This window comes from Aquarana catesbeiana, linkage group LG01, assembly GCF_042186555.1.
Source record: "Aquarana catesbeiana isolate 2022-GZ linkage group LG01, ASM4218655v1, whole genome shotgun sequence".
Lineage (NCBI taxonomy): Eukaryota > Metazoa > Chordata > Amphibia > Anura > Ranidae > Aquarana > Aquarana catesbeiana.
Genome location: NC_133324.1, coordinates 909,604,984 through 909,677,072, shown reverse-complemented (window position 1 = coordinate 909,677,072; position 72,089 = coordinate 909,604,984). Strand labels below are relative to the sequence as shown.

Below are 72,089 nucleotides of genomic sequence, written 5' to 3'. Positions count from 1 at the left end.
AACAAAGACCAAGATACTGTCTACAATCTGCAAAAAGCTTAAATCTAAGATTCCTACTGTAATTAATAGTGAAAACAGTCCCCAGCAGCAACCCAAAATCAATGGCACAGACAGCAGAGAAGGAGCGCTGTGCTCTGTGTGAGCGCACAAGTCTCTCTGCAGCAGTCAGACTCAGCGACGAGGGGGTGTGTTGGGATGTTTCCTCCTTTAGCTTAAAAGTGTTTGTTAATGCACTTATACAAGACTATGCCAGCCCCTCTATTAGAGGCTGGCATAGCACACTGTGCAATTGTCTTTAAAAATGAGTTGTTGTAAATACCGAATTTCAGCTGTCTTCAGGCTGGTCACGTGACTCACGGCCGCTTTCCAGCTCCGATGGATGTCTTCTGCAGGAGGGGCTGTGATCTCCCTCTGACGTCAGCCGGGGAGATCACTTGGCCGCTCGTCTCCTCCGCAGAAGCCATCCATCGGAGCTGTAAAGCAGCCGCGAGTCACGTGACCGGCCTGAAGACAGCTGAAATTCGGTATTTACAACGCTCGTTTTTTAATTGAACAAACTTAGGTGATGTAGGTGATGAAACTATATTGGCTACCATGCACAGCTGCACCAGATTCTGCGTGCTCCAGTTTTAATAAATCGCCCCCAATATTTACTCAATGTTCTGTATACAGTTGCTATAAAATGTATGTGAACCCTTTTGGAATGATATGGATTTCTGCACAAATTGATCATAAAATGTGATCTGATCTTCATCTAAGTCACAACAATAGACAATCAGTCTGCTTAAACTAATAACACACAAAGAATTAAATGTTACCATGTTTTTATTGAACACACCATGTAAACATTCACAGTGCAGGTGGAAAAAGTATGTGAACCCCTAGACTAATGAGATCTCCAAGAGGTAATTGGAGTGAGGTGTCAGCCAACTGGAGTCCAATCAATGAGATGAGATTGGAGGTGTTGGTTACAGATGCCCTGCCCTATAAAAAACACACAACACTTCTGGGTTTGCTTTTCACAAGAAGCATTGCCTGATGTGAATGATGCCTCGCACAAAAGAGCTCTCAGAAGACCTACGGTTAAGAATTGTTGACTTGCATAAAGCTGGAAAGGGTTATAAAAGTATCTCCAAAAGCCTTGCTGTTCATCAGTCCACGGTAAGACAAATTGTCTATAAATGGAGAAAGTTCAGCACTGCTGCTACTCTCCCTAGGAGTGGGCGTCCTGTAAAGATGACTGCAAGAGCACAGCGCAGACTGCTCAGAGAGGTGAAGAAGAATCCTAGAGTTTCAGCTAAAGACTTACAAAAGTCTCTGGCATATGCTAACATCCCTGTTAGCGAATCTACGATACGTAAAACACTAAACAAGAATGGATTTCATGGGAGGATACCACAGAGGAAGCCACTGCTGTCCAAAAAAAACATTGCTGCACGTTTACAGTTTGCACAAGAGCACTTGTATGTTCCACAGCAGTACTGGCAAAATATTATGTGGACGGATGAAACCAAACTTGAGTTGTTTGGAAGAAACACACAACTGTATATGTGGAGAAAAAGAGGCACAGCACACCAACATCAAAACCTCATCCCAACTGTGAAGTATGGTGGTGGGGGGGCATCATGGTTTGGGGCTGCGTCAGGGCCTGGACAGATTGCTATCATCGAAGGAAAAATGAATTCCCAAGTTTATCAAGACATTTTGCAGGAGAACTTAAGGCCATCTGTCCACCATCTGAAGCTCAACAGAAGATGGGTGTTGCAACAGGACAACGACCCAAAGCATAGAAGTAAATCAACAACAGAATGGCTTAAACAGAAGAAAATACGCCTTCTGGAGTGGCCCAGTAAGAGTCCTGACCTCAACCCGATTGAGATGCTGTGGCATGACCTCAAGAAAGTGATTCACACCAGACATCCGAAGGATATTGCTGAACTGAAACAGTTCTGTAAATAGGAATGGTCAGGAATTACTCCTGACCGTTGTGCACGTCTGATCTGCAACTACAGGAAACATTTATGTAGAAGAATACATATCAGCCTAAACTGAGGGAAAACATTTTTTTTATATATATATATTTTTGGTGGATATTTATTATAGTAAAATATAATGCGTTTTTTTCAAAATTGACGCTTTTTTTGTTTATAACGCAAAAAATAAAAACCGCAGAGGCAATCAAATACCACCAAAAGAAAGCTCTATTTGTGGGGAAAAAAAGGTTGTCAATTTTGTTTGGGTAAAAGGTCGCACGACCGGGCAATTGTCAGTTAAAGCGACGCAGTGCCGAATTGCAAAAAGTGCTCTGGTCAGGAAGGGGGTAAATTCTTCCGCGGCTAAAGCGGTTAAACAATGCCATGAATGCAAACTTCACTAGAAATTGTGAAATGGAAATATAAATAAAAATGAAACTATCTTTACTTGGTTTTTGGCAAGATGAATCTCATTGACTTCCTTTTATCTCTTAGGGATTCCATTGGTAAGATGAGGTCAACTTCTGCAGCCATTACAACATCAAATAATGGTGTCACACTTCTCAAATGTAGACACAAATGGGCAATCCAGCTCCAAGTATGACACATTTTGTTGAAACCCGACTCTAGTCAAAATGTTTTTTTTCAGTTAAGGTTATGCCCCATACACACGATCAGAAATTCTGCCAGCAAAAGTCGGATGTGAGCTTTTGGTCAGAAATTCCGACCGTGTGTATGCGCCATCAGACTTTTGCTGGCAGAATTCCAGCCAGCAAAAGATTGAGAGCATGTTCTCTATTTTTCAGTTGGAAAAAGTTCTGATCAGAAATTCCGATCGTCTGTACAAATTCCGACGTGCAAAATTCCTATGCATGCTCGGAAACAATTTGATGCATGCTTGGAAGCATTGAACTTAATTTTCTGGGCTTGTCGTAGTGTTGTACGTCACTGCGTTCTTGACGGTCGAAAGTTCAGAGAACTTTTGTGTGACCTTGTGTATGCAAGCCAAGCTTGAGCGGAATTCCGTCGAGAAAAACCATCCAAGTTGGATGAACCGCCCAACGGAAAATCCGCTCGTGTGTACGGGGCATTAGAGTCAAGGGAGGACTGGAAACCCTTGGCATGGGGGAAGAACTCCTCCACAAACAATCCTTTTCATGATGTGAACAGATTCCTGTGGCCAAAAGAAGGTGTACCACACAAAGTAAGCCATAGTGCCATAATAATTGGTGCGTATGGTAAACCCTCATTTCAAAAATGGGACGCTGTGTAAAATGTATGTAGAAACAGAATGCAATGATGTGCAAATCTCATAAACCTATATTTTATTCAAAATAGAAAACATATCAAATGTTTAAACTAAGAAAATGCACAATTTTAAGAAAAAATGTCATTTTGAAATTGATGGCAGCAACACCTTTCAAAAAAGTTGACAGGGCCATGTTTGCCATTGAGTAGCATCCAAGCAACCCAAAAAAACGGTTGAGAGATATACGAATGCTGGCATCTACAATCTAAGTGGGGTAGAGTTAGACCATAAAGAACTAAACATCTTAAACTTGGGCCTTAAGTGTGCACCAAAGAAAATGATGGACAAATTCCAGGTGTACATAGACACACATAAGTTCATTAGATCCATAAACATAAAGAAACATTTCTTGAGCCCCCCAGTGGAAGCTGCTACAAGAGCTTCTGTAGTGTCTAATAAAATTGACAGTGGCCTAAAAAATAGATCGATTTTCAACCCCCAAATCCCAAGTAACCACTTCGTAGAGGTGTTCAAGAAACTGGTATTAAACGATATTGAGAATTTGCCACTAAGGAAAGGGGTGAGTCCTCATTATATCAGAGAGGGTATAAAATCCTTGGAAAATAGAAAAAATATAATAATTCAACCAGCTGATAAGGGGGGGGGGGGTAGTAGTCATGGATAAGTCATTTTACCATGATCAATTGGTAGAATTAGTGATCGGACTACGTACAGAAGATTGAAATCTGATCCCACTGAACCTTATAGTATCCAATTGGCAGCTTTGATAGATTGGGGGTTTAGGATGAAAGCCCTTAATCCCAAAGAGAAAAGATATCTTGTACCAAGTGCATGCCGAATACCGGTTATCTACACGCTGCCTAAGGTTCATAAAAACACCCAGTATCCACCTCCTCGTCCTATAGTTAATGGGATTGGGTCGGTGACTGCAAGGCTGGGGGAATATTTAGACAAATTCCTTCAGCCTAGTGTAAAGGAAACAAGAGCTTATCTTAAGGACACTTCGGATCTGCTACACTTATTGGAGCAAGTTACATTGGATCCATCATCAGTATCATACCTGGTAACGGCTGACGTAGCCTCCTTGTATACAATCATACAGCACGAGGACGCTTCGTTAGCCCTGAATTGGGCATTAAGCAGGAGGGATGACATCCCATATATACAGAAGAAGTTTGTGGGGCATGCATTAGAATTTTGCATGTCCCACAGCTACTTTTGGTTTAACGGGCAGTCCTTCTCACAACAGGTTGGCGTAGCGATGGGGGCTAAATATGCCCCCAGCCTCGCCAACCTGTTTATGTCCGAATGGGAAGACAGACAGGTGTTTAACATCAATAGGCCCCAGCTCAAATTTTACCGCAGGTTCATCGATGATATTTTATTGATCTGGGAGGGATCGAAAGAATCTGTGGAATTTTTAAAATATTTGAATAGAAACACGAATAATATCAAATTAGAATATCAAATTAGTGAGAAAACTATCAACTTTCTGGATGTTACTATAGAGAAAGACTCCAATGCACTACAAACTAAGGTATACTTTAAACCGACGGACCGGAATAGTTATTTATCCGTTGGGAGCGGTCATCATCCGTCCTGGATAAGGAATATTCCGAAAGGACAGATATTGCGGATCCGTCACAACTGCACACAGTTGGATGATTATTTGGTACAAGCAAACGTGTTGAAGGAGAAATTTATACAGAAGGGGTATAGCAATGAAAAACTTACTGAAATAATCCAGGAAGTGGCGGAAATCCCCAGGGAGCAATGCCTGAAGAAGAAAGAGCCACAAACAGCTGATACTCAGCACCAACTGAGTTTTGTTTCAGGATTCCATTGCCAGTACAGGGAAATAGAAAATATTTATAAGAAATACTGGTACATCCTGTGCAAAGACAGACATTTAGGGGAAATACTACCAACACAACCTAAATTTATATATAGGAAAGCCCCAAACCTAGGCGACCAAATAGTCAAGAAAATCCTGGACCCACCGGATCGAAGAACTTTGAGATTTGATTTTAGGGGGTTCTTCTGCTGTAGGAAATGTGCATGTTGCAAAACAGTGAGAGTCAGCAATTAGGGGCATTACAAGTTTCACCAATAGAGATAGGGAGCCTTTTGAAATTAAGGAGTTCAGTACATGCACTATTACGCATGTGGTTTACCTGATGTGGTGCCCATGCGGCCTATTTTATGTGGGGAGAACCAAGAGACAATTAAAGATCCGTATTAACGAACATTTGACTAATATAAAAAATGGATATAAATACCATAGTGTATCCCTGCATTTTAAGGATAAACATCAACAGGATCCATCCTTGCTACAGTTCTGTGGCATCGATGTAGTGCATCCCTCCTGGAGAGGATCCAATAGAATAAGGGATCTTTCTCGGAGGGAAACGGAATGGATATTCCTTTTTAAAAGTTTAACCCCTGGAGGACTCAATATTGAACTAGATTTGAACTGTTTTATCAATGATTTTTAATGGATATTCATTTTAACTATTATTTTAATAATAATAGTTTGAAAGTTGTAGCACCTACCTGCATATGAGATAAGTATAGAAGAGATCAGCACAGCACCGTCACTTTATGGAGGGGCAGTGTATGTAATATTGGAGAAGATAGAGACAGCTCACCTATATGTAATCCAAACCCCCATTAGGTCTACCATATGTAGGATTTTTTATAGCCCAACAGGGGACATACATATGGTAAAGGAGAAATGAATACTCACCTAATATGCCATCGTAGGGTATGGTTCTATCTAAGAGAAGTATAGGCTGTATTTAAATAAGGAGGGAAACATCTGTTAAAAAAATGCAGGCCTGATCTATGTAGTCCCATGTTGAGGGGGGAGTTAAAAATGTGTGTCTAACCAACATCTACCAGTGGTTGTTGGGAGTACACCCCAAACTATATAAATATCACTTAAGAACCTGTGGGGGTAAGCCCCGATGTACTCTACATATAATGAGATACATAGTATGGCATATTGTATACGTGGAGGATGGATATGATATACAAATAGATGAGAATATAATGTCGGGAAGACATAAACGAGAAATAACCCACTCACGAACACAATAGATCAAATTAACTAATATTATTTAATTCCAGCCAACCATAGTCGCTCCCTATGGAGAGAAAGTGCTAATGTATTTTTAATATAATTTTTATAGTAATTGATTTTAAATATTGGTTTTAATGATTATGTGTATTTTTAATGAGTTTTTATCACTGTACGATCATAATGTATTTTGTTGTTTTATGGTTAGTGGGAAGAAGAGGTTGCTGGGTGATGTTGAACCTAATTGAGCAATATCACTGAAACAACCAGTACGGAGTTATAATATTCAGGGTCTGGTATGAAAATACTATATAATGTTAATTAGCATGTGCCTTCATGATAGATATTTGGAAAGCGCATATGTAAAATTGATTGCTGAATGATATGGTCCGATGCTCTAGGATTCTTGGAGCGGTGTTCCCAAGCAATGGGGGTTTGCGCTCACGGGGACACGATTAACACGCAGGCGTGGCGTACATGTGGGGCGCATGCGCACTGAGTGAACCTCTGTCAGTCATGGACGGGAGGGTATATAAGGAGTGACGGACACACAGGGCGGCCTATCCCATGAATAAGCCACAGGTGTGACGAAACATGTCGGGGCGTGGCCAAGCAGTGGTGGATATCGCTTACGAGTGACGTGCAGAGGGACGAGCGGTGCGGTGCAGCCTACTAAGATAGAGATCGGGTCTTGGGAGTCAGGCGAACGAGGAGTGGATGAGAGTTTCCCAACAGACGCCTGTATATCTCGGGTCCGCCGTGACTGCACGCCCTCAGAAGGTTTTACAAGTTGCTGTGCTGTGCATTGTTCATACAGTGTGCTGTGGAGATTGCTGTGTCAGTTTTACTTTTTAAAAGTGTGAGTTTAATGATTGAAGATTGGTTTTAAGTGTGTATTAATAAACTGGTTGTACGGTATCACACCATTTGGAGCATCTGTTTTATTTCACATATGGAACGTATTTTTCACCTATACTTGGATGGAGGAATTGGTGGTCAAATCCTGGTGATTTGGAATAATTGAGCTTTTTAGCCTTACACGCAAGTGTGGGCAATTGGAGCTGGTGAGTGAGTCTTTCATTGGGAGTGGGCTCACCGAACACTCGGGTGTGGTGGAAGTCTTGGAAAGAAGATTTTGCACATTGTGTTTTGAGGACTTTTGGCACGAATTTCAAATATTTTTTTCTGTTATTGGGGCACAATATACATATATAATCTTTATGGTATATACGCCAAAGTATATATAGTAACTACACGCCTTCATCCTTTATGTATTTTTTCTAATTTTGTGTAATATTGGCATTGTATCACAATTTGTAAATGTGCTCACTTGGTGTCCACTATATATATATATTTTTTCACATATGTATTTTTTATGATAAAGCACACTTTAATAGGTGTTCACGAGATGAATAAGTAGTCACTGTAAGGGTGAAAAAACGTCTGGGAACTGAGGAGACCAGTTGCTGAAGTTTTGGGAGAGGAATGTTGTCCCATTCTTGCCTGATATAGGATTCTAACGCTCAACAGTCCTGGGTCTTCTTTGTTGTATTTTTCATTTCAAGATGTGCCAACTATTTTTTGGAATTGAGGTTTCACCTAAAGGGACTGGTTTGTTGTGATGCACCTAGTGACATTTTCCGTGATCCTCTTTCTCTGCAGCTCTTGATATTCCCTCACATGACATCTGAGAGCTGCAAAGGAAGTTGGTGCTGGAAGCCTTCCCTCTTGCAAATTCTGTGATTACAGGTCTGAATGGGGAGCAGGTGGCTATATAAGGCCAACTATCTGAATGGTTAAGTACTGTATCTCCACCAACAGTCCAGCATACACTATATTGTCAAAAGTATTGGGACACCTGCCTTTACACGCACATGAACTTTAATGGCATCCCAGTCTTAGTCCATAGGGTTTAATATTGAGTTGGTAAACCTTTTGGAGCTATAACAGCTTCATCTCTTCTGGGAAGGCTGTCCACAAGGTTTAGGCGTGTGTCTATGGGAATGTTTGATCATTCTTCCAGAAGTGCATTTATGAGGTCAGGCGCTAATGTTGGACGAGAAAGCCTGGCTTGCAGTCTTCATTCTTATTCATTCCACAGGTGTCCTGTTGGGTTGAGGTCAGGACTAGAGGTCGGCCGATATATCAGCCGATATTTGGCTTTTTTTTACTTAATCGGCATCAGCCGATTGTGCTGATAAAAAAAGCCGATTATAACTTCAGTTGGACTTGCAAATGACTTCTGTAATAGAAGTCAATGCAAGTTTCCTGGAGTTATCTGTGGAGAGGATTCTCTCCTCCCTGGGCAGCCTGCCAAGTCTGATAAGAAGATACATTGTATCTTTTCAGGTTCTTTTATCAATAGACTGAACTCTGTGTGTAGAAGTTCTCAGTTTAACCATTTAAAGACTCAATCTTTTCTAATACTTGTTGCTTACAAGTAAAAATCCTGTATTTTCTGTTAGAAAATCACTTAGAACCCCCCCAAACATTATATATATTTTTTTTAGCAGAGACCCTAGGAAATAAAATAGCGGTTGTTGCAATATTTTATGTCACACGGTATTTGCGCAGCGGTCTTTCAAACGCAATTTAAAAAAAAAAAATTAATGAAATAAAAAAATAAGCAGTAAAGTAAGCCCATTTTTTTTCGCCCAAAAGTTTTGATTACCTGTTTTTGTGTATTTAATATTTAAGATATAGTTATTTTTTTTTTTATCTAAATTATACATACAAGTGAACTGATTGGAATTTTGTTTTGTTTAATAAATGTTTAAATGTAAAAAATTTTCTGTATCACTTATTACTTAAGGTTGCTTACACACTGGAGCGGGCATGCGTTGACGGTAAAACGCTGTTAGTTTTAGCGGCATTTTACCGTCATTTTAGCGGCGCTATTCGGCTGCTAGCGGGGCGCTTATAACTCAGCTAGCGGCCAAGGAAGGGGTTAAATGCGCCCATGAAGCGCTGCTGCCGAAACGCTTTGCAGGCGCTTCGGCAGCGGTGCACATTAATTTCAATGGGCAGGAGTGGTGGAGCAGCGGACTTTTTTTTAACATCTTGCCAGCGCATCGCCTCAATGTGAAAGCACTCAGGCTTTCACACTGAGACTGCAGGGGAGCCGTTTTACAGGCACTTTACAGGCGCTATTTTTAGCCCAAAAGCGCCTGAAAAACGCCCCAGTATGAAAGGGGTCTAACTGTTAGATTTTATGAGATGAAGGGAAAAAAAAGAAAAAAAATCGGCCTAATCTATCGGCCCAAAAAAATCTGCATCATATATCGGCCATCGGCCACCGCGATTTCTAAATATCGGCATCGGCCAGAGAAAAACCCATATCGGTCGACCTCTAGTCAGGACTCTGCAGGCCAAAAACTGAGCCAAAGACACACAGCGTTTTCGTACAGTGCGCTCCGCAACAGAGATATGTGAATTGGCTCCATAGGGAGCCAGTCACATTCTCCTGCTATGCGAATTGGATGCGGAGAAATTTGCATAGGTGTGAACCCGGCCTTAGGGTTTCAATTTGTATGCAATCAGGCAGTCCCTTGCACTACATGGTTTTGGTAAATCTAAACGAAATTGAACAACAAAAGTTGTATGAGGTCTAAAACTGGGATGCCATTAAAGTTCATGTGCTTGTAAAGGCAGATGTCCCAATATTTTTGACAATATAGTGTATCTTATTAGTACCGGCCTATGGAGAAAATGCTCCGTTGCTCTCCTGGCCCAAACATTGCAAAGAATACAGCCATTCTCCATCATTCAGCATGTATAAGGCTTACTTCTATTGAAAGTACATGGCCACACCAACACCTCACTTTGTGATGCATTCCATATTACTTCAGTCTGGAGTGGTGATGCTACTCCCTCATTCATGTTACATAGCTCGCCATGCTTAGGCACTGTCATAGGGAAGCAGGTTACACATTCCCCCATAGCACCGAATAGTAAGATGTTAGGTGGATGTAAGGAGGTATGAGGATATCACCTTTGGGTGCAGTGTGCTGCAGGCAGGAGTATAAGTCCTCAAGTCTGGGGGTATCCTGCAGGTCATTTCTCCCTCCCCTCAAGTAGCATTGCTATGGGGCGTTCCATTAAGTAATTACTTAAGGCTCTGTGTCCCATGATCTATGATAAAGAAAATAGGATTTTTATTACAGCTTACCTGTAAAATCCTTTTCTTGGAGTACATCAGGGGACACAGAGGTCCCTCCCCTCTTTTGGGATTTAACCACTTGACAACTGGGCACTTAAACCCCCTTCCTAACCAGACCAATTTTCAGCTTTTGGTGCTCTCACATTTTGAATGACAATTACTCAGTCATGCAACACTGTATCTTTATGAAATTTTTGTCCTTTTTTTCACACAAATAGAGCTTTCTTTTGGTGGTATTTAATCACTGCTGGGTTCTTTATTTTTTGCGCCGTAAAAGAAAAAAGCCCGAAAAATCTGTAAAAAAATACATTTTTCTTCATTTCTGTTATAATATTTTGCAAATTAGTAATTTTTCTTCATATATTTTGGTCAAAATTTATACCGCTACATATCTTTGGTAAAAATAACCCAAATTGGTGGATATTATTTGGTCTTTTTGAAAGTTATAGAGTCCAAAAGCTATGGTGCGCATATCTGAAAATTGATCACACCTGAATTACTGACGGCCTATCTAATTTCTTGAGACCCTAACATGCCAGAAAAGTACAAATACCCCCCAAATGACCCCTTTTTGGAAAGAAGACATTCCAAGGTATTTAGAAAGATGCATGGTGAGTTTTTTGAAGTTGTCATTTTTTCCCACAATTCTTTGCAAAATCAAGGTTTTTTTTTTACTTTTTTTTTTTTCCACAAAATTGTCATATTAGCAGGGTATTTCTCACAGACCGCATATGCATACCACAAATGACACCCCAAAACACATTCTGCTATTACTCCCGAGTACGGTGATACCACATGTGTGAGACTTTTACACAGCGTGGCCACATACAGAGGCCCAACATGCAGGGGAGCACCTTCAGGCGTTCTGGAGCACCCAGGCCAATTCTGACATTTCTCTCCTACATGTAAAAATCATCATTTATTAGCTAGAAAATTACTTAGAACCCCAAAACATTATATATGTTTTTTTAGCAAAGACCCTGGAGAATACAATGGCGGTCGTTGCAACTTTTTATCTCGCACGGTATTTGCGCAGCAATTTTTTTAACGCGTTTTTTTTTGGAAAAAAAAATGTTTTGTGCTTTACAAAAACCAAAACAGTAAAGTTAGCCCAATGTTTTTGCATAATGTGAAAGATGAAGTTACGCCGAGTAAATAGATACCCAACATGTCACCCTTCAAAATTGCACCCGCTTGTGGAATGGCGCCAAACTTTGCTACTCAAAAATCCCCATAGGCGACGCTTTAAAATTTTTTACTGGTTACATGTTTTGAGTTAGAGGGGAGGTCTAGGGCCAAAATTATTGCTCTCGCTCTACCGATCGCAGCGATACCTCACATGTGTGGTTTGAACACCGTTTTCATATGTGGGCGGGACTTACGTATGCGTTCGCTTCTGCATGCGAGCACACAGGGACAGGGGCGCTTTAAAAAATTTTTTTTTCTATTGTTCATTTTACTTTATTTATTTTAGTTTGATGCTTTTTTCCAAAAAAATAAATTTTTGACCACTTTTATTCCTATTACAAGGAATATAAACATCCTTGTAATAGGAATATGGCATGACAGGTCCTCTTTACAGTGAGATATGGGGTCAATAAGACCCCACATCTCACCTCTAGGCTGGGAAGCCTGAAATTTAAAAAAAAAAAAAAAAAAAAAGATCCTGGCTTCGATCGTAGCGGTGAGTCGGTAGAAGCACCGCAAGGCGGCGGGAAGGGGGGACGTCCCCTCTCGCCTCCCGTAAGAACGATCAGGCAGTGGAACAGCTGCTATGATCGTTCTCATGGTGTAGGGAATCGCCGGCTGAAAAAGCTGATATCTGAATGATGCCTGTAGCTGCAACCATCATTCAGATATCTCCGCACAAAGTCAAGGACGTTGTATGACGGCCGGCGGGCGGGAAGTGGTTAAAGCGCTTTTTTTTTTTTTTAACACAAAGTTGTCCATTTATACAATATTTCTACCACATAACATGTACATAACAAAAATGACACCCCAAAATAGATTCTCCTGCTCCTCCTGAGTACGGCGATACCCCATGTGTGAGACTTCCACAGCCTGGCCACATACAGAGGGCGAGTACAGCTGAGCATGGCTCAGCATGGCAGGGTATGGCGGAGTATGGCAGGGTATTGCGGAGTATGGCGGGGTATGGCGGAGTATGGTAGAGTATGGCGGGGTATTGCGGAGTATGGCGGGGGGCATTGCAGAGTATGGCGGGGGCATTGCAGAGTATTGTGGGGGCATTGCAGAGTATTGCACAGCATTGCAGAGTATTGTGGGGGCATTGCAGAGTATTGCAGAGTATTGTGGGGGCATTGCAGAGTATTGTGGGGGCATTGCAGAGTATTGCACAGCATTGCAGAGTATTGCACAGCATTGCAGAGTATTGCGGGGGCATTGCAGAGTATTGTGGGGGTATTGCAGAGTATTGCACAGCATTGCAGAGTATTGTGGGGGCATTGCAGAGTATTGCACAGCATTGCAGAGTATTGTGGGGGCATTGCAGAGTATTGCAGAGTATTGTGGGGGTATTGCAGAGTATTGTGGGGGTATTGCAGAGTATTGCACAGCATTGCAGAGTATTGTGCTGGTATTGCAGAGTATTGCACAGCATTAGTAGTGAGGGATGGCTGAGCATGGATGGATGGATGTCTCTGTGCAGCGCTGAGGGCACTACACATACAGCCCACAGCGCTGCAGACATCCATCCATCCCCCTCCCCGCTCACAGTGTACCGATCGGTACACAGGAGGGGAGGAGAGGAACCGGCGTCATCAGATGACGCCGGTCTGTTTACATGTGATCGCGCCGTCATTTGACGGCTCGATCACATGGTAAACGGCCGCGATCAGCGGCCATTTACCGGGATCCGTGATGCGCCGGGTCCCCTGGACCCGGCGGTCACGGATGTGTTCGGGTGCGCGCGAGAGGGGAATTCTGGGAGGACGTCATAGTACGTCCACCCAGAGTTATCCAACCGCTCTGCAGCCGTCATTCGGCTATGGGCCGGTTGGTAAGTGGTTAAGTATATTGCTTTGCTACAAAAACTGATGTGCTCCTGGAAGGAGGTGAGGTTATATAGGGAGTGAACTTCCTTGATTGGGTATAACCAGTGTCAACACCTGAAGGTGGCCCATAACCCATTAAGTAATTACTTAAGGCTCTGTGTCCCATGTACTCCAAGAAAAGAATTTTACAGGTAAGCTGTAATAAAAATCCTATTTTTTGCACATTAGTAGCAGGTCTGTTTAGACTGCACTTTATGATTAAATGATGAGGGTGTAAGAAAAGGCTGATGAAGTGTATTATATAGGTACCACCAGGTGTATTTGCTTGAGGCATGGAAAGTTTCTCTTTGAAGTGGAATTAAACACCTTCCCTCTAGGAATGCAACATGAGATCTGAGATCTGCATGGTCTTCTTCTGGGTTCAGGGTCTTTAGGCCATCTCCACTGATTTGCCCGAGATGGTGTAACTTCGCTGTATACACATGGAGATTAAAGTGATTATAAAGTTTATTTAACCACTTGCCCACAGGGCACTTACACCCCCTTCCTGCCCAGGCCATTTTTCAGCTTTCAGCGCTGTCGCACTTTGAATGACAATTGGGCGGTCATCCATCACTGTACCTAAACAAATTTTTTATCATTCTCTTCACACAAATAGAGCTTTATTTTGGTGGTATTTAATCACTTCTGTGTTTATTTTTTTCTAAAAAAAAAAAAAAAAAAAAAATTTGAAAAAATTTTTTATTTACTTAGTTTCTGTCAGCAAATTTTGTAACTAAGTCATTTTTCTCCTTCACTGATGTGCGCTGATGAGGCGCCACTGATGGGCACTGATAGGCTAAACTGGTGGGCATTAATGAGGCGGCACTAATATGCCGCACTGATAGGTGGCACTAATGGGTACTGTTAGGTGGCACTGATGGCCACTAATAGGCAGCACTGGTGGGCACTGATAGGCGGCACAGATAGGTAGTACTGATGAGCATTGTTGGGTGGCACCGATGGGCGACACTTATGGGCATTGATCGACAGCAGTGATGGGCATTGATGGGCAGCACTGACTGGCATCGCTAATGGGCACTGATTGGTGGCACTTTTGGGCAGTGGTGGGCACTGATTGGTGGCGCTGGTGGGCAAAGGTGGGCACTGATTGGTGATACAGTTGGCGCTATATTGTAATCAGGGCACCGATGATCAGTGCTCTGTTTACATGTGTAGATGTCCCCCTGTGTGGAGATGCCACTGATCGGCTCTCCTCGCCACTCTGTCAGTGTGAGGCGAGGAGCGCCGATTACCGGCATCTCCGTATTTACATGTGACCGGCTGTGATTGGACACAGCCGATCTATTTACAGAGATCAGGGTCGCGCCGTGTCCTAGCAACAAAAACGGGAGCTGCACCGCCCCGTCGTCAATTGACGGTGGGAGAGGGCGGCAACTAGTTAACCTCCCTAGAGGTAATCCAGAGTGTGGCTCTGGGTTTATTTTCAGTACCAATAGTGGTAACCCCGAGCCACACTCGGATTTACACAGCAGTATCCAGGTACAGGTACTTACCTTGTCCCTAGGATCCTGCGCTGTCTCCCCGCTGTATCCTCCGGCCGGATGCTCCGCCTGATGTATTAGTGTTCCGGGCCTCATTCCCTGCAAGCGTTGCGACGCATGGGGGTGGAGCCTGGCGGCAAATTAAAAAAAAGGACAAAAAACATAACACACACAATACATTGTAATGTGTAGATTACATTACTGTATCAAATCATTTCACCTCATTTTTGTCCCTAGTGCTTTGTCCAGTGCCCTGCCTGCACTTTTATCATTCTTTCTGCCTGGAAACTCGAGAAAGTCCATGGCATCCAAAAAACATCCCTCTACATCAAAAGTGGTTTTAGACCAGCTAGAAAACAGTGATAGTAAATTAGAATCACTTGCAGAATTGAGCGATAGTGATTTGTGGGGAAATGTGTCATCAGGCACTGAAAGTGATGACAGTGACAATTCTGCAACTGAACTCAGTGATGTGTGAACTTGGTGCTCTATTGACTGTGGTACGGATCACGCAGCACTGAGCGAAGTCGTAGAATTGTCACTGTTGTCACTTTCAGCGTCTGATGACGGATTTCCCCACGGTTCACTATCGCTCAATTCTGCAAGTGATTCTAATTCACTATCGCTGTTTTCTAGCTGGTCTAAAACCGCTTTTGATGTAGAGGGACACTTTCCATTGTACTGATTGTCCTGATTGTGATGTCGGACTTTGCAGTCCCATGTTTCTAAATTTTTCATTATTACAGTGACTAGTAATATTGCACCCTTGTTTGAATAAACTTGATTTGATTACATTATTGAATAAAACGTATTATTATTTTTTATAATTATTTATAGTTATTTATTATATTATAATTTATAATTTTGTGTTTCAAACTTTATCATACCTGGGATATCTACTAGACTCTTGTTTGGACAGAATTACAGGCCTATAATATAAACAACACATTTCCATGCAAAACAATGTACCGCTTTGACATTCAAAAATCAGACATGATCATACCCCCAGGGAGGTTAAATAACAAACATGCTCTTCTTACCTGCTCTGTGGAAGGGAATTGCACAGAGCGGCCCCGATCTGCCTCTTCACAGATCCCCCTTCGGCACTCCTGGCTCTTCCTCTTCTCGGTGTGCCACCATGAGAAGTCACTTTCTATTGTGGCACACCTGCCAGCTCGATCCCGAGCCACGCTGCCTACGTCCAAAGACACAGACAGCGCAGCTCTGCCCCAACCCCTGCTCTTTCGTCACAAGATTTGACTGACAGCAGCGGGAGCCAATGGCTGTGAGAGCAGGGAGAGCTGCTACAGATGGGCACAGCGCTGGATCAAATGAGGGCTCAGGTATGTATAAGGGGAGGACAATATAATCCTAAACATTTTTTACCTTTTTACCTTTACCTTTTTACCTTAATGCTAGGAATGTTTAGGCTTTAGAATCACTTCAATTCATCCTTGGACCAATGTAGGCTGAGAGTGTACACTGAGCCATGTATGTACTGCAAAGGAGGATGAGCTAGAAATTAGTTTCAGTTGCAAAAAAACAGCAATACGTTTACTGCCTGTAAGGTATCTGCAGTGTACTATTTAGACATGCAAATATAAAAGGAAAGATTATGTTTTTTTGCTATTGCTAGCCATGGCTAAAATACTTTCTACGCTTAAGTAAAAAACCTTTCCATGTCCACTCCCCACTGAAACACTTACTTGAGCTCGATCTCTATCCAGTGCTGTGCCCTAGAGCAGCAGCACTGTTCTTCTCTCCCCTCTTCTCACAGAAAGGCTTGGCAGCAATGATAGCCATTGGCTCCTCCTGTTGCTGTCAATCAAATCCTAACAGCAGAGGGTGGGGGGGCAGGGCTGAGCTGCACTGTATGTGTTAATAGACATACTCAGTGGAGCTCGGGATTGGCTATGACTAGGCACAAGATGTGTGAAACATGTTAACCTTCCGTTCATTCCTGCGACTGCATGTCTGTATTACAAATAAAGTTTTATTGCGGTGTGCGGCTTCCTTTTCCAAGTTTTCCAACTCAGGATTAAGCCCCCATTAGTGCCCCCATAGCAAACAGCCTTCTATGGGGGCGCTCAGAGAAGGAGGATAGGGGCTGCTCTGTGCAAAATTGCACAGAGCAGGTAAACATGACATGTTTATTATATTAAACACTTTAAACTACAGTGTAAAAAAACAAAAAAAAACACACTGCATTTCTAGTTCACTCACTGCACCTTGTCTCAGAATTGGCACATTGAGGCTCGGTTCACACTAGCGTGATTCGGGAACCAACGCGATTCCAGTGCCGGTTCCCGCATCGCATAGAACTCGCAGGCAGTTCACCCTGCCCTATGTGAACCGCTGAGGGTCTCAATGGAAAGTTAATGACACCCCTAGATCGGTTCACATATCCCAGTGCGAAATGTCAAATAGTGCAAGAATCAGATTGCATAGGTGTGAACACCCATGTGATCCGATTCAAGTGCAGACCAAAAAAAGAGTACAATCTGTATGGCTGAACTTGCAGCGCACAGACATCGCATGTGATTTGCACAGCAGTGTGGTGCGAATCACATGCAATGTCTAACATAGCACAAGTGTGAACCCAGGCTGATAGTCACAGTGGTGTAGTGGCTAGCACTTTCGCCTAGCAGTAAAAAGGGTCACTGGTTCGAATCCCAACCATGACACTACCTGCCTGGAGTTGTCCTGTTCTCCCTGTGCCTGCGTGGGTTTCCTCCGGGTACTCCGGTTTCCTCCCACACTCCAAAGACATGCTGGTAGGTTAATTGGATCCTGTCTAAATTGTCCCTAGTATATAAATGTGAGTTAGGGACCTTAGATTGTAAGCTCCTTGAGGGTAGGGACTGATGTGAATGTACAATGTATATGTAAAGCGCTGCGTAAATTGATGGCGCTATATAAGTACCTGAAATAATAATAATAATAGTCAATCAGGAGGATATAGTCAGACCTATTACAGATCTGTCCGGCCACCAGGTTCTTGAGTCCACATACAGTAAATCCTAATTTAGTTTTTTAAGTCCTTATAAAGGGTATTTTTGGGCCCCAAAACACATTGGTTGTTTTATGTGATTGAACCATAAAAAATGAAAAGGCTTTTGGTTTCTAACCGCTTGCCGACCGTATAAGGCGGCTCTGCTGTGCAGGATCACATACCTAGTACGTGATCCTGCACTTCCAGGTTTGGGGCGCACGTGCCGCCGCTGGCCCGCTCCTGCTGTAGTTAGACATAGCAGGAGCTGAATGGCGGGTACGGTGGACTCGATGTCCGTCGTCACCTGCTGATGCTTTGGTACACAGGCAGAACAACAGTCTGCCTATGTAAACAAGGCAGATTGCCGTTCTTTCACTACAGGAGGCATGTATCCTGTGTCTCTGCTAAGCGAGGACAACGATCAATGCCTTCCACTAGTACAAGCACCTCCCCCACAGTAGTAAAGCAATGGTCAGGCACACACCCTTTGATCACCACTGATGTTTAACCCCTTTCCCAGCCAGTGTTGTTAGTACAGTGACAGTGCATATTTTTTTTAGCACTGATCACTATATTAGTGTCACTGGTGCCCAAAAAGTGTCAGTGGCCACAATAGGTCGCTAATCGCTGTCATTACTAATAAAATATATATATATTCCATAGTTTGTAGACGCTATAACTTTTGCGCAAACCAATTTTTTTCAAAATTGTCTATTTTTTTGTTTTGTTTATAGCGCAAAAATAAAAACCACAGAGGTGACCAAATAGCACCAAAAGAAAGCTCTATTCGTGGGAAAAAAGGACATCAATTTTATTTGGGTACAACGTCGCACGACCTCGCAATTATCAGTTAAAGTAATGCAGTGCCGCATTGCAAAAAATGGCTTGGTCAGGAAACCTTCCAGAGGTCAAGTGGTTAATCTCCTTTCTATATTTCTATGGTTTGAGTCACTTCTGGGGAACTCATCAAGGGGAGCCACATTGTATTTTGGAGCTTGTTTGAAAGATTCTTTTCACTTGATTGTACAAATAAGGCCTTGTTCACACACGGATTATAATACTGTAGGCCCACGCAGGGCCACGTTTTCCTGCACACCCCCGTGTGGATCCTTGTCTCTGAACTCACCCTGTGTGCATTTGGGGACAAGAACCCACACGGGTCTCATATTGGTACACAACGGCTGTGTCCCAATAGACTTCAATAGGACTTCCTGTACAGGGATGCACAGAACACCTGTACATCCCTGTGTGGGAAAACACTTCATTATACGCCCTGTGTAAACAAGGCTTAAAGGGTTACTAAACCCTCGTTTTTTTAAATAACAAACATGTCATACTTACCTGCTCTGTGCAGTTGGTTTTGCACAGAGTGGCCCCGATCCTCTTCTGGGGTCCCTCAGCATCACTCCTGACTTCTCTTCTTCTCAAGTGCCACGTCGGAGAAGCGCTCTCTTTTGGGACATCTGCCCGGCCAGCCCTTGCCCTCCAATGCCAGTGTCCAGACTCATGGTTGGGACTTACTCTTGTACAATTTCTTCTATACTCAATTTAATAATTACCTTTAATACCCTTAGAGACATCTACACCACATCTGCTCCTGAAGAGTGGCAGTTTAGCCACGAAACGCGTTGAGCTATTAGATGCCGCCCATATTACTTTTATATACTATCAACAATATGTTCCAGTGGATTTTACCAATTTCAATGATGTTTTATACTGTGGAGACAAGCACAATGAGTCTGGCGTTTTTACGATGTTACCATTGTTATACCAATATGTTGCTATGCCAATATGTCACTATATTACTATGTTACTATGATATGGAATAAAATGTTTCTGTACTTTATTATATTGGATGTTTTTTTTATTATGCAAGATATATGGTGGTTATTATTATGATTTACCTACCAGACATCGTTGTGTTGCCTCCCTGGCTGCATGTTTCATAATAAGTCCCAAACCTTGCTCCTATATAGAGCAAGGTTTGATCTAGGTCAGTGCCAGGGTTAGCGTTTGGGTCAAGTAAGGGTCAAAGGTCAGGGTCAGTATACTTTGGACAGGATTTTTTTTTTTTTTATTATCATCAGTGTTTTAGAACGGATAAAAAAAAAAAACCAAAATGCACACTATTGCTTCTGGGCTGTACTACGGATACAAACAACAAATAACATACACATACAATGGGGCAAAAAAGTATTTAGTCAGCCACCAATTGTGCAAGTTCTCCCACTTAAAAAGATGAGAGAGGCCTGTAATTGTCATCATAGGTATACCTCAACTATGAGAGACAAAATGTGGAAACAAATCCAGACAATCACATTGTCTGATTTTTTTAAAGAATTTATTTGCAAATTATGGTGGAAAATAAGTATTTTGTCAATAACAAAAGTTCATCTCAATACTTTGTTATATATCCTTTGTTGGCAATGACAGAGGTCAAACGTTTTCTGTAAGTCTTCACAAGGTTGTCACTAGGGATGAGCTGGACACCCCCCTGGTTCGGTTCGCACCAGAATCTGCGAACGGACCGAAAATTCACACGAACGTTAGAACCCCATTGACGTCTATGGGACTCGAACGTTCAAAATCAAAAGTGCTCATTTTAAAGGCTAATTTTCATGGTATTGTCTTAAAAAGGGTTTGGGGACCCAGGTCCTGCCCCAGGGGACATGTATCAATGCAAAAAAGTTGTAAAAATGGCTGTTTTTTTGGGAGCAGTGATTTTAATGATGCTTAAAGTAAAAAAAAAAAAAAGTGAAATATTCCTTTAAATATCGTACCTGGGGGGTGTCTATAGTATGCCTGTAAAGTGGCGCGTGTTTCCCGTGCTTAGAACAGTCCCTGCACAAAATGTCTTTTTTAAAGGAAAAAAAAGTCATTTAAAACTGCTTGCGGCTTTAATGTAATGTCGGGTCCTGGCAATATGGATGAAAATCAGTGAGACAAATGGCATGGGTACCCCCCAGTCCATCACCAGGCCCTTTGGGTCTTGTATGGATATTAAGGGGAACCCCGCACCCAAATTAAAAAAAGGAAAGGTGTGGGGCCACCAGGCCCTATATACTCTGAACAGCAGTATACAGGCGGTGCAAACAAGACAGGGACTGTAGGTTTGTTGTTAAGTAGAATCTGTTTGTAATTTTGAACTGGTACATTTTTAACGTGTTTAGCTCCAGCCAAAAAATCTTTTTTAAGCTTTTTGGAAAACATCACCCCTGTGACATTTGTTTTGCTGTCTGTGTTCCTCTTCAGAAGATTGAACCTCACTTTTTGTCCCAATGCCAAATGTTTTTTGAAAATTTGGGGTTTTTTGTGAAACAAGGATTGGTGATAAAGCATCAGTGGAAAGGAGAAATGTTTTTCCCATATTAACTCTTACAGGAGAGAATTTCCCTTCCTAGGGGTAGATTTCATCTCACTTCCTGTTGTCTCCTTCCGTTTGCAAGTAGGAGTCGTTTGTAAGTTGGATGTTTGAAAGTAGGGGCCTGCCCTATATACTCAGCAGAAATTTGGGCCTTAGGTGTTGTTGTGGCCACAACACTGTAAGCCCTCACAGGGCCCTGCTGTGAAATATTAGATCAAGAATTGTAATTACATGCCCCTGTTGAACAGGGGCAGAAAAATTGGGCCTTTGGTGGTGGTGGTAGTGCTGGTGCCACAACACTGTAAGTCCTCACTCGCTCTTGGTGGGCGCAGAAACGGGCCCTGCTGTGAAATATTAGATCAAGAATTGTAATTACATGCCCCTTTTGAACAAGGGCAGAAAAATTGGGCCTTTGGTGGTGGTGGTGCTGGTGCCACAACACTGTAAGTCCTCACTCGCTCTTGGTGGGCGCAGAAACGGGCCCTGCTGTGAAATATTAGATCAAGAATTGTAATTACATGCCCCTGTTGAACAGGGGCTGAAAAATTAGGCCTTAGGCACTGGTGCTGGTGCCACAACACTGCAACCCCTCACAGATACTCTAGTTGGAACGCAGGAACGAGCCCTGCTGCAAAGTATTGCATCAAAAATTGTAATTACACGCCCCTGTTAAACAGGGGCTGAAAAATTGGGCCTTAGGCACTGGTCCGCGGCGGCGCCCAGAAACAAAAATGTTCTTACAAGCTATCAGCGTGATCATTGAGAAGAAAGAGGATAATTACTCAGGATAGTCACTCAGCATCAGCATAGGCAGTCTTTGAAGGGATCTGAGATTTCAAAAAAAATTATTCGGTTACATCAGCATCAGGTGCTTGGTAGCTGGTGGTGATCTAAGACTGATTCATCTTTATGAAGGTCAGTCGATCGGCGAGTCGGTGGACAGACGCACCCTGTGATCGGTTACAAAGCCTCCAGCAGCACTGAATATGCGTTCCGAAAGAACGCTGGATGCAGGACAGGCCAGTAGCTCAATTGCATACTGTGCAAGCTCTGGCCAGTGATCCATCCTCAAGACCCAGTAACCCAGAGGATTTTTGGTGGGAAAGGTGTCCAAGTCAGATCTTGCCCTTAGGTATTCCTGCACCATGTAAAACAGACGCTGGCGATGGTTGCTGGAACCGATCATACCTTGGGGCTGTGGACTAAAAAATTGTCTGAACACATCAGTCAGGCGACCACCTTCTCCACCGCTCCTTCTTTGACTGACTGAAGCCTCAGCAACACATTGTCCAGAAACAGGAGTTTCTTGGGATTGATCCCTTAAAGACTGCTGCTGATGCTGAGTGCCAGGCTCCACCTCCATACTGACACAATCCTCCTCCTCCTTGTCCTCTTCCTGTGTGATCGGCGGGCATGCAGGAACACTGTCTGGATAAAGGGGGCCTTGAGAGCTAAGGAAGTCCTCCTCTTCCTGCCTCTATTCTGCCTCAAGTGCCCTGTCCATTATTCCACGCAGCGTGTGCTCCAACAGGTGGACAAGGGGGACAGTGTCACTGATGCATGCACTGTCACTGCTCATCATCCTCGTGGCCTCCTCAAATGGTGACAGGACAGTGCATGCATCCCTGATCATGGCCCACTAGCGTGGGGAAAAAAAAACAAGCTCCCCTGACCCTGTCCCGGTGCCATAGTCGTACAGGTACTCATTGATGGCCCTCTGCTGCGTGTGCAGCCACTGCAGCATGGCCAACGTTGAGTTCCACCTGGTGGGCATGTCACAGATAATGCGGTTCTTGGGCAGGTTAAACTCTTTTTGGAGGTCCGCCAGCCGAGCACTGGCATTATATGACCTGGCCTGCCTCAGGACATCCTATAAGCCCAGGCAATGACACATCCAACCCTCTGAGTCACCACCTTTTTTCATGTAATTCTTAGGGTGGATAATACACCCAAACCTCATTTATTGACTCAGATGATTTGATGTGGACTCTCCTAAACATATCTACTTTTATGAATAAAATTAGAAAGTTCACTCCTCCCCCTATTCATTTAAAGAAAGAAACTCATTTTGGTTTGGGGAGTTTTGTGTACCCCCATTTAGTCATAGGATATTTTTCTTGACTGATTATTATTTTGGATTTTCTTTTTGGCTGGTTTGTTTCAATTGGGTGGTGAAGGTATATAATGTGGTACTTACTGGGAGGAGAATGGGAGGAACTTATGGCCAACATCCAAAAAAAACTATCAGGAGAAAGAACAGGTCGCGTCCGACCTTTCTTCACTTTTCTCCAGTCTAACTAAAATTCTGGAGAAAAAAATCAGCCCTGCATTGGCACATTGAATCACTCGGAAGGTACATCAAAGAGGGTATTAACCCCATAGGCCTAAAAATACAAATATTTCCCACTTTAGATAATATCACAGAAGAACTCAAAACCAACTGGGAAACAAAACTCAATGAATGTTCAAAAAATCTTATGCTGCTACTGCAAAATGAATACCAGCAACAGTTGAAAGGCATGGATATGGAAATTAATACATTGTATGCCCGACTTTCCCCTCTAAAAAAACATGAACAATACGTGATATATGAAAAGAAACTCAAGGAACACCTAGAGATCTTCAGCAAAAACATTCTGATTAAAAAGGAGAAAAAGTACTGGAGGGACAAGAATGCCTTCGGGATGGGGAGGGCCTACAAATGGAATTTGGATCAAAAAACAAGAAAGAAAAACCCAAGGTCGACACAGCATGATAATATCAACCAAACTAATGATTATCTCTAAGACACACCCTCCAATAACTCCTCCACCTCAGCCTCCTCACAAGCAGGCAGACTTCGAGGTAAAAGAAAGGGACCCTTTCCCAAACATTCGAAAATGGACGGGGACATTCAACAAACAAACAAAAAACGAACCACGGATCCGCAACCAACTGAGACCCCCAGGGGTGGAAGAGGAGGTGGAGCAGGAAGGGCTAGAGGGGCACCCTTGGGAAATCCCAGAGGTCCCTCTTCCCTGAACCTACAAAGCTACAAAGAACAAGGTGCATATCCAAAAACCCAGCAGACTCAACTTGATAGTTTTTTAGACAGGGGCAGCATACCTCCTCAAACTCTGATACTGCTCCCCCAAACACAGTTATCAATGATACCCACAACAACCCTACCCCCCAAGGAAGGCTAAATGTCATTAATCTTTCATCGCATAGATTAACCACTGCAGAACAGGAAGTACTGTCTTTGGGTCTCTCCTTTTGTCCTAATCATAGCTCAGACAATTTTGAGACCATTAAGGACATTAATTTATTTGCCAGAAAGCTTTTACTTAAAAGTCTATATACTAAAAAAACTATGGCCACATCAGAAGTGGCACCAAATCTCAAAGCAGCGGATTTTAGAGCCCTCAGAGATCTCAACTTATTACTGCAAGAGAGCTGGGAAGGAGACTTAGACAGCACAGGCAGCGAAGAAGAACAAGAGGATTCCAATGAAAAAAAAAAAAAATCTAAAAATTTAAAAGGAAATCGCATAAATTCCCACCACTAAACCAAAATCCGGCAATAGCTCTATCTGTAGGACAAATTACTAGAGAGATCGAAAAAATGGAAAAACATACTACCAAAAGCAATCTGAAATTGGAACACCAACGGGCCCTAAATACCCTAAAGAATAACACAGATATCACGATCAAGGCATCGGACAAGGGGGGGAACATTGTCCTCATGGACAATGTTAAATATGAAAGCATGTGTTTCAACATACTTAATAATACGAAATGCTACAAAAAGTTTTCCCCAGCCACGGTGGATAAATTTAACCAATAATTTTTTTCCTTTGTGGATGAATCCCTGAATGAGGGGGTAATAGACAGAGAGATGTGGGATTTCATACGTACTCGGCACCCACGCCAGCCCACATTCTATGCACTACCGAAGGTGCACAAGAAGCTGATTGACCCCCAGGAAGACCGATCATCTCTGGAAACTGTTCTATCACAGAGGGTATTAGTCAGATCATAGACCAATATCTGAGACCCCACGTCAGGGACCTTCCATCTTATACCAGAGATACAAAACATCTACTACAAATCTTGGACAATTTACCCATCTCCAATTCAGCTATACTAGTCACAATAGATGTAGAGTCCCTCTACAATAGTATCCCACATGATTTAGGCATTGCAGAAATTGAACAAGTCTTGAAACAGAGAGCCACCACGGACTGGAAATTTTATTCTTTCATTCTGCTCATGTTAGAATACATCTTGAAACACAACACCTTCTTGTTCAAGGGCTCCCACTACCTCCAGGTACAGGGGGTGGCTATGGGGACTTGCTGCGCACCCTCATATGCCAACCTGTACCTGGGGGAGTGGGAGAAGGATTTTCTACAATGGGAATCGGCATCTTTATACACTCGCCACATTAGTATGTGGCAGAGATACATTGACGATCTCTTCATCATCTGGGACGGCCCCCAAGAACTACTTCAAGATTACATAAAACTTATGAATAACAATAGCTTCAATCTCTTTTTCACAATGACATCGGATGTTCACGAAGTAAACTTCTTAGATGTCACTATCTTTAAGAACTCGGACGGAGGACTCTCTAGTAGTAGTACAGAAAAGAGACCGCAGGCAACACTTTGTTGCATGCGGATAGTTTTCATCCAGAACCCCTAAAAAAATCTATCCCATATAGTCAATTTCTTCGCCTCAGAAGAAACTGCAGCACTGATGAAGACTTCCAGAAAGAGGCTGATCAACTTACCATCAGACTTATGTATAGGGGCTACACAAAATCTTCTCCCAAAAAGGCCTTCGATCGGGTCAAACGAACCAACAGAAGAGATTTAATTTTCTCCAAAAAAAACACCAAAGAGGATACTTCCACAAGAATTATCATGAGATTCTCTAACGAACATCATAGGATTAAGAAAATAATCTCCAAATACTGGCCTATCCTCACTGGCGATCCCACCTTAAAAGGACTTATTAGCTCAAAACCACAAATCACGTATAGGAAATCTGGCTCTATAGGAAACTCATTAACCCAAAGTGAATATAAAGGAAAAGCAAGAAAAGATCCCTGCAAAACATGGGGGACCTACCCATGTGGATCATGTGCTCAATGTAAAGTCATTGGTAGGAGGACCACACTGGCTCTGCCCAATGGGGAGAGCTTCTCCCTGCGTCATTTTGCAAATTGCAAAACGCAGGGCGTGGTGTATCTCATGCAGTGCCAGTGTGGTGCCTTCTACGTAGGGAAGACCCGACAGGAATTCAGAAAATGAGTTGACAAGCACATGCAAAGCATGCGGATTGGTAACTTATACCTACCCCTGGGTAGACATGTCGCTAGACAGCATAACTATAGATTACCCCTTGTGAATTTCACAGTCTTAGACAGAATTCATCTACCAATCGGGGGGGGGGGGGGGATGACTGGAACAAGGTCCTGCTCCAGCGGGAAATGCGCTGGATAAGACACCTCAGGGCCACCACCCCCCCGGGTTTGAATGAAACTGAAAGCTTTAGACCCTTTTTAGAGGGCTTCAGCTAAGGGAAAACAGACTAAAACAAGAATCAACATGCAGTATTTACTATTCTGCTATTCCATCTTCATATGCCAAACTCCATCTAAGGCACCTATATAATTTAAATATTCACCTTGGGAGCCGTACTCCTAACCATACCTCAACAGTTTAATACCTCCCATGGTAATTCACATTAAGAGACCCCCTGACCCAAACTACCAAGGTATTGGACATATATTCAGTCCAAAAATTGATTTTTCTGGGAGAGTTTTTTGTATTACTTTTATTTTTATTTTTACTCGTTGTATACCATTGTAATTTATATGTAACTTTATTTAGCTTGATTATTGTTCTACAAGGATTGCTTGTGCAACCGCATTGGAGAGAACAACTTCCTTCTCTGTTCCCCAGGGTTGGGGTTATAGATCTGGACAATGATTGTAGGTCCAGACAATTATTGTTCCATTCATCCTTTTATCCCTACCTGACACAGGGGGGCCACGTACTTTTGTCGTGGCCATAACCCCCATTAGATCCCAATAGTGACTTGGGATCGTGGAGGGCTTCTTACTGTGTCAGTGGTTATTAGTCCTAATAGGACTCTATCTCCCTGACCCCCAGATAGGAGGTATAGGGAGAGATAGACCTCCTTAAAGGGTACAGGCATATGCAATTATAAATTCCTAATTATATTTTATTTAATTAATTTGCATTTCATTCCACTGTTACAATCCCCCTTACCAACACAGATATCTCCATCCTTTTCTCCTCCAATTTATATTATATCTCTGCTCTACCTGTTTATCTAGAAGACTCTCTGTTTCAACAGAGCTTTTCGATACAGACTAGCCCTGCTCATGCGCAGGGCTATCTTTATGTTGAGGCTAAGACAGTGAGCCTGTGGTGTCCAAGTCGCATGACTCTGATGTCACACGCACAGCTGATCGATGGGAGGAACGAGCCGTGTTGCTATAGCGGCACAGCGCGTGCTTCCTTTGTCCCGGCCACCCATACTCCTACTTCATCTGACAGGGGGAGGAGAGAGGTGTAACCTTGATGAACGGGGGGATGTGGCGGCGCTCTGCGTCTGACACGTGGGGCGTTGCCATGGAGAGGCAAATGCCTCGAGCCGTTTACATATTCCAACGTGAGGGGCGGGATACCGCTCTCAGGATACGGCGCTCCCATTACCAATACAGATGCTAAGCTAAGCATTGCTATGGCGACACAAAGCTAATTAATTCCTAGCCATGCCCATATCCCTTTATTAGGACGCCAGGGACGGCTCATAGCAGCATTCTCAACTTGGCTTTGTACCGAGGGGTACTCTCCAGCTGGGGCTCACCACTACAGACGCCTGTGAACATTCCTAAAGACCCTTACTCAACTACATCATCTGAAGGTAACCCTGTTAAGCTTATCACCTAAGTTTCTGAGAATAATTTTTTTCTCTGAAAAACATGGAATACTCTTTAATCACTATTTGAAAATCCTCTTTATTTTGTTTTCCTTAGCAACCTCACTGGCTGCCTGCTATTGGTTTCCTTACAAAATATACCATGCTGTCCTGTAGAGGATACTGGAATGTATGGGCAATGATTACAAAAACCCCCCTATAGTACTGGGAATGCAATTTTCTGCATCTACACAGAGAACGTAAGTCGCTCAACCCAAGCGATTAATTAAACACATGCAATATATATATTGTAATTAACACTGTTATTCTCAAAACTTTAAGAACATGATGCAATCTTTCCCTGAGGAAGACTTTTTGCTTGAAACACGTTGGAAAATTGCTACTTGATGCCATCGCATCATCATAGGCGGTGTTCGTATCTTGTAGCAAGATGCATCACGATGTAGGAGCTTTGACTCCTTGGTCACTTTACGTCATTCTCTAATGGTTTTCTAATTGTATTATCATGGATTATATCCTTTGCATTTTTTGTATTTTTGTATGTTGCTTAAATATTAATTTTTGTGTATCAATATTTTATATTTTAATATAATCCTCTGTCTACTACATTGCCCCTAAAATCCCATACTGAGGTATACATTTGTTTTCAGTCTTCAAAGGGATGATGGCAATGACACATCCAACCCTCTGAGTCACCCCCTTTTTTCCTGTAAGCCCGGGTACCTGCCCAAGAACCGCTGCACCACCAAGTTAAGCACGTGAGCCAAACAGGGCACATGGGTCATTTGTCCCTGTCGGAGGGCAGAGAGGAGGTTGGTGCCATTGTCGCAAACCACCATTCCTGCCTTAAGTTGGCGTGGCGTCAACCACCTCTGAACCTGCCCCTGCAGAGCTGACAGAACCTCTGCCCCAGTGTGGCTCCTGTCCCCCAAGCACACCAGCTCAAGCACCGCATGGCATCTTTTGGCGTGCGTACTTGCGTAGCCCCTTGAACGCCTACAGAGCACCGCTGGTTCGAGGACAAATCACAGGGGGAGGCCATGGAGGAAGACGAAGAGGAGGGGGTGGAGGAGAGAGGTGTGTCACAATCAGTAGTGGCATTTTGGAGGCGTGGTGGCGGAACAACCTCCAACACCTTGTCCTGCATCCTTCCCTGCTGCCAGCAGAGTCACCCAATGCACAGTGGAACTTAGGTAAGGCCTGTAGTATGAGAACACCACCAATCTTCTACAGGTAGCTTTAGCTGAACACTGTGCAGGGCTGGCCAAAAAATAACTTATAGCTTATTGAGCTGCCTGCGGTAGTGATAGGATCAGGAAAACACTACCAACCTTCTACAGGTAGCTTTAGCTGAACACTGTGCAGAGCTCGCCAAAAAATAACTTGTAGCTTATTTAGCTGCCTGTGGTAGTGATAGGATCAGGAAAACACCACCAACCTTCTACAGGTAGCTTTAGCTGAACACTGTGCAGAGCTCGCACTACACTAACTTGTAGCTTATTTAGCTGCCTGCGGTAGTAATAGGATCAGGAAAACACCACCAACCTTCTACAGGTAGCTTTAGGTGAACACTGTGCAGAGCTCACCAAAAAATAACTTGTAGCTTATTTAGCTGCCTGCGGTAGTGATAGGATCAGGAAAACACCACCAACCGTCTACAGGTAGCTTTAGCTGAACACTGTGCAGAGCTCACCAAAAAATAACTTGTAGGTTTAGCTGAACACTGTGAGGAGGACGCACTACACTAACTTGTAGCTTTAGCTGAACACTGTGCAGAGGTCGCACTACACTAACTTGTAGTTTTAGCTGAACACTGTGAGGAGGACGCACTACACTAACTTGTAGCTTTAGCTGAACACTGTGCAGAGGTCGCACTACACTAACTTGTAGTTTTCGCTGAACACTGTGAGGAGGACACACTACACCAACTTGTAGCTTTAGCTGAACACTGTGAGGAGGACGCACTACCCTAACTTGTAGCTTTAGCTGAACACTGTGCAGAGGTCACACTAAACTAACTTGTAGTTTTAGCTGAACACTGTGAGGAGGACGCACTACACTAACTTGTAGCTTTAGCTGAACACTGTGAAGAGGTCGCACTACCTTAATTTGTAGCTTTAGAATAGGACACACTACACTAACTTGTAGCTTTAGCTGAACACTGTGCAATGGTCGCACTACACTAACTTGTAGTTTTCGCTGAACACTGTGAGGAAGACACACAACACCAACTTGTAGCTTTAAAAATTATAAAATACCGCGCTTCCCTATACCCCCCAAGCTGCAGTCCTAATCCTCAGGTAAAAGAATCAAGTAAGTATAGCAATAAAAAGAACTGCGCTAAAAAAGTAAATAAATTAAATTGAATTAAAATAAATTAAAATAAATGGATACACAAAATAACTCAGAAAATGTATTGCATTCCCCTATTAATCACATCTGTGAACCCAAGTAACCACACAATACCAATCAGATATCTTGATATATCAGAAATTATCGTGAAGCACTTAATTCAAAATAGACAAGTGACAGAAATCCAAAAAGTCTGTGACAATAGAAATGGCTCAGGAAATCAGCAGTCCTTAGTGTAAAACAAATCCACCGATAGTGATTGAAGACTTTTAGTGAAAAAGCATCTCGTGAACAGAATCCACCACCTATAACAATATGTGCTTACCAGAGGTAAGCTATAATGGAGCTTATGTTCGAAATCCACTCCGTGGGGACACCAACATCGATCACAGCATGGAGGAGGACCACCCGAAACCCACCAATAGAAGGGTCGATTATTCAGCAATGGACACCCAGGGAAATAAAAAGTATATCCTCCATAGTGTGAATCCGTATAAAGCAATTTATTTGAAAGATAAAAATAACGCACTTACTACAAATAGCGAGTAAACAGCGAGTAAACAGCGTATGATACCAATCAGCCGGCCGGCCTGCATACACCCGTTCACTATATTGAGGAAATATATGAGCTCCAGGCAGACTCTTCTCCTCCATCAGGACAGGACTATCAACTTGTAGCTTTAGCTGAACACTGTGAGGAGGATGCACTACACTAACTTGTAGCTTTAGCTGAACACTGTGCAGAGGTCGCACTACACTAACTTGTATTTTTAGCTGAACACTGTGAGCAGGATGCACTACACTAACTTTTAGCTTTAGCTGAACACTGCAGAGGTCTCACTACACTAACTTGTAGTTTTAGCTGAACACTGTGAGGAGGACGCACTACACTAACTTGTAGCTTTAGCTGAACACTGTGCAGAGGTCGCACTACACTAACTTGTAATTTTAGCTGAACACTGTGGGCAGGATGCACTACCCTAACTTGTAGCTTTAGCTGAACACTGTGCAGAGGTCGCACTAAACTAATTTGTAGCTTTAGCTGAAAACTGTGAGGAGGACGCACTACAACAACTTGTAGCTTTAGCTGAACACTGTGCACTACACTAACTTGTTGTTTTAGCTGAACACTGTGCAGAGGTCATACTAAACTAACTTGTAGCTTTAACTGAACACTGTGAGGAGGACGCACTACACTAACTGTAAATAGTCTAGCTGCCTGACTGTGATACTAATAGGATCAAAAGAACAACAGCAATTTTCTTCAGGTAGCTGTAAATACTGTAACAAGACAAGCTGCCTGTCAGTAGGAAGATAACAGGAACGGATCTAGCTAAACTGAATGCAGTGTGTATATATATATATATATATGCAACACCTGGGATGCATATATATACACAATACACTGTAAGTGCAGCTAACTCACTGACTGTCCTGCCTAATCTAGCTAACTCAAATGAAATGACACTGTCTCTCTCTCTCTCTAAGCACGCCGGAACACACTACACAGGGCCGCCGTGCAGGTGGCCTTATATAGTGTGGGGCGTGTTCTAAACCCCCTGAGCCATAATTGGCCAAAGCCACCCTGGCTTTGGCCAATTACAGCTCTCTCTACCGACGGCGCTGTGATTGGCCAAGCATGCGGGTCATAGTGCATGCTTGGCCAATCATCAGCCAGCAATGCACTGCGATGCCGCAGTGAATTATGGGCCGTGACGAGCCTCACGAATTTGGCGCGAACGGCCCATATCGTTCGCAATTCGACGAACGATCGAACAGCCGATGTTCGAATCGAACATGGGTTCGATTCGAACACGAAGCTCATCCCTAGTTGTCACACACTGTTGCTGGTATGTTGGCCCATTCCTCCATGCAGATCTCCTCTAGAGCAGTGATATTTTGGGGGCTGTCGCTGGGCAATACGGACTTTCAACTCCCTCCAAAGTTTTTCTATGGGGATGAGATCGGGAGACTGGCTAAGCCACTCCAGGACCTTGAAATGCTTCTTACGAAGCCACTTTGTTGCCCGGGCGGTGTGTTTGGGATCATTGTCATGCTGAAAGACCCAGCCACGTTTCATCTTCAATGCCCTTGCTGATGGGAAGAGGTTTGCACTCAAAATCTCACGATACATGGCCCCATTCATTCTTTCATGTACACGGATCAGTCGCCCTGTTCCCTTTGCAGAGAAACAGCCCCAAAGCATGATGTTGCCACCCCCATGCTTCACAGTAGGTATGATGTTCTTTGGTTGCAACTCAGCATTCTCTCTCCTCCAAACACAAGTTGTGTTTCTACCAAACAGTTCTACTTTGGTTTCATCTGACCATATGACATCCTCCCAATCCTCTTCTGGATCATCCAAATGCTCTCTAGCAAACCTCAGACGGGCCGGACATGTACTGGCTTAAGCAGGGGGACACGTCTGGCACTGCAGGATCTGAGTCCCTGGTGGCGTAGTGTGTTACTGATGGTAGCCTTTGTTACGTTGGTCCCAGCTCTCTGCAGGTCATTCATTAGGTTCCCCCGTGTGGTTCTGGGATTTTTGCTCACCGTTCTTGTGATCATTTTAACCCCACGGGGTGAGATCTTGCGTGGAGCCCCACATTTTGGGAGATTATCAGTGGTCTTGTATGTCTTCCATTTTCTAATTATTGCTCCCACAGTTGATTTCTTCACACCAAGCTGCTTGCCTATTGCAGATTCAGTCTTCCCAGCCTGGTGCAAGTCTACAATTTTGTTTCTGGTGTCCTTCGACAGCTCTTTGGTCTTCACCATAGTGGAGTTTGGAGTGTGACTGTTTGAGGTTGTGGACAGGTGTCTTTTATACTGATAACAAGTTCAAACAGGTGCTATTAATACAGGTAATGAGTGGAGGACAGAGGAGCCTCTTAAAGAAGAAGATACAGGTCTGTGAGAGCCAGAAATCTTGCTTGTTTGTAGGTGACCAAATACTTATTTTCCACCATAATTTGCAAATAAATTCTTTCAAAAATCAGACAATGTGATTGTCTGGATTTGTTTCCACATTTTGTCTCTCATAGTTGAGGTATACCTATAATGACATTTACAGGCCTCTCTCATCTTTTTAAGTGGGAGAACTTGCACAATTGGTGGCTGACTAAATACTTTTTTGCCCCACTGTATGTGGTATCATTGCGATCATCAAGAGCAAGAGAATTTAGTTTGGGTTGTTCTCTGGTGGTAGGATAAGGTAGTAACAAGAAATATACAGCTAAATAATTATAAAAAAAAAAAAAAAAGATTTTTATTTTTTTACTATTTTGGGCCATCACTATAACCAAAAGAAAGCCCAATTTGTCCTGAAAAAAACACAAGGTATAATCCACATGGATGCACAAAGTAGTTGTGATGATATGTAAGGTATTACTAACACATGTCAAAATTGAGTTTAGGCATTTAGATTTGTTTTACCCTTAGGTGTGAAGGGGTTAAACCATCTAAATACAATGTGGAATCATATGAAAGAACAACAAATAAATAAGCACAAAGGTTACATTTTGCTAAATAATATAAAAATCCATGGGCCCAATATTCTGAATTAACCATTCAAACCCTCCCATCACCCCTTTACTTCCCCTCTTTACTCTAGCACTTTAGTATCAAGATATACAAGGTAACGCTGCTTCTTATTAATTTTATTATGCCAAATTTTTACAACTTTTTCAAGATTAATTTCCTATGCGTGTGTTTTGTTTGATAGCATGAGGTTTCATTTGTTCATTATCACTGACGGTCTCCTAAATGGCCACTAGATGTCAGCAGAGTTCTATTACAAATGTAGGGCACAGTGGATAATTTATGTTAAAGCCCAACTGAACTTTCCGTTGATAGGAGCTAATTACTGTATATTCCAGGATAGATTCACACTATTGAATTGAGGTGATGCACATTACGTGCATTAGTGTGTTTGTAGTCGGTTCAAATCAAGGGCTTGCTTAATGCAAAGCAGCAGCTAACTGCCATAGTCCCAGTATTGTTTTTTACTATGGGCAATTCGGCATCTGATAAAATTGGTCCCATGGGCAAATTTGCTTTGGGATCACTTCTAGAGGCGGCAGGACCCACCACTTGCTGGTCATTTCCGAGTTTACTGGAGCCGGCGGTATACCCATAAGCGATCCGATGTGGCTATTCGCTGGGCAGGAAGTCGAGTAAGGGCAAGATGGACCCCACTCGACTCTATGCCCTTGGAGAACCGGAGCGACCTCTAATGTCGCTTCCAGTTCTCAGGCATAAACACATTTTTTTTTTTTAAAGTCCGTGTCAATTTTTTTTTCTTTTGCTTTTGAAGGTAAATGGGAGTTCGCGGGTCTTTTTGACCGCAGATCTCTCAATAAAGAGCACCTGTCATGTTTATTTCTATTACAAGGGATGTTTATATTCCTTATAATAGAAATATAAGTGATAAAAAAAATAAAGGGACAGTGTAAAAATAAAAAAGTTAAATAAACAAGAAAAAAAAAGCCCCATTACTTTGTGCGCACACTAGCACAAGACTTCCTCTGTAACTCTAAACATGTAACCTGCATACATTTTTAAAGCATCACCTATAGAGATTTTTAAGTACTGTAGTGTGTCGCCATTCCACGAGCGTGCACAATTTTAAAGTGTGAAATGTTAAGTATCTATTTGCTTGGTGTAACATCATCTTCCACATTATTCAAAAAAATTGTTGTGTTTTTAAAAAAAAATCATTAACCACTTCAATACCGGGCACTTAGACACCTTCCTGCCCAAACCAATTTTCAGCTTTCAGCACTGTCGCAGTTTGAATGACAATTGCGCGGTCATACAACACTGTACCCAAACTAAATTTTTATCATTTTGTTCCCACAAATAGAGCTTTCTTTTGGTGGTATTTGATCACCTCTGCGGTTTTTATTTTTTGCGAAACAAATAAAAAAAGACCGAAAATTTTGAAAAAAAATAAAAGTTTTGCTTTTGTTTCTGTTTTAAAATTTTGTAAATAAGTAAGTTTTCTCTTTCACTGATGGGCACTGATAAGGCGGCACTGACAGGCACTGATGAGGGGCAGCGATGCGGTGGCACCAATGAGCGGGCACTGATATGTGGAACTGATGGGCACTGATGGGTGGCACTGATATGCAGCACTGATGGGCACTCATGGGTCGCACTGGGTGGCACTGGTGGGCACTGATGGCACTGATAGGTGACACTGATGGGCACTGAAAGGCTGCAAAGATGGGTTCTTATGGGTGGCACTGATGGGCACTGATAGGCGGCACTGATACGTGGCACTGATAGGCATCCCTAGTGGCACTGACAGTGGTAGGCATTGGAGTGGGCACTGATTGGCAGCTGCCTGGGCATTGATTGGCAGCTGCCTTTGCACTGATTAGTATTTCCCTGGGGGTCTAGGGGGCATACCTGGTGGTCCAGTGTGGCTGGTTTCCCTGGTGGTCCTGGGCGGCTTCCCTGGTGGTCCTGGGCGGGATCCGAGGGGGGCTGTGCTGATAAACAGTCAGCACATACCCCCCCTGTCAGGAGAGCAGCCGATCGGCAATCCTCTACTCGCGTCTGTCAGACACGAGTGAGGAAAAGCCGATCACCGGCTCTTCCTATTTACATCATGATCAGCCGTGATTGGAAACAGCTGATCACGAGGTAAAGAGTCTCTATTAGAGACTCTTTACCTAGATCGGTGTTGCGGGGTGTCAGACTGACACCCCGCAACAACGATCGCCGCGATGCGCGCCCCCGGGGGCGCGGAGCGGCTCAATATCCTGCGGACGTCATATGACGCCCAGTCAGGGTATTGAAACCACTTTGCCACCGTCATTCTGCTATATGGCGGCAAGTGGTTAAAGTGTATTTTTTCCCCAAAAAAATGCGTTGAAAGACCGCTGCGCAAATACAGTGTGACATAAAATATTGCCATTTTAATCTCTAGGGTCTCTGCTAAAAAAATATATATAAATATATATGTATATAATGTTTGGGGGTTATAAGTAATTTTCTAGCAAAAAAAATACTAATTTAAACTTGCAAACAAAAAGTTCCAGAAAAGGCCTGGTCAGCAAGTGGTTACAGAGCTCTGGGCTTGCCTCATTAAGAGGGGGACCTATGCAGAGGGACCACTATTTCCACACAGAGAACTAAAGTCTTTCTTCACAGCATGCTGGCAGAGACATGCATTTCTAATTGGGCTGTGGCTACTTTCTAAAGACAAACTGTAATGCCGTGTACACACGATCAGAATTTCGGCCCGCAAAAGACTAATGAGAGTTTTTCATTGGAAAATGCGACCGTGTGTATGCTCCATCGTTTTTTTGCTGGCCGAATTCCAGCCAGCAAAATATTGTGAGCATGCTCTCAATTTTTCAGTCGGGAAAAGTTCCTATCCGAAAATGCGATCGTCTGTGGCAATTCCGACGGGCAAAATCCCTACGTATGCTCGGAAACAATTTGACGCATGCTCGGAAGCATGTAACTTCATTTTCTCGGCTCGTCGTAGTGTTGTACGTCACTGCGTTCTTGACGGTCGTAATTTCAGCGAACTTTTGCGTGATCGTGTTTATGCAAGGCAAACTTGAACGGAATCCCGTCGGAAAAGCCAACATATCTTTTTCCGACGAGAAAACCGATCGTGTGTACGCGGCATTAGACTTTGCACACCTTTTTGTTTTGATGTATCTGGGTTGTATTTAGCTATTTTTTTTGTTTGTTGCATTAAAAAAGAGCAAAATGTAAAAAAAATAAGGTTTTATTTCATTTGTAAATAACTTTGCAATACTTTGCACCAGGATCATATTTTTGTGTAATTTTAAATAGGCCAAATTATAGAATACATTTTTTTCTCCTGTAAAACTAGATTAAAAAAAAAACAAACAAACAACTTTTAGGTTTTTTTTTTACAGTTTTTTTGATCTATGAATTGCAAAAAAAATATATTGCAAGACAATATCACCAGAAAAAAAGGCTTGTGTGTCCTAAAAAAAGGTATTTGTATTACTTTTTTTAGATTAATCCATTAATAGAGGCATAACACATAATGTGACATCATGGGGGAAGACCTTCTTCTAGGAGCCATGTATAATGTATATGAACCAGTGTTTGTGCTGAAAATGCCCTCTAGGTACTTGTACTAATAATTGGGATGCAGGAGGGCTGCTTCCCGATCACATGATTGTTGTGATGGCCTGTGATTTAGCTTTTACAGTGATCACTTGGTAAAACCTGCCCCTGCATTCTTTATCCTTCTGAATGGAGAAGAGGGAGGATAATAATCGTAAAAGCAACTTGCTTTTGGCATCATTATCCTCCCCCTGCCTTGCTAATGGGGCACTCTAATTTGTAGTTATGCCCAAGCATCTTTCCATAGATTTTTTTTTTAAATTATTTATTGACTATGCCAAGGAGTCCTTGACTTTGAGCATTTCATTTATTAATCAGGACAGTTCTTCAAAGAGTCCATCAGATAAAGCAAAGAGCAACCATGACACCCAATCTAACCCACTGAAACCAATTAGATTTCACCTTTCATCATTTTAGAGCAATTAGAACAATAAAGGATAGCTGCACTTATGACATTACTAAACAGGACGCCTGCTCAGAGTTGGAAAATATGAATTTTAAATATTGAAAGAAAAAAGTAAAGCCATACGCCACAATGCACATAGTTGCAAGATATTCTCAGTATTTGAAGCAAGTCATTGACAACAGGTAAACACCAGGTGGATGATATTGCAGCAGCAAATAGGTTTATTTGCACGCAACTCATATAGTATTCAATGCCCAGGCCTATACAGACATCACAAGCACAGATGCTGGAACTTACGCCCGGAGTGCTTCTTACACAGGTCGATGGTCCAGATTAGGTCTCCAGTAGTATAACTAAACACTCAGGGTCCGTGTCACACGAGGGTGTGTCCAGGTCACCTGTCACATATTCCATAAGGGGTTAACCCTCACGACCAGAAGGGCTCGTGACTTCTTTACCCTAATCACCACCTGTTCCTGAGCTGATCAGGTTTGCACAAATACACATTTTTTCCCCAAATGAGGCTGAATCTAATCTACTGTGTCACATTTCTTATACAAGGCAAGGCAGAGGCATTAGGTTGTTTTTTTTTTGGACTTTAGCTTAATCTGTTTTTATTATTTTCAAAAAAAGAGTTATACATAACACAGTATAGATATTATATAACCAAATCCTTCAGGTATATAGTACATGCAGGGCAGCCATCAGAAATGGTGGGGCCCCTTACACAGCTTTAGGTCTGCCCCCCCCCCCAGCCTGACCGCCAACATTCCCCAGGGCCTGCCCACTGGCTGTCCCATCTAATCCGCCCACTGGCCATCCCAGGCCCTTCTCCTTCTCCATCCCATGTTCTCTATCCCATGTCCTCTTCGTCCTCCTGTAATCCCATCTCCTCCATCCCATGTTCTCCTCCTCCAGTTCCATCTTATCCATCCCATGTCCTCCTCCTCCAGACAAATGTACTCCATCTCATGTCCTTCTCCTCCAGTCCCATCTCTTACTACCACATAAGGTGGGACAGGTGGGGGGCAGTGGGTTAGAAGGGGGACAGAAGGGAGGAGTGTCACAGGAGAAGAGCAGCATGACAGGAGGGGGCAGCCGGAGGGGGAAGTGTCATGGGAGGAGGTCAGTGGGACAGGTGGGGGGCAGCATCACAGATTAGAGGCAGTGTCTCAGGTGGGGTACAGCGGGGCAGGTGAGAGGCAGTGTCTCAGGTAGGGGGCAGCAGGACAGGTGGGAGGCATTGTCACAGGTAGGGGGGGCAGTGGGACAGGGGGGAGGGAGTGGGACAGGTGGGAGGCATTGGGACAGGGGGGAGCGAGTGGGACAGGGGGGAGGCATTGTCACAGGTAGGGGGCAGTGCGACGGGGGAGGGAGTGTCACACACACCTAGGGAAGCACCAGTCCTCTCAGCTCTCACCTGTCCAGCAGCGCCAGGAGGGGTAGCTGAGCCATCTCCACCAGGATCTCCAGCGGCAGCTGCAATAAAAAAGGGGGGCTTCTCCACCCTGACCTCCTCCTCCATGGGGCACTCCGCTGGCACGAACTGGCCTCACCTACCCCGCACAGCACAAAAGAGGGGGAGGGGGGCTCCTCCACCTGACCTCCTCCATGGGGCCCTCCGACCTGGCACCTGACCTCACCCCACCCCGCACAGCGTCTGACAGCAGGCCCTGACCTGCACACACACGTGGGATACACCCACCTCTACACCCTCCACTGCATCCTGGCAGCCAGTCCGCTCTGACAGCAGCTGCCTCGTGTTCAAGATAGCCTGGGCTGTGACCTGCGGTCTGGGCCCCTCGAACGCACGGGCCCCTTACATGTGTACTAAGTGTACCCCCTGATGGCGGCACTGAGTACATGCAAATATATTAGAATACATTGACCATTGTAGAATGTTTTATAGGTTAATTAATGTTAAATAGTTATAGGTGAATGTTAGTAATGGCTATGCCTATGGAGGTGCACTATAATAAAGTTCATGATTAGGGAATTGTTAAGTACATCTTAGACTTAGTATTCTCTATATAAAATAATAATTGTAATGTACCATAGGTTATTTAGATTGTTAAGCTGTTAGGGTAATAAACATTAAATGATTCAAGATCAGCTAGAAAGTATAACCTAGAAAAAATAATGGGTTTGTATCAAAACTGTGAATTGGATTCAAACATCAGGGAAAGAACAGTACATAGTGCACTGATACATAGTAAACACCTATAAGGAAAGAAACTTGAAAAGAGGCAACAAACCAGAAACTGAAAAAAAAGGAAAAAAAAGAAAGGGGGGGGGGGGGTATAGGTCTCTCTCTCAAACTTGACTCTGAGGCCTCATATTAGTATATTCAGAGCTCTATTTACTTTGTCATAGATAGAAGGTAAAATCCATAAAGTGCCTGAAATAGAGGCCTGTGCACCATTGAAACTATCCATCTTATCTTTGTCTTCCTGCCTCCTGTCTGAAGATGAGATTTGGGCCATGGGAATGGATTTCCTGAAGTAGTAGTTGGTAAGAGTAGACATTGTATGTTCAGGTCTGTTACAGTACTTCCTCAAAACCCAATTATTTACATAAACTCGTATTTTTAATATGCATTTGTGTATATATATATATATATATATATATACACACACACACAATGGTACTTGATTTTTCAGCTTTTTACTTTTTCATTTTTGTATTTATTATTTCATTATTCATTTATTTTCTTTTTCATTTTTTTCAATTTCTTCATCTTTTGTTGATTGATTAATTTGTTCCAAATTATAAGTATGAATAATTACAGATTATGTTTGTTCATCATGCATTCGTGTTGCACGATACATCAGGTATGTCTATCAGGTTATTTTGGGATACACCTGCATGACTCCAGCTGTTTCGCATGTGTCCAGGAATTTGGACTGATGTATCCATGTGGGCCTATCAGAAGGATTTCCTGTTTGATCAACCTTTTTCTCATCCCCATATATATGGATGGTCATTCCATCTTCCAACAGCTATGACTAGGCACCCCATAGTGGTGTAAAACTTGTCAGCTTTTCATTGATCCTGTGCCTCTGATGTCTTTGTACCAGAAGAATTTTTATTCCGTCTTCAATAAAGGTGTTAACAGAGTACGACCGTCCAGTCTTTTCTTCGATTCCTTCCTCAAAATCAGTGGAGATTCGGGATAATAAATTAGGTGGTGTCAGAGAACCCAGGAAGTGGGTTAGTTGTGAATGTCCCATCCATGCCACATGTTGGTTATGGAAGAAGGGTAGAATTTGGGCTAGAGCAGATAGTTTGCCATTTTGAAGGATTTTGTTGATTAGGGTCTACCTTCCCTTTGCCATATTAAAAAGTAGGATTGGTTAATTACTGAGGGGAAGAGAGAATTGTTAAAAAATTGAATCATAGGGCGCGACCTTGAAGATTTGAACTCTACTAAAAATTTGAAGCAGTTACAATCTTGTCCATGCACTGATCTTGTATTCTATTACATATGGTTTAGGCAGTCTCTAAAAACTGTTTTAACAAAGCAAAATATTAAGTTGTCCACATTCTGGCTGGAGGGGTGCTGCCCTTCTGGGCAGGCCTGCCATGTGTCTGCTTTTCATCGAGGTCTCAGCTATGTTAGCTAGGGGATCTATTTTTCTTTTTGGGATCTGGTTTGGAGAATCACGGAAGATGTGTCTGGAAGATATTGGAGGCATCCAATTATCCAAGGACATTAGTCAGTACAGACTGGTGTGCGGGATCCCAGTGACTGTGCTGCTACTATCCCTCTTGTGTTAGAGTCAGTGTTGCTCAAAAGGAACATTATCTACAGTGTCCTGGTATAGCTCAGCCCAATATTTGCTGCAAGCAAGGACTGTGCTCAGGTTCTTAAGAGGAAGATTAGTGTCCTCAAGTTACTGCTTAAAGTTGCTGGAGTATCCCACAGTTATCCTGCATCCATCCAAATTCAATTTTTATGCAATAAAGTATCAGAAAATAATATTCCTAGACTGATTACTGAGCCAAGAGCGTGATTTTGACCATGTGCCTGGCTGCGGGTGCAACTACTGAGAAAGAGCCTAGGCACCTTATCAGTGGGTTCCTATGGGGATGACCACTACATGATTCACCTGGCAAATATTGAGAAATAGAAAGTGATGGGTATGTGGTAAATGTACAGTATGTGTGTTGCTGATCTAGATGAATCCTGATTGTTTTCCATGGATGGACAGCCCCTGGACCAAATAGCATTCATGCAGATTTGAGTGTCAAATTCAGATTGAGGAATTCAGTGAATGGTGGTCTTTGTCCATGTCTACACTTCCTTCACTTTTTGGGCAATGACAAAGAAAGATTTCTCGACATCTACAAGATCCTTTGCAGTTTTCCTCTCCACATTGTCGTACTGTAAAATTTTGAAGCCTCCGTCAGTTAAAGCCTTCTTTACAAAATCGTCATCATGTTGCAAGAGATGGTATTTGTGTTCCCCAACTGTAAAAAAAGTCACGTTGATATCACCATAGATCAAGAGATATCCTCCCAGCTTAATGTAGGAAGAGAACTTCTTTAGGTTCTTGGGGTAAGCCTCTTGGTCTTTGCTGATGGATTGTAGTGCCCACATGCTGAGGAGACAGTCGGCTTTCGGCAATACCAGTGACCCTGTGGGCTTTTCTTCTGTGAAGTCACATTTACTGATGTGTGCTAGTTTAGCTCTTAACATTTCCTCTCTGGCTTGCCAGCTATCACTAAAAAATACAAACACTGAAAGTCTTAAAATCAGTAATAACATCATTATCAAAATCATTAAAGTAGAACTATGGGCAAAACTTTTATTTTCATTTTAGCCATCTGTGTTACATTGCAGAGATTTTCCTTCACTTTGTGGCCCATAGCCAAACAGGAAGCGAGATGAATTTCCTGCAAATTAAGGGAATTTCTTGGGGACCCCCAGGTCACCAGAACTGGCCTCCCCACGGGAAGATTCCCCCTCTATTACTTTTCTGGGGATATCCCAAATTATAGGATGTCCCCAGAAAAGTAACAGAGGGGGAATCTTCCAATGGGATTTTAGATTTTTCCCAAATTTGGGATTTCCGTTTACTTTCACTTTTAATGATAATGGTAAACAGGACAAATAGAGAGGATGAATCTCCCTAATGGGGTCACAGACCGCAATAAAAACTGACAGGGGTTATACAGTGCCTTGAAAAGGTATTCATACCCCTAAACATTTTCCACATTTTGTCATGATACAGCCAAAAACATGAATGTATTTTAATGGGATTTTATGTGATAAACCAATACAAAGTGGTACATAATTGTGAAGTGGAAAGAAAATGATAAATGGTTTTTAACATTTTTACAAATAAATATGTGAAAAGTGTGGTGTGCATTTGTATTCAGCCCCTTTTACTCTGATACCCCTACAATACCTAAAATCCCCTACAATAACTAAAATCTAGTGGAACCAATTGCCTTCAGAAGTCACCTAATTAGTAAATAGAGCCCACCTGTGTATAATTTAATCTCAGTATATATGCAGCTGTTCTGTGAAGCCCTCAGAGGTTCGTTAGAGAACCTAAATGAACAAACAGCATCATAAAGGCCAAGGAACACACCAGCCAGGTCAGAGATAAAGTTGTGGAGAAGTTTAAAGCAGGGTTAGGGTATAAAAAAAGTCCCAAGCTTTGAACATCTCAGGGCGCACTGTTTAATCCATCATTCGAAAAAAGAAAGAGTATTGCACAACTGCAAACCTACCAAGACATGGCCGTCCACCTAAACTGACAGGCCGGGCAAGGAGAGCATTAATCAGAGAAGAAGCCAAGAGGCCCATGGTAACTCTGGAAGAGCTGCAGAGATCCACAGCTCAGGTGGGAGAATCTGTCCACAGGACAACTATTAGTCGTGCACTTCACAAATCTGGCCTTTATGGAAGAGTGGCAAGAAGAAAGCCACTGTTGAAAGAAAGCCAATTTCAGTTTGCGAGAAGCCATGTGGGGAACACAGCAAAGATGTGGAAGAAGGTGCTCTGGTCAGATGAGACCAAAATTGATTTGGCCTAAAAGCAAAACACTATGTGTGGCAGAAAACTAACACTGCACATCACCCAGAATACACCATACCCACCGTGAAACATGGTGGTGGCATCATGTTGTGGGGATGCTTTTCTTTAGCAGGGACAGGGAAGCTAGTCATAGTTTATGGGAAGATGGATGGAGCCAAATACAGGGCAATCTTAGAAGAAAACCTGTTAAAATCTGCAAAAGACTTGAGACTGGGGCAAAGGTTCACCTTCCAGCAGGACAACAACCCTAAACATACAGCCAGAGCTACAATGGAATGGTTTAGATCAAAGCATATTCATGTGTTATGCCCTGTACACACGGTCGTATTTTCCAATGGAAAATGTGTGATAGGACCTTGTTGTCAGAAATTCCGACCGTGTGTAGGCTCCATCACACACATCGGAATTTCCAACACACAAAGTTTGAGAGCAAGCTATAAAATTTTCCGACAACAAAATCCGTTGTCGGAAATTCCGATCGTGTGTACACAAATCCGATGCACAAAGTGCCACGCATGCTCAGAATAAATTAAGAGACGAAAGCTATTGGCTACTGCCCCGTTTATAGTCCCGACGTACGTGTTTACGTCACCACGTTCAGAACGATCGGATTTTCCGACAACTTTGTGTGACCGTGTGTATGCAAAACAAGTTTGAGCCAACATCCGTCGGAAAAAATCCATGGATTTTGTTGCCGGAATGTCCGATCAATGTCCGATCGTGTGTACAGGGCATTAGAATGGCCCAGTCAAAGCCCAGACCTAAATCCAATTGAAAATCTGTGGTAAGACTTGAAAATTGCTGTTCACACATGCTCTCCATCCAATCTGACAGAGCTTGAGCTATTTTGCTAAGAAGAATGGGCAAAAATGTCACTCTCTAGATGTGCAAAGTTGGTAGAGACATCCCCAAAAAGACTTGCAGCTGTAATTGCAGCGAAAGGAGGTTCTACAAAGTATTGACTCAGGGGGGCTGAATACAAATGTATGCCACACTTTTCACATATTTATTTGTAAAAAAAATTGAAAACTATTTATCATTTTCCTTCCACTTCACAATTATGTGCCACTTTGTGTTGGTCTATTACATAAAATCCCAATAAAATACATTTACCTTTTTGGTTGTAACATGACAAAATGTGGAAAATATCAAGGGGTATGAATACTTTTTCAAGGCACTGTAATTCTTCTCCACTCCATCCAAAACTAAAAAAAAAGTTTTGCCTTTAGTTATACTTTAACTGCATTAAAATTATTATATATAAAACTGAACTCCAGGTAAACAGCTAAAAACACTTCTCATTTAAATGATTTGCAATTCTGTTGAGCCACATTTGTGATTCATACCCCTCTGTCAAATAGCGCTTGAATGAAGAGGAAGCTCCAAATAGTGTAAAATCATCAATAACGCATTTATTTGTTTAACCACTTGCTTACTGAGCACTTAAACCCCCCTCCTGCCCAGACCAATTTGTAGCTTTCAGCGCTGTCACACTTTGAATGACAATTATGCGCACATACAACACTGTACCCAAATGACATTTTTATCATTTTTGTCACACAAATGGAGCTTTCTTTTGGTGGTATTTAATCACCACTTGGGTTTTTATCTTTTGCTAAACAAAAAAAAAAACCACAGACATTTAAAAAAAAAAAAAAAAAAAAAAACATGTTTCATAGTTTGTTATAAAATTTTGCAAACGGGTAATTTTTCTCCTTCATTGATATTCGCTGATGAGGCGGCACTGATGGGCACTGATGGGCTGCACTGATGGGCACTGATGGGCTGCACTGATAGGCACAGGTAAGGCTACACTGATAGGCACTGATAATACGGCACTGATAAGATGGCACTGATGGGCCCTGATGGGTGGCACTGATAGATGTCACTGATGGGCACTGATAAGTGGCACTGATGGGCACTGGTAGGTGGTATTGATAGGCAGCACTGGTGATGAGGCAATGATTGGTGACATTTATAGGTGGCACTGTGGGCACTAAGTGACACCGTGGGCACTGATAGGTGACACTGTTGGCACTGATGTGTGGTACTGTGGGCAATGGTAGGTGGCACTGGTGGGCACTGGTAGGTGGCACTCTGCAGAGGCTCTCCATGATCAGGACTGATGTCCCTCTCACAGCTGCCAGTGATCGGCTTTTTTTTTTTCAATGTTGGTGAATTTTAACTGGGCTGTAAGCTTTTTTTATACAAATAAATGTGTTTTTTGATGATTTTACACTATTGGGAGCTTCCTCTTCATTCCTACATGGCACGGAAATAACTATCACTGCGGACATAGCACTCTTAAAGGGACCAGTACATCGGTTATCCGGGAAGTATACCCAACAGGAGACGAGCACCCTGGTGAGAAAGATGCCACAGGGCAACATCAGCAGATGACACGTTGGATATGATTACACATGCGTTGTAGCCTGGGCTTTTTTTCTCAGAAAATAAGTACAGGAACTTAACCATGACCCCCCCCCCCGCACTCACATACACACAAACATACACCCCCCAAACCACATCAAATAGTGCTTGTGGTCAAATTTCACCAACAGTGGGAGGGCCTTAAAGGAGCATTAAATACCAGGAGTGCATTATGTACATAGTGCAGAGTAGAGGGGGGGGGGGGGTTTACATACAGAGGGCAGAGTTTGGGGGTGCACTACATAAATAGTGCAGAGTTCAGGGGCGCGCAACACAAAGGGTGCAGCGTTCAGGCTTCTTCCACAGCTGATTACCTCTGCATCCCCATCCACATCTTACTTTCACCCCTCTTTAGCTCTGATCTCTGCATGCAACCCTCCCCCCCCCTCCACTGCCCCCATCTTCTCCCCACCTCCTTAAAGGCTACATCATCTTCCACATACAGTATTTCACAAAAGTGAGTACACCCCTCAAATTTTGGAAAATATTTTATTCTATCTTTTCATGTGACAACACTAAAGAAATGACACTTTGCTACAATGTAAAGTAGTGAGTGTACAGCTTGTATAACAGTGTAAATTTGCTGCCCCCTCAAAATAACTCAACACACAGCCATTAATGTCCAAACCGCTGGCAACAAAAGTGAGTACACCCCTAAGTGAAAATGTCCAAATTGGGCCCAAAGTGTCAATATTTTGTGTGGCCACCATTATTTTCCAGCACTGCCTTAACCCTCTTGGACATGGAGTTCACCAGAGCTTCACAGGTTGTCACTGGAGTCCTCTTCCACTCCTCCATGATGACATCACAGAGCTGGTGGATGTTAGAGACCTTGCGCTCCTCCCCCTTCTGTTTGATGCCCCACAGATGCTCAATAGTGTTTTACGTCTGGAGACATACTTGGCCAGTCCATCACCTTTACCCTCAGCTTTGAAATGGTTCCAGTAATCCATGTCCTTCGTCTGCTTGTCTTCAGCAAACTGTTTGCAGGCTTTCTTGTGCATCACCTTTTAGAAGAGGCTTCCTTCTGGGACGACGGCCATACAGACCAATTTGATGCAGTGTGCGGCGTATGGTCTGAGCACTGACAGGCTGATACCCCCCCCCCCCACCCCTTCAACCTCTGCAGCAATGTTGGAAGCACTCATACGTCTATTTCCCAAAGACAACCTCTGGATATGATGCTGAGCATGTGCACTCAACTTCTTTGGTCGACCATGGGAGGCCTGTTCTGAGCAGGGGAGGATTCAGAGTCTAGTCTCGGGAGGGGCACTGCCAGAAAATATAGAAAATAATTTTTTTTTGCGGGCAATTTATCGGGGAAATGGCTGGTGTTAGCGCTTCAATCATCCCGCCACCATGGTTGTTATGGTGTCAGGATGATTGAAGCGCATTATTTCTAATATTACATTGTTATATAAAATGAAATGGTTCAACTCACAATAATGCAGAATCAGTGGGAACTCCTGAGTGTGTCACTTGCCACGCCACCTGCCACACATTGCGGTTTGTCACTTGACACGTCACCTGCCACATGTTGCGGATTGTCACTTGCCACATCACTTGCCACGTCACCTGCCACATGTTGCGGATTGTCACTTGCCATGCCACCTGCCACACATTGCGGATTGTCACTTGCCACTGTCGCCTGCCACCAGATGCAAATTGTCACTTGCCATGCCACCTGCCACATGTTGCGGATTGTCACTTGCCATGTCACCTGCCACATGTTGCGGATTGTCACTTGCCACGTCACCTGCCACATGTTGCGGATTGTCACTTGCCACAAGTTGCAGATTGTCACTGCCATATCCCTGCCACAAATTGTAGATTGTCACTTGCCTGCCACCAGATGCAGATTGTCACTTGCCACGTCACCTGCCACACGTTGCGTATTGTCACTTGCCACGTCACCTGCCACAAGTTGCGGACTGTCACTTGCCACGTCACCTGCCACACGTTGTGAATTGTCACTTGCTACATCACCTGCCACAAGTTGCGGACTGTCACTTGCCACGTCACCTGCCACACATTGCAGATTGTCACTTGCCACATCACCTGCCACAAGTTGCGGACTGTCACTTGCCACGTCACCTGCCATACGTTGCGGATTGTCACTTGCCACGTCACCTGCCACACATTGCGGATTGTCACTTGTCATGTCACCTGCCACAACTTGCGGATTGTCACTTGCCACGTCACCTGCCACAAGTTACGGATTGTCACTTGCCACGTCACCTGCCACAAGTTGCGGATTGGTACCTGCCACTCGTTGTGGACTGTCACTCGCCACACGTTGCGGATGTCCATTGCCATGTCACCTGTCAATCATTGCCGATTGTCACTTGCTGTGTCACTTTCCTTCTAAGGTGGGGATTGTCTCTTGCTGTGTCCCAGAGTCAGGCGGCAGAGAGATGATGTAATCTCTCTGCTGCCTGCGGCTGCTGCCTGTACAGTGAGGGTGGAACTGCAGGGATGCAGGGCGGGCGGTGAAAGATGATGTCATCTTTCCCGCCGGCTCGCTGATTGGACAGCCGCTCCCTCTCACCCACCGAGCTGCCCAGCTGCCTAGCCCACCTGCTCTCTCACCCACCCAGCCGCCTGTCCGTGGAGTTGCCCGCTCTCTCACCTGCCCGCCGAGCCGCTCAACTGCCTGGTCTGCCCGCTCTCGGAGCCGCCCACTCTCTCACCCGCCCAGTCGCCCGACCACGGAGCTGCCTGCTCTCTCACCCGCCTGCCGAGCTGCTCAACTGCTCAGCCCGCCTGCTCCCTCACCCGTCTGTGGAGCCGCTCAGTTGCCCGGCCGGCCCGCTCTCTCACCCACCCACGGAGCTGCCTGCTCTCTCAGCTGCCTGCCCGCGGAGCCATGCGCCCACTAACTCACCCGCATCTAATATCCCTGGGGGGGGCAATTGCCCCGTTGCCCCCCCTGGATCCGCCCCTGGTTCTGAGTGGAACCTGTCCTGTTAAACCGCTGTATGGTCTGGGGCACCGTGCTGCAGATCAGTTTCGGGGTCTTGGCAATCCTCTTATAGCTTAGGCCATCTTTATGTAGAGCAACAATTCTTTTTTTAAGATGCTCAGAAAGTTCTTTGCCATGAGGTGCCATGTTGAACTTCCAGTGACCAGTATGAGAGAGTGAGAGCGATAACACCAAATTTAACACACCTGCTCCCTATTCATACCTGAGACCTTGTAATGCTAACGAGTCACATGCCACGGGAAAGGGAAAATAGCTAATTGGGCCCAATACGGACATTTTCACTTAGGGGTGTACTCACTTTTGTTGCCAGCGTTTTAGACATTAATGGCTGTGTGTTGAATTATTTTGAGGGGACAGCAAATTTACACTGTTTTACAAGCTGTACACTCACTATTTTACATTGTAGCAAAGTGTCATTTCTTCAGTGTTGTCACATGAAAAGATAGAATAAAATATTTACAAAAATGTGAGGGGTGTACTCACTTTTGTGAGATACTGTAGAATGCATTAAGATATAAAAAAATTCTGCCTTTACAATAACTTTACATCCAACAAAAGCCCTGCCTCTGCAAAGTACTACACTGACTGAGGGCCGGTTCAGACCAGAACATGGTGCAGGAAAAGGTGTGTTCTGTGTGCAATTCCTGCACCGTGTTTAAAATGCATTGGGTTTGGCATCTGCTGTGGGTGCCAGTATGTTAACGGCACCCCAAACACAAATCACAAACTTCAGTTGTGCACAAAGCAAAGTTCATAAAGACATAGATGAGCGGGTTTGTGATAGACAGAACACCTTTGGGATGAATTTGAGTGGAGCCTGCGAGGCCTTCTCGTCCAACATCAGTGCCTGACCTCACAAATGCACTTCTGGAAGAATAGTCAAACATTCCCATAGACACACTCCTAAACCTTGTGGACAGCCTTCCCAGAAGAGTTGAAGCTGTTATAGCTGCAAAGGGTGGGCCAACTCAATATTGAACCCTATGGACTAAGACAGGGATGCCATTAAAGTTCATGTGCGTGTAAAGGCAGGCGTCCCAATACTTTTGGCAATATAGTGTAGATGGATGAGTGAGTTTGCTTTGAATATTAAAAATGAATTAAATAGTGTTTTTGGTTTGTGGTGCTCAGATGCAGGGTAGTTGTGTTTTACTGTAAAACGTTAATAAAAAATGACTAACAAATGACGTTTGATACAAAACCTGCTGTTGGTTATCTCCTTCATAACCTTTGAGACGTGAGTCCAATCATTGGCATCAGGTTGTTTATGTAACCATTTTTCCAGTTCCTTGACACAAGCATCATTCAATTCTAGAACAGTAATGTCTTCCAAGAACTCGCATATTGCTGCCAGGTGATGGATGGTGGGGCCAAGACTAATGTCAGTCAAATGTTTCCCTTTAACCAAGCCTATAAAAAGAGATCAATGCATGAATTACATTTGTAAAATACCTAAAAATTATGTTAAATGTATTCCTGTGAAATCATTAGCAACAAACCCTCCATTGTCAAAGAAATGAATAAGACAGCTGTGTTTCAGATAAAGAGTCATAAAAAATTGCTATGACCAGTGTCCAAAGCTTGTATAAACAACAGGGTGGGGTTCCACCATACTGTCTAGCGTAGGGCCAGGTACTCGCAAGTATGGAAGTTACTCTTAAACTGAGCCATAGGTTGGGTTGTGGTACAGTTTTGGCATCGTTGTGCTTTAAGTCTGTTTGATATCTCTTACAATATCGGTAGGGTTCAGTGAGGAACTAATGCTCTCCACTAGGGATGAGCCAAACACCCCCCGGTTCAGTTTGCACCAGAACTTGTGAACAGACAAAAAATTAGTGCAAACACGCGAACACCATTAAAGTCTATTGGACACAAACATGAAAAATCAAAAGTGCTCATTTTAAAGGCTTATATCCAAGTTATTGACAAAAAAAGTGTTTGGGGACCCGGGTCCTGCCACAGGGGACAGGTATCAATGGAAAAAAAAGTTTTTAAAACAGCCGTTTTTATGGGAGCAGTGATTTTAGGAATGCTTAAAGTGAAACAATAAAAATGAAATATTCCTTTAAATATCGTGCATGGAGGGGTCCCCTTAGTCTGCCTGTAAAGTAGCACATTTTTCCCATGTTTAGAAAAGTGCTGCAGCAAAATGACATTTCTGAAGGAAAAAATATCATTTAAAATTGCTCACGGCAGTAATGTACTGCCAGATCCCAGCAATATACTGTACATAAAAAACATTAAAAAAAAACAGCGTGGGTTTCTACTCCCCCCCAATCCATACCAGAACCCACTCCCTATTAGGCCAGGAGGAGATGCATTGGCCCCTGGAGCGAGAAGCAGTAACCAAGATCCTTATCTGCCTGCCACTGGTCCCTGATCTGCCTCAGATCCATCCTTCCTTATGCTGCAGCTGCCCCGTGTGCCGGCTCGCATCCTCACTGCATCTGTCCCTCTCAGCTCTCAGTCTCCTTGCTGGCTGGCAGGATGAAGGTGGGGATCACCATGCTGATAACCACGATTGATAAGGTAAGGAAGCCCCTGCTCACCTAACTGTCCGTCTTCCGCGGACAGGTAGGTGAGCACCGGCTGCTCAAATTTTTGAACACCGGCCACCGCTGTCATCCGGTGATAACAAATGTAAGAGAAATAAGAAATGCAGCTCAGAGGGAGGTTAAATGCATTTATCAATGAAATCTGAGTGATCTCAGAAGCATCTCAAATTGATGCTTTTCACACCCCATCCATTACAGTACTGGACCAGTTGTGAGGCATGTGAGGGAGCTGGCCACCCGGAAGCTGGTCAGTTTTTATGTGAAAAGCACAATGCTATTTACTAATCATTTTACTTCACAATGCTAACCTAACCTTACTGCACCAATCTCTTCATATTTAATTTTCCCTCTTATTAACAACACATATACAACATACATGCAGGCTTACATACCTGACTTAAAAGCCTTGTGAAGAGCAGTCATTATAAATTCAACGCTCACATAAAAAAGCAGTTTTGGAGTTCTTGGTGAGAAGTAGGTTTCCAGTAGCGTTTTTGGATCAAACCCATGAACAGAGTAAAGTTTTTTCATGGTGGACTCCATTCTCTGTATCTTCTCTGATAGATAACTTTCACTGGAACTGCTATAAATGGTTTAGCGGCTCTTATATTCCAAGATGTTACAACAGAGTTTCTGACGGAGCACATGAAAAGGAACAGTGTGTAAAACTGGAATAAAGAAACCTCTATCTTTTATATATTTTCAGTTCTAATAAAGTCTATAGATGGTCGAAGTCCATCCTGTTACATAATCAGCTTGGCCCAAAAGACTTTTAAAGTGGGGCCAAAAATCCTGTTTTGGAGGGCCGAGTGTTATAAACATCTTCTCATTTTGGTCAGTCTATAAAATCTATAATGATAAATCTTTGAAGTCTGGAGCCAGTTCTGGGCATACAGCCCACATTTGATAAAAATTAAATTTTATACTCAGGAATTTACACAATGAAGTTACACAAGTAAAAGGGACACAAAATAGTTTGGGTTTACAGGAATCTCATTATGAAAGAAACATGGAGCCTGCTATTCCTTTTTCTATAATAATCTAGATGACTGGTTTATATGTTTACCATATGGATTTGATACTATGAGTGTCTAACTCTAAACCGATACAAGTATATGGCTAAAGACTTCTGCCTACTTATCTCCTGTGATGCTTACTTCTGTAGTAGGGGAACAAAAACTTGTGAATCTGCCCGGGTTTGATTCACTGGGGGTGCATTGAATCCTATTTGAAATTTGTCAAATTCGAATTTAGCAGTGACACCCATTGTAATCTAGGGGAGCAAATTCTGATACTGATCTGGCCATTTTTAAGGCTAATGGGCAAGCTATTGCCAGAAAAGCTCATGGGAAGATGGACACTCCCACATGATATTTAACAGACCAAGTTTTTTTAATGCAAGTTTAAGGATGACATGGAAAAAACATAAATTCTTTCAATTACATGCTTGACATATGCCCTTAAACTTTATGTGGTGTTATGGAGCATAATGATTTTCACAGACAGTGTCAGCTACACTGTATTCTGGCATCACTTCGTTTAACTATGTAACTTATTTTTTCCTTGTCAAAAGAAGTTTATTGAGTATACAATGTTATAAAGATACATAAAGTAAGTTTACAAGGATCTATAAAGTAAGCTCATTGTTTTACAGTAGGGTTTATATAGGTAAATATCATGAAATTTCAAATATTAAACATTGGGTTCACGTAAACCTAAATTAAAGATATATATCATTTCCTTAGTTACTTTTGTAGGTATTTAAATGATTTATACCTACTATACATATTGTTTACAAGTAGAGTGTATATAGGTCAAATAAATTCTGATAATGAGCTTTAATCGTAAGGTGGAGAAAAGGAAAGAGAAAGAAGAAAAAGGGTTGAAAGGTAGAGGTATGGTCCACAAGGTTGTCCCGCTCGTCAGTTTATTATTCTTTTTAGTTCTCTTTGAAGCCTTAGAATGGGTGTCTCTGTAAGTCATTTAATCTGTTACCATGGCAACAGGACAGAGTCATTGAAGTTTGACAGGAACTGTTGTTTTATCCAAGGATGCCAAAGTTTTTCAAATTTTGGAATTTGATTTTGATCGATGGCTACCATCTTAGCATGGGACATTGTATTATTCATTCTGTGAATTGTTTCTGCTAGTACCAATGTAGGAGATTTCCATGCCTTGGCCACTGTTTGTTTTGCAGCCGTTATTAGTTGGATCATAAGTTTGAATTGAGAGAGTGTTAACCATTCCGGTTTTAGATTAAGTAAAGTTAAATATGGATCTGGTTGTATTATTTTTTTAAATATTTTAGATGCAATCACGAAGACTTCCTTCCAGAAGGTTTGGATTACTGGGCACGTCCACCATATGTGTAAATATGTGCCTATTTCTGGGCATCCTCGAAAACAAAGAGCTGAGGTATTAGGTGAATATTTTGCCATTCTAGCGGGTACAAGGTACCAGCGAGTTAGGACTTTATAATTTGTCTCCAGTGCTAAGATGTTGGGTGAAGATGACTTAGATGTGAGCCATATGTTAGACCAGTCCGTGTCTTCTAAAGTTCGTCCCAGGTCCTCCTCCCACCTCTGAACGTAAGAGGGTCTATTAAGATTTGGTACTCCATATAATTGATTATAAAGTGATGAAATTGTACCTTTAGCAAATGGATCTTTTGTACAGATTGATTCAAAAATGGATAATTGGGATAATGGTGTATCCCCCTTTAGGAATGGTGTATAGAAATTTTTGATTTGGAGATATCTAAATATCTCAGAGTTTGGTAGATCATATTTTTCTCTAAGCGATGGGAATGAAAGGAATGATTTAGATGCTATGAAGTCATTTAGTGTCCGAATGCCTGATGTTGTCCAAGCTTTAAAAGAATTTGGGTAGATCCATGCCGGATAAAAGGCCGGATTTCTGATAAAAGAAAGGAGAGGATTGTGTGGAGATTGTAACTGATATTTGGTTTTTAGTTTATCCCAGAGAGATAAGAAGTGTTTAGTTATGGGATTATGAATTTTAAAGCGGTCTTTAGGATCAAGCCATAATAAATTTGATATTAATAGAGGGTCATTTTCTGAAGCCTCTATAAATACCCATAATGGGATTTCCTGTTTTGCATGGTATTTGGACAGACTGGCCAAATGTGCCGCTCTGTAGTAGTTAGTAAAATTAGGGTATCCCAGGCATCCTTTATTTTTGGGAAGATGTAGTGTGTGTATAGGTATACGTGGTTTAGAAGAGCCCCATATAAACGAAGTTGCTCTTTTTTGTACTATTCTCAAAAAATAGGAAGGAATTGGAATAGGGAGGACTCTGAATAGATAAAGCAATTTGGGTAGAATAGTCATTTTGATTGCATTAATCTTCCCCATCCAGGATAAAGGAAGTTGCGACCATTGTTTTATTAGATTTGTGATCTGTCTTAATACAGGAGGATAATTGGTTGAGAATAAGTCAGAATGAGAGGCTGTTAAATGAATTCCAAGATATGGGATTGATTTTTCTGCCCATGTGAATGGGAGTGCAGCCCTAGCCGGGATCAATTCCATGTTTGTGAGTGAAATATTAAGCATTAGGCATTTCTTAGGATTAATCATAAGGCCGGATAGGGCTGCAAATCCATCAAGAGCTGGTATTAAGTTAGGACCAGAGACCTGTGGTGATGATAGAAAAAGTAATATATTGTCTGCAAATATACATAATTTGTGTGTAATACCTCCTACTTCAATGCCAGTTATAGTTTGGTTTGTTCTGATATATTGGGCCATGGGTTCGAGTATAAGGGCAAATAATAAGGGAGATAATGGGCAACCCTGTCGGGTACCTCTTTCGATATTAAAGGCTTCAGATTTGTATCCAGCATATTTTATATAGGCTTTGGGTTTATTATATAATGCTTTGATCCATGTTAAAAAGTGGGGTCCAAAACCCCATTTTTGTAATGAATATTGCATATATTGCCAGGATACTGTGTCAAATGCCCTCTTAATATCGAGAGATAGAAAACATAAAGGGATTTTCCATTTTTTAGCAATATGTGCCAATAACACTGCCCTGCGTATATTATCGCCTGCCTGTCTATTTGGCATGAAGCCTACTTGATCTCTATGTATTAATTATCCTATAATGCTATTGAGGCGTTTTGCTATTATTTTTGCTAATAATTTAATATTGAGGTTTAACAGAGAGATAGGCCGATAATTCACACAGGAAGTATCATCAGAAAGGGGTTTTGGGATCATACAAACAATTGCCATTAGTGTTTCTTGCCGAAAAGAATGTCCATCTAGAAGTTTGTTAAAAGTTTCAGTGAGAATGGGAGAGAGTATTTCTGAGAATGTTTTATAGTATAAAGCCGAGTAGCCGTCTGGGCCTGGTCTTTTGTTAAGTTTTAGGTCTTTTATGGCGTTAGCAACTTCATCTATAGTTATAGGCTCATCCAAACTGCTTTTTTGATTCTGAGATAACTCAGGTAAGGTTATTTTTGAGAAGAAGGATTCAGCCTCTGTAGGATTAAATTCATTGTTTGTCTTGTATAAAGTTGCGAGATGTGAGTGAAATTTATGGACTATTTTAACTGGATTACAAGTGTAAACATTTCTTGATAATTTCAAACGTATTGGTTTGAAAGATTTGTTAGTTGAATTTAATGCCCGAGCCAAATATGTACCTGGTTTGTTTGTATTCATGTAGAAATTGTGTTTGGAGCGTTTGAGGGATTTATCAACTGACTCAGTGAGAAATAGATCGTATTCCAATCTAGATTTTTCCAGATGAGATTTTGTACTCTGAGATGGATTATCTTGGAATGATATGTAGGCTGCATTAAAATTGAGTTCTAGTTTTTTTGCTAGATTTTTGTGTTCCCGTTTAAATAGTGCCATTTGTCTTTGTATTGTACCACGCAAGACAGGCTTATGAGCTTCCCACAGTGTTATTGGGGAGATGTCTGTTGTATTATTAATTGATATGTATTCCTTTAAAGCTTGTTCAATGGCCATCTGATGTAGTGGGTGTTTGAGCATTATGTCCGGTAAGTACCACGTTGGGTCATGCGCTATTGGTATGGCTGAGGCTATAGTAGTGTATACTACATTATGGTCAGACCACGGAATCGGAATTATATCTGATGCAATAATTTCTGGTATCATTCCTATCGTTAGAAAAATATGATCTATTCTGGTGAAGGTTTGATGAGGGTGCGAGAAATAAGTGAATTTCTTTTTCATTGGGTTACTTTCTCTCCATGAATCTACCAGATTGTATTTGGAAAGAAGTTGAGAAAAAGGTAATCTAGAGGTTATTTTGGATGGTGTAAAAAGGTGATTTATCTAGAAATGGGAGGAGGACCTGGTTCGAATCCCCACACATTATCACTGTTCCTATTTTGTGTGTATTAATCACTTGTAATATATGTGAGAGGAATGGTGTAGGTTGTTTGTTAGGAGCGTAGTAGGAAATCACCGTGATTGCTGTATCCATTATATAACCCATGAGTATCAGGTATCTACCTTCTGGGTCTTTAATTTCTGATGATAAGGTGAATGGTGTGGATCGGTGAAATGCAATTAGAGTACCCCTTTGTTTGGTACAGGCAGAAGCCGTGTAAATTTGTTGATAAAAAGGAGAAATATATTTTGGAGTAGAATCTTTGGTGAAGTGTGTTTCTTGGAGGCATACTATGTGAGCCTTCTTGTTATGGAAAGTACGGAAGGCTTTGGTCCTTTTTTGAGGGACATTTATTCCCTGAACATTCAGGGAAAGTATATTCAGTGGTGCCATGGCAATAGATCAAATAGTTTTGACTTACTTTTTGTTATGCAGAGCTGACTGCGCAGATCAACCTGTGTGGACTGAAGAGATGAATAGATAGAAAAGAAACCAGTGAATTCTGGAGTAAAGAGTAAACAAAAAACATATGAGATTAGATGATACATTGTATAAATTATTTTTTGCAAGTAATCACAATTTACCCGTGAAAGAGAATAAATATCTCTCTCAGGGGAATAAGTGCCTTCGTCACACTCCCACATAATATGGTTGGGAGAATGAGGAGGGCTAATAGGGGTACACGGATCTTCCGCTTACAGGAGAGAAGTGCTATGTCAAAAGACATCAAAATTATGTTTCATTAGTTGGAGTGCAGAATATAGTTTTTGTTGAAATTATTTATTCCAGGGTGGTTGTATATGGTTAGTCTTGCCCTAGGCTAAATAATTCAGTTAGAAAGGTACTGTTAATAACTTTGGTATTGATGAAGATGGTTTGAATTATTTTGGGATTTTAACCCTTTTAGAGTAAACAATTACATATTTTATTCATATGTAACTGTTTAGATATGTTAACTCATAAAATTGAGGTTGTATTGCTTCAGATTAGAATAAACAAAAACATAATTCTAGGAACTAGTTAGGTAATAATATATTTGTTTTAAGAAAAGAAAGAAAAAAAAAATAAAAAAAAAAGCTTCCATTACTTCTGCATTATTGAACATATTTGTCCTAAAAAGGAATAAATCTATTGTTATTACCTGATAATATATAACTGAACAAGAATTTCCTTATTTTACTTATATATTCTAAGGCTATATGAATCAGAAGTAATAAGAAATATAACTGGAATGTAACATGATCCCACACAGTGTGTGACTATCAGAATGCAGTTACATTCAGCTATAAATATAGGTTTTTTATAGAGAACCATCTCTTAGTATAATAAATGAAGAGATATCAGGAATTAGGATGTCAGTCCATTGAATCTTCTTGGTCCATGGATGATGTGGCATAACGGCCTCTTTTGTGAGAATGATGATTCCCATTTTGTTCTGGAATTTTCTGGGTGCTGCCTGAAGGTGAAGATGATGCCATTCTTCTGCGTGTGGGAGTGTTGCTGCTTGTGGGTTCTGTCAGATTTAATTTTAAAAGGGTTTGTTGTAGTTCATCTGCTGATCTGCTTCTGTAAATTGTACCTTGGTAGTTAAATCTGACTGAAAAGGGGAAGCCCCATTGATACATAATGTTGTGGCGTTGCAGTTCCATTAGTTGGGGTTTCATGGATCGTCTTTTAGTAATTGTAAGTTGGGATAGGTCAGCAAAAATTTGATAATTGTGTCCTTGAAAATTAAGTTCCTTTTTTTCTCTTGCAGCAATTAGTATTTGTTCTTTCGTTCTGTAATAATGAAATTTTGTGATTATATCACGTGGGGGTCCATCTTTCTTTTTGGCTGTGAGGGCTCTGTGTACTCTGTCCAGTTCTAAACGTTCAATAGGGATATCTGGCTTTAGTTCTTGTAATAGAGCAGTAATAGTAGATTGCAGGTCTGTCACAGTTTCAGGTATTCCCCTTATGCGCAAGTTTGAACGTCTGGCTCTATTTTCGTAATCTTCGAGCTTAGTTTGAAGTATTAAATTCTCTTTTTTTAATTGTTCCAATTCTGTTATATTTTCTTGGGTTGTAATTTCAATTTCATCCATTTTTATTTCTAAGGCTGCGGTGCGGTTTCCCAGCTCTCTTACTTCTTTGGTTAGGCTGTTTGTTATTTGGTCTGAGGTTTGTTTTAAAGCCTTATGAAGCATCTTTTCAAATTGTAATAATATTACTGGGGATACTGAGGAGGCTTGTGGAGAAGTTTGTGAGAGGATTTGTTCTGTATCTGACTCAAATGGAGAGTCTTGCTGTGACATTTTCTGTCTGTGAGAGCGCCCTGATGCTGTATCTTGTGAGGTGACTGGAGCTGCTTCAGCTGCAGTGAGTGCCTGTGAGCTCTTTGTGAGGTGATTTTTATTTCTGCCACGGTTTCCTCCCAGTACCATATTTCCTGCCCAAACTTTCACAGTTTGTTCCCTGGGGCAAAAAGGTTCAAATGGATACCTTTTGAGCCTGCAGGCTCCGCTTTGTCCTTCTCTTCTCTCCTCAGCGGTGTGGAGCTCTAACAATGCATGTCTGCTCCGCTAGGCTCCGCCTCCTGCCCCGTAACTTATTTTTTAATCAAACTGATTCATTTCAACTTGAAAAAAGGCTTTTTTAGGTAGTGTTGGATGCAACACCTGAATTTTATAGTGGAATAGGCCTGAATTGACAGAATGTTTAATTAAAAAAAAATAAAGATAATGTCCTCAACATTGTACAAACTGAACAGTGGCAAAACAGTTTAATAGAAATTGGTGGACTTCTTTTTTTTCACAGAGTAACACTTAACGTCTTAAACATTTAATAAATGCCAAAAGATGGCATACAGGATTTATATAGCGCCAACAGGGACAATAACTACAAATATCGTACATTGGCCTGTTGGTATCTAAACAGCTTTATTAGGCTGCAATATATGAGGTAGAAATGAGGCAGGTCTTATCTTAAAATAAACAATAACGTGACAACTGCTGCCAATAATTTTGTGTGCCAGAGTACTGAAATAAGCCACATTATACATTTGGCAGCTGAGGTCCAATTGTGGAAACATCTTTTAGTACTTTTCCAGTGCCGAAGCACAGGAACAGGTCAGGATAGGTGGCAACACTGGTAATTGTGGAAAGACTTAATTTTTTGAGTGGAGGGGGGTGGATGACAACTAAAAGTTTAGTCGTAGCACCAGCACCAAGGATTTTGTAACCATTGGTAATACAACACTGGTTCATGAAATTGAACTGGTCAGGGAAAAGGCAGATTCACCTCTCTGTAACAAAACCTCCTGCTGTGTTGAAGGCCCTCTCAGACAGCACACTGACTTGAGGGCAAGCTAGAAGCTCTAGCACATACTTTGTAAGCTCTGGCCAGTGTTCCACCCTGTATGCCCAATAGCCCATGGGGTCTTCACTTCTTTGAGTGTCTGCATTGGCCCTGGACCCAATACAGTCAATGCCATTCAAGCGCTGCTGTGGTTGTAAAAAAAAAATCTGAAAAACAGTGCAGAAGCAGCTGCTGCCACCCCTGTTTCTCCTTTTAGGGGTCAAAGAATCAGAGGCAGGTTGGTCATCATAGGGACACCTGCCATTATGATATGGACCAGCCCTGGGGATATGCGTGGCCTGTACCTGAGAGACAATGCCTTCATATGGAATTGGGTGGCTGGGGATATGAGTGGCCTGTACCTGAGAGACAGTACCTTCATATGGAATGGGGTGGCTTCTCCCTCCAGTCCTCTGCAAGCTGCTCTTGTCCCTTCTTACCTAAACAATTAACACTTAATCAACAAAACAACCCCTTAACCCATCACCATGCATTCTCAATGCTTGAAATGTTTAACATGTCTCTATATGTATACATTCTTTGCTTTTAAACACATTTATTTCATGCCATATGATTCCTAGTGTTGTTGTCAGTCGTTTAGTCATGTCCGACTCTTCGTGACCTCATGGACCATAGCGCGCCAAGCTTTTCTGTCCTCCACTGCCTCCTGGAGCTTGCTTAACTTCATGTTCATTGTTTCGATCTTGCTATCTATCCATCTTGTCTTCTGTCTTCCTCTTCTCCTTTTTCCTTCTATGTTTCCCAGTATCAGTGTATTTTCAAATAAGTCCTCTCTTCGCATTAGGTGGCCAAAGTATTTGAGTTTCTGCTTTAGGATCTGTCCTTCCAATGAATATTCAGGGTTGATTTCCTTCAAGACTGACTGGTTGATCTTCTTGCCGACCAAGGGACCTTCAAGAGTCTTCTCCAACACCATAGTTCAAAAGCATCAATCCTTCAGCATTCAGCATTCCTTATGGTCCAACATTCACAGACATAGGTTACTACTGGGAATACCATAGCTTTGACTATACGGCACTTTGTCAGTAGGGTGGTGTCTCTGCTTTTTGTTGTCTAGGTTTGCCATTGCTTTCCTTCCAAGAAGCAAGCGTCTCTTAATGCCATGGCTACAGTTACCATCTGCCGTGATATTGGAGCCTAGGAAGATAAAATCTGTCGCTGTTTCCATTTCTTCTCTTTCTATTTGCCAGGGAGTGATGGGACCGGTTGCCATGATCTTAGTTTTCTTAATGTTCTTTTGAGCTCTCCTCTTTCACCTTCATTAGGAGACTCTTTAGTTCTTCTTCCCTAGTGTAGCATGGGTGAAGTAAAGTGACAGCACAGTAGTACTCCTATATTTTTGTGTCTATCACTGTGTCTCAACGTTTCTTTGTGAAAAAATTTTGATGTAATTAGCTGGTCGTGTTGCTCACATGAACGCGAACTGTGCGGATTGGTTTGAGAATGCCATTTTCTTAGCGTGCGGCACCTTGCTTAGGAGCAATATTTTCAGATTGTGGTCAGGAATGGCTTCCTAAACTGTACTGTAAAATGTACACATAGACTAGCTTGGGAAAACAGTGACCAAAGAACCTCACGAACAATAATTACCTTTGGATTTTAGATGAAAATTTATACTGTTCTCACTTTCAAAAATTGAATCACACTCCTCATTCTTGTTTTGTAGCACTAATCCAGAAAGCCAAAGATCGTAAATATGTGAAACCTTGTTAGCTGCTATGTTAATCTAATTATATCTGTCAGCACTAAACACACTTCTTAAACATGTGGATGATCAAACTAAAATCAAAATAATTGCAGCGCTAAATACAAAGTATCCCCTGAGGGATATATAGTGCATTCAATAAACAATATATAAATAAAAATAAAGTGCAATATGCAAAATGTGTTCTCATATAAATCAAACAATATGATAAATGTTAAAGTGCAATGTGCAAACATTGTCCATATAGTGTCCTTATAAAAATAAATCAATGGTGAAAAGATTGCGCCAATCAATTATATGTGCAAGTGCTGTGCATAGATGGGCAAAGTATTTAATAGCAGGTAAAAAACAAGGCAAAAATCAAAAGAAAAGTGACAAGCATGTAGCCAGTGAAAGTCTGAATTGGATTGCAAAAAAACAGTCCCAAATACAATATTTCTTCAAAAGTGCTGATGTGCAATCAATATTCCAAAGTGCTGTGGTGCTCAAATTTCACAAAAGTTATTCGTGCTTCACACACCCCCCCCTAAGTGGTTAGACTCACCAGATCGATTGGACCCCTTAGTAGTACTGCATGTGGGCCAATTAGGCTTAGACTGGTGAGCAGGGTGATGAGACGCCACAATACCATTTGTCACAATACCATTGTTGTGCAGATACCTATTTGATTTTTCAAACTCTATAACAGATGTAATGCACATGCATCTACCCCTGATGAAGCAAGCATGGTCTTGCGAAACGCGTAGGGTCACTTTCTATGCCTGTGTATATTGCTATGCACATCTATACTGCTATATGTATAATATTATTGTTTTACACTGTATGCATCAGCTGACCGGCGTTGGCAATTATTGTTGTTTATGTATGACAACTTTTAATAAACTTTGATACTGTATTTATCTGTGTGATGTGACTAGCTAATTGTATTAACCTCATTTAAAGTCCTGGGACAACATTTTGTATTTTGATGTATATATTGGGATGGAGGTGCTTTTCGGGTGACACCAGGCATAGTTACATAGTTACATAGTTACATAGTAGGTGAGGTTGAAAAAAGACACAAGTCCATCAAGTCCAACCTATGTGTGATTATGTGTCAGTATTACATTGTATATCCCTGTATGTTGCGGTCATTCAGGTGCTTATATAATAGTTTCTTGAAGCTATCGATGCTCCCCGCTGAGACCACCGCCTGTGGAAGGGAATTCCACATTCTTGCCGCTCTTACAGTAAAGAACCCTCTACGTAGTTTAAGGTTAAACCTCTTTTCTTCTAATTTTAATGAGTGGCCGCAAGTCTTGTTAAACTCTCTTCTCCAAAAAAGTTTTATTTCTATTGTGGGGTCCCCAGTACGGTATTTGTATATGGTCCATGCTAACGGACCTTATTTTGTACAGTAAACGTTTATGGGGAACTGTGTCAAATGCTTTTGCAAAATCCAGATACACCACGTCTACGGGCCTTCCTTTATCTAGATGGCAACTCACCTCCTCATAGAAGGTTAGTAGATTGGTTTGGCAAGAACAATTCTTCATGAATCCATGCTGATTACTGCTAATGATACCGTTCTTATTACTAAAATCTTGTATATAGTCCCTTATCATCCCCTCCAAGAGTTTACATACTATTGATGTTAGGCTAACTGGTCTGTAATTCCCAGGGATGTATTTTGGGCCCTTTTTAAATATTGGTGCTACATTGGCTTTTCTCCAATCAGCTGGTACCATTCCAGTCAGTAGACTGTCTGTAAAAAATAGGAACAACGGTCTGGCAATCACTTGACTGAGTTCCCTAAGTACCCTCGGATGCAAGCCATCTGGTCCCGGTGATTTATTAATGTTAAGTTTCTCAAGTCTAATTTTAATTCTGTCCTCTGTTAACCATGGAGGTGCTTCCTGTGTTGTGTCAAGAGGATAAACACTGCAGTTTTGGTTACTGAAGCCCCCCGATTCACTCGTGAAGACTGAGGAGAAGAATAAATTCAATACCTTCGCCATCTCCCCATCCTTTGTAACCAGATGTCCTTCCTCATTCTTTATGGGGCCAATATGGTCTGTCCTCCCTTTTTCTACTGTTTACATACTTAAAGAATTTCTTGGGATTTTTTTTGCTCTCCCCTGCTATGTGTCTCTCATGTTCTATCTTAGCCATCCTAATTGCACCCTTACATTACTTGTTGCATTCTTTATAAAGTCTGAATGCTGATGATGATCCCTCAACCTTGTATTTTTTGTCTCCTTTGCTTTTATATGCATTTTTACATTGGAGTTAAGCCATCCAGGGCTTTTGTTCGCTCTTTTAAATTTATTACCCAATGGGATACATTGGCTAATGCCCTTATTTAATATGCTCTTAAAGCAAACCCATCTCTCCTCCGTGTTCCTAATATTTTATCCCAATTTATGCCTTTTAGCAGGGTTTGTAGTTTAGGGAAGTTGGCTCTTTTGAAATGTAGTGTCTTTGTATTCCCTTTATGTTTCCTATTTGTGTGATTTATACTGAAACTAATTGACCTGTGATTGCTGTTACATAAATTGCCCCGTATTTCCACATCCGTGATCAGGTCTGTATTGTTGGTAATCAGTAGATCCAGTAATGTTTTATTTCTAGTTGGTGCGTCTACCATCTGACCCATAAAATTGTCCTGCAAGACATTAAGGAACTAACGAGCCTTAAATGAATATGCGGTTCCCTCCGCCCAGTCTATGTCTGGATAATTAAAATCCCCCATTATGATAACACTTCCCATCCTTGCTGCTAATCCAATTTGTGATAGGAGATCTGTCTCCACTTCCTCCCTCAGGTTAGGGGGCCTATAACATACTCCCAGTATTATTTTCCCCTTAGCTTCATCCCTTTGGAGCTCTACCCATAAGGATTCCACCTCCTCTCTAGCTCCCTCAGTGATGTCATCTCTCACATTCACTTGTACATTATTCTTGATATATAGGCATACCCCTCCACCTTTTTTACCCTCTCTATCCTTATGGTAAAGGGTATACCCTTGAATGTTTGCCAGCCAATCAGACCATTTTTCCCTTTTAACATTTATCATATTGTTTGATTTATATAAGAACACATTTGCATATTGCACTTTATTTTTATTTAAATATCGTTTATTGAATGCACTATATATCCCTCAGGGAATACTTTGTATTTAGCACTGCACTTATTATGATTTTAGTCAGAAAGTCAAAGAGCTGCAAAATGTTTTAAACGGAACCAGATGATTTGTAGTTTAGATATATTTTAGACATTTTTTTTTATACTTTGATAAATCATCAGAAACTGTTACACTGTCTTATGGCTTAGCTGTATTTCTTATGCAATTTTTAAGCATCTGTTTAACAGACAATAAATACATATATATGTATATATACATTTATATAATAACACAGATTTTCTTTTAAAGCTTAAAACTGAAAGCCAATCAAAAATATTCAAAAGAAGAGTCTGAAATAGTTGTTTTTTTTTCCCTTTCAGAGCCCTTTCACATTGAGCCGCGGGCTGCATTAGCGGTAAAGCGCCGCTAGTTTTAGCGGCGCTTTACCATAGTTTTAGCGGCGCTATTCGACTGCTAGCGGGGCGCTTTTAACCCCCGCTAGCGACCGAGGAAAGGGTTAAATGCATCCTGAAAGCACTGCTGCCGAATCGCTTTGCAGGCGCTATGGCAGTGGTGCCCACTCATTCTAAAGACACTGCTTGCAGGACTTTTTTTAACGTCCTGCCAGCGCAGTGCCCCAGTGTGAAAGCACTCAGGCTTTCACACTGGGGCTGCAGGGGAGGCATTTTTCAGACCCCTTACAGGCGCTATTTTTAGCCCTTTAGTGCCTGAAAAACACCTCCAGTGTGAAAGGGGTCTTGGGACGAATTTACACTGCAACGCAGAGTGGCAGGAGCGATTTACCACTCCGGCTGATCTGCATTGCTGGCTGCGGTAGGGGTCAATGTGATATGCAATTCAGCACATCACACGTCTTTCTCTCTTTTTTCTTTGTGACCACTTGCCGACCGGCTCACGCTGATATACGTCGGCAAAGTGGCACGGGTGCGCAAAACAATGTACCCGTACGTCGCTGCGTCATTGGTAGCTAGCGGGTGTGTGCGTGCGCGTGCCCGTGGGTCCCGTGGACTCGTTGTCCACCGGTGGCCCGCGATCGTGACACGGAGAAGCAGAATGGGGAGATGCCTATATAAACAAGGCATTTCCCTGTTCTGCCTAGCAACATGACAGGGATCTACTGCTCCCAGTGATCGGGAGCAGTGATCTCTGTCATGTTCTAGTGAGCCCACCCCCCCCACAGTTAGAAAATGCCCAGGGAACACACTTAACCCCTTGATCGCCCTCTAGTGTTTACCCCTTCCCTGCCAGTGACTTTTACACAGTAATCAGTGCATTTTTTTTAGCACTGATCGCTGTATAAATTGCCAATGGTCCCAAAATAGGGTCAAAAGTGTCTGATCTGTCCGCCGCAATGTCGCAATCCCGATAAAAATTGCAGATTGCCGCCATTACTAATAAAAAAAATGAATAATAAAAATGCCATAAATTTTCTAGACGCGATAACTTTTGCGCAAACCAATCAATATACGCTTAATGCGATTTTTTTTTTACCAAAAATATGTAGAAGAATACAAACTGAGAAAGAAATTTGTTTTTTTATATTTTTTTTGGGATATTTATTATAGTAAACAGTAAAAAATATTGCTTTTTTTTTCAAAATGTTCACTCTTTTTTGTTTATAGCGCAAAAAAAATCTCTATTTGTGGGAAAAAAAGGACGTCAATTTTGTTAGGGTACAAAGTCGCACAACCGCGCAATTGTTAGTTAAAGCAACACAGTGCCGAATCGCAAAAAAGGGCTTGGTCAGGAAGGGGGTAAATCCTTCCGGGGGTGAAGTGGTTAAATACAGAACAACACCACTGGAGTGAAGAAATTACGCATATAATGTCTTCAATGGCCAAGGCAAAGTGTAGACATATTTACATTTGTGGGCAGGAGTACTTATTTTATCAAGCCTGATTCATATTCCTATTATTTAATGGGTATTGCAATAACAGCAGCCCTGCTTTTGCCATCTTTCAGGGTGGACAGCCTCATTTTTTTACAGGTAAAAAGAGCCTATGGCACTTTTGCCATCAAAAACACTGTTATAGCATTCACAGCATACTGCATTAAACAACCCAATCAGCTTGTCTACAACAATAAAATATAACACACGCTTCCTCATTCTAAGCACTGAAAGTATGATCTCTACACAGTGTGTATTTTGGTTTTGTGCTGCCCTAGGCAAGACTAAAATAAGGTGCCCCCCCCCCCCATCTTAATTTGTCCCACCCCAGCAGTGGTATAACTTCCTTGTCTCAGGCTTTGATGGGGAAGCTGCAGCCGTTCACAGTGAAGACCCTATGACATTATTCGTCCACGTGCCAAATATGTGACCAGTGGGGCAGAGGATGGGGTCAGCGGGACATAGAATGGGCTTAGCAGGGCACAGGATGAAGCAGCACTGGTGGGCACTGATGAGGAGGCATTGATGAAGCTGCACTGATATGTGTCAGTGATGGGCACTGATAGGCAGCACTGATGAGGAGGCACTGATTGGCAGCACTGATTGGCACTGATAGGCAGCACTAATGGGCACTAATTGGCAGCACTGATGGGCACAGATTGGCAGCTTTGATTGGCACTCTTTGCCAGCACTGATTGGCAGCACTGATGGGCACTGATTGACAGCACTGATGGGCACTGATTGACAGAACTAATTGGCAGCACTGATGGCCAACGATAGGCAGCACTGATGGCCACTGTTGGGGCTGCACTGATAATCAAGACACTGATGATCAGTGCCCTGATTATCAGTGTAGACGTCTCCTTTTACCCTTTTATATTGGCAGGATACCGGCTCACCCTCCTCAGAAAGGAATGCCGATAACTGGCAAGTGTGTTTACATCATGATCAGCTGTGATTGGACACAGCTTATCATGTGGTAAAGAGCTGCTGTGATTGGCTGTTTACCCCGATCTGTGTTTAGCTGTGTCTGAAGGACAAAGCAATCACAGAGCGCACCAGGTGCGCAGTTCTGGGAGGGCGTCAATAGACGCCAATGGGTCAAGTCACAGTAATGCTTTGGTATCCCAGAAGTAGGGATGAGCCGAACACCCCCCCGGTTTGGTTCGCACCAGAACCTGCGAACGGACCGAAAATTCGCACGAACGTTAGCACCCCATTGACGTCTATGGGACTCGAAAGTTCGAAATCAAAAGTGCTCATTTTAAAGGCTAATTTGCATGGTTTTGTCCTAAAAAGGGTTTGGGGACCCGGGTCCTACCCCAGGGGACATGTATCAATGCAAAAAAAACTTTTAAAAACGGCCGTTTTTTCGGGAGCAGTGATTTTAATGATGCTTAAAGAGAAAAAAAAAAAAAAGTTAAATATTCCTTTAAATATCGTACCTGGGGGGTGTCTATAGTATGCCTGTAAAGTGGCGCGTGTTTCCCGTGTTTAGAACAGTCCCTGCACCAAATTTCATTTTTAAAGGAAAAAATCTCATTTAAAACTGCTTGCGGGTTTAATGTAATGTCGGGTCCTGGCAATATTGATGAAAATCAGTGAGACAAACGGCATGGGTACCCCCCAGTCCATTACCAGGCCCTTTGGGTCTTGTATGGATATTAAGGGGAACCCCGCACCCAAATTAAAATAAGGAAAGGTGTGGGGCCATATTGTTATCATATAATATGTATGGTATAGCAGTCGCAATTTGTTGTTGCATGCGCATACCTCTCTCAGCGTGATCCTAATTTTTATTTAATTTAATTAAATTCATTTCATTTACTATTGGCACCACCATTAATATGGGAGCTGATCAGTAGCCGAATAGTGGCATGCGAGTCTGTGGGTACCCATATACGCATAAGAGCTACATGTACAGTGCGCCATTTGCGCTGATGGTCGGATGATTTATCATCTACTACACTATTTTTTATTATTATTTTTTTATTATTATTTTTACTATTATTATTACCAGATTACACATTTATTACCATTATTAATGACTTCATCATTACTCCTCCTTCTACTACACAGTCTATCATCTTCTAGTGGTATTTGTATTCTCATCTCCAGTTTCATCAGTATTCTTTCATTTCTATACATGTTGGCTGTGTATTGTGGCAATGTGTTGTTTAGATGTAGCCTGGCTCATGGTCTCTGCGACAGCTGTTAGACACCAGGATGTCTCTGGTGGGCGGAGGGCTCTTCACATGTTGGTCCCGCCCCTAGCTGCACGTCACTAGGTTTTCTCACACCGCCCGCACGGCCAATGTGCTGTGCGTCCTGCGGAGGGGGAGATGTCTGCCCCTCCTCCTTCCTCCAGCGTGGCACGCATACTCCACCTTCTCTTCCTGTAGCTTGGAACGCAAGCACATTGGTGTGCGTTCCTTTCTGATCACAGACACGCTGCAAGTACCGGCCCGTGGTGCAGCTGTTGTGGAGGCTCTTTACAGGCACTGACCCCCACATTACCAAGTGTAAGTACATGCACACTTCCATTTACTGTGTACATCCTGAGATTTGAAGTATGAGGTTTTGAAGTGTGACCCTCACCCATTACGATGTGTAATGTTTACTGTGATTTATATTTGGCAGTACGACTGGTAATATTTACTGTGATGTATATCTGGCACATGTTGCCTTTCAGTCCGTATGCACAGTATGTTGCTGTTCACTTCCTATTTTATCTATCAATTGGTTATTTACTAGCTGCTTTTATGTGTATGTATGTGTGTGTGTGTATGCATGCACGTGTGTGTATATATGGTGTGTGCACACGTCTGCATATGCACTTATGCGTATAGGGTATGCCTGTTCAGAGGACTTAGGAGGGAGGGATTTTTGAAGGGGGAGGAGCCCCGCACCCCATCCCTGTCTTATTGGCTTGCAGGCATTTATAAGTGAGGTTCGCTGAGGGAGGTTGCACTGCATAGCTCTGAGGAAGAGGGAACTTTCCCCTCGAAACGCGTTAGCGGATTGCAGCGTCTGTGCGTTCCTCCACGACCCCTGGAAGGTTCCGCTCATCCCAAATCGCAGACTGTCCACTGGTGCGATTTTATGTTGGGCCTCCTCCACCTATCGCCTGTGAGTTATTTCCTTTACTATTTTTTATCAAATAAATGTTTTAAAAGTTAATGCACAAGGCTGGTGCGCCCTTGTCTTCTTTTTATTAAGGTGTGGGGCCACCAGGCCCTATATACTCTGGACAGCAGTATACAGGCGGTGCAAACAAGACAGGGACTGTAGGTTTGTTATTAAGTAGAATCTGTTTGTAATTTTGAACGGGTAAATTTTTAACGTGTTTAGCTCCAGCCAAAAAATCTATTTTAAGCTTTTTGGAAAACATAGGGAAGGGTTATCACCCCTGTGACATTTGTTTTGCTGTCTTTCCTCCTCTTCAGAAGATTTCACCTCACTTTTTGTCCCAATGACAAATGTTTTTTGAAAATTTGGGGTTTTTTGTGGAACAAGGATTGGAAAGCATCAGTGGAAAGGATGTTTTTCCCATATTAACTCTTACAGGAGAGAATTTCCCTTCCTAGGGGTAGATTTCATCTCACTTCCTGTTGTCTCCTTCCGTTTGCAAGTAGGAGTCGTTTGTAAGTTAGATTGAAAGTAGGGGCCTGCCCTATATACTCTTGCAGAAATTTGGGCCTTAGGTGTTGTTGTGGCCACAGCACTGTAAGCCCTCACAGGGCCCTGCTGTGAAATATTAGATCAAGAATTGTAATTACATGCCCCTGTTGAACAGGGGCAGAAAAACTGGGCCTTTGGTGGTGGTGGTGGTGCCACAACACTGTAAGTCCTCACTCGCTCTTGGTGGGTGCAGAAATGGGCCCTGCTGTGAAATATTAGTTCAAGAATTGTAATTACATGCCCCTGTTGAACAAGGGCAGAAAAATTGGGCCTTTGGTGGTGGTGGTGGTGGTGGTGGTGGTGGTGGTGCTGGTGCCACAACACTGTAAGTCCTCACTCGCTCTTGGTGGGTGCAGAAATGGGCCCTGCTGTGAAATATTAGATCAAGAATTGTAATTACATGCCCCTGTTGAACAGGGGCTGAAAAATTAGGCCTTAGGCACTGGTGCTGGTGCCACAACACTGCAACCCCTCACAGACACTCTAGTTGGAACGCAGGAACGAGCCCTGCTGCAAAGTATTGCATCAAAAATTGTAATTACACGCCCCTGTTAAACAAGGGCTGAAAAATTGGGCCTTAGGCACTGGTGCTGGTGCCACAACACTGCAACCCCTCACAGACACTCTAGTTGGAACGCAGGAACGAGCCCTGCTGCAAAGTATTGCATCAAAAATTGTAATTACACGCCCCTGTTAAACAG

General features: G+C 42.4%; 1 protein-coding gene across 1 annotated transcript; it reads right to left on the bottom strand.

The window, feature by feature from the left end:
• Window positions 1-38,675: 38,675 nt before the first annotated feature.
• Window positions 38,676-52,852, bottom strand: LOC141120243 (indolethylamine N-methyltransferase-like). Its single transcript, XM_073610997.1, has 3 exons — window positions 52,635-52,852; window positions 50,890-51,097; window positions 38,676-42,952 (listed from the first exon to the last, which is right to left on the bottom strand). The coding sequence occupies exons 1-3, from the start codon at window positions 52,783-52,785 to the stop codon at window positions 42,523-42,525; spliced, it is 789 nt and encodes a 262-aa protein (XP_073467098.1). The 5' UTR covers window positions 52,786-52,852; the 3' UTR covers window positions 38,676-42,522.
• Between the last annotated feature and the right edge of the window lie 19,237 nt (window positions 52,853-72,089).

Excerpts from the sequence above, each read along its gene's own strand:
- LOC141120243 (XM_073610997.1), bottom strand. The coding sequence starts at position 52,785 with ATGGAGTCCACCATGAAAAAACTTTACTCTGTTCATGGGTTTGATCCA. Across the intron at positions 51,098-52,634 it reads TCACAAGGCTTTTAAGTCAG|GCTTGGTTAAAGGGAAACAT; the intron begins GTATGTAAGCCT and ends CTCTTTTTATAG. Across the intron at positions 42,953-50,889 it reads AAGGAGATAACCAACAGCAG|TGATAGCTGGCAAGCCAGAG; the intron begins GTTTTGTATCAA and ends TGTATTTTTTAG.